Source organism: Squalius cephalus, assembly GCF_949319135.1.
Source record: "Squalius cephalus genome assembly, contig: scaffold_48, whole genome shotgun sequence".
Classification (NCBI taxonomy): domain Eukaryota; kingdom Metazoa; phylum Chordata; class Actinopteri; order Cypriniformes; family Leuciscidae; genus Squalius; species Squalius cephalus.
This window is the reverse complement of record NW_027645803.1, coordinates 182501-235000: the sequence shown is the minus strand read 5'-3', so window position 1 is coordinate 235000 and position 52500 is coordinate 182501. Positions and strand designations below refer to the sequence as shown.

Here is a 52500-nt window from a genome sequence, read left to right as displayed (position 1 = left end):
CCTGTTGCCAGCAGGTGGCGCTATGACTATAACTAAATATGAGCATGGACATGTGTTCAAGAGATAACTCTTATCAAACGTGTGACGTTTGGGGTAGATTGTACATTGCCTTCTTGAGTAACAACAAAGTCCTGTTTCATTGAATTAGCATGCTTTAGCACTTAGCTAAGTATTGCTAGCATGTTTTAATATGTTTCTAGCATGTTTAGAACTCAATGGCATTTTTAACATGTTGCTAGAACGGCATCAACGTGTTAAACATGTCACTTCCTGTTGCCAGTAGGTGGCGCTATTACTATAACTGAATTTGAGCATAGGCATGCGTTCAGGCCATGATTCTTATCAAACATGTGAAGTTTGGGGCAGATTGGACGTTCCATGCCTGAGTTACAGCAAATTCCTATTTAATTGCAGTAATAGCATGCTTTATCACTTAGCTAAGTGTTTGCTAGCATGTTTCTAGTATGTTGCTAACCTGTTTAGCACTTGCTGGCTCTTTTATATATGTTATTAGGAGACCACAACAGTGTTAAACATGTCACTTCCTGTTGACAGCAGGTGGCGCTATTACTATAACTGAATATTCTCATGTAGATGTGTTCAGGCCATGACTCTTATCAAACGTGTGAAGTTTGGGGCAGATTGGACATTCCATGCCTGTGTTACAGCAAATTCCTATTTAATTGCAGCAATAGCATGCTTTAGCACTTAGCTAAGTGTTTGCTAGCATGTTTTAGCATGTTTCTAGTATGTTGTTAGCATGTTTAGCACTTGCTGGCACTTTTTTTATATGTTTTTATATGTCCACAACAGTGTTTAACATGTCACTTCCTGTTGCCAGCAGGTGGCACTATGACTGTAACTGAATATGAGCATGGTCATGTGTTCAGGACAGAACGTTTATTAAAAGTGTGAAGTTTGGCGCATATTGGACATTGCCTTCTTGAGTAACAACAACATCCTGTTTCATTGAATTAGCATGCTTTACCACTTAGCTAAGTATTGCTAGCATGTTTTAACATTAGCTAGCATGTTTTAACATGTTTCTAGCATGTTTAGACCTCAATGGCATTTTTAACATGTTGCTAGAATGGCATCAACGTGTTAAACATGACACTTCCTGTTGCCAGTAGGTGGCGCTATTACTATAACTGAATATTCTCATGTAGATGTGTTCAGGACAGAACGCTTATCAAAAGTGTGAAGTTTGGGGCAGATTGGACATTCCATGCCTGAGTTACAGCAAATTCCTATTTAATTGCAATAATAGCATGCTTTAGCACTTAGCTAAGAGTTTGCTAGCATGTTTTAGCATGCTTCTAGTATGTTGTTAGCATGTTTAGCACTTGCTGGCACTTTTTTATATGTTATTAGGAGTCCATAACAGTGTTAAACATGTCACTTCCTGTTGCCAGCAGGTGGCGCTATGACTATAACTGAATATGAGCATGGCCATGTGTTCAGGACAGAACTCTTATCAAACGTGTGAAGTTTGGGGCAGATTGGACATTCCATGCCTGAGTTACAGCAACTTCCTGTTTCATGGCGAAACATCGAAATTTGTAAGGCCGCCGAGGACCCGCCCTTCGACGAAAACTCAAGATCTTCGCAATTTAACGTCGCAAAGGCCTTAAGATTACACTCACCAAATTTGAAGATGATCAGATTAAAACTGTAGGAGGAGTTCGTTAAAGTACGAGGCCTGAAAATGGCAAAAACTGCACAAAAATCTGAGAGGAAGTTCAAAATGGCTGACTTCCTGTTGTGTTTAGGGCTATGCTCCAAGAGACTTTTTTGTAGGTATTAGGTCATTACACGTATGTACCAAATTTCGTGCACGTACGTTGAACGTTGCGGGAGGCGCACTCCGTTGAACTTTTATAGGTGGCGCTATCGAGCCATTTTGCCCCGTCCAATTCTGAAACCTATATCAGATGTAAATTTTCGCCAGTTCTGACGCGTGTGCAAAGTTTCGTGAGTTTTCGCGCATGTTTAGGCCCTCAAAAATGCAATTCAATGCGGAGAATAATAATAATAATAATAATAATAATAATAATAATAATAATAATAATAATAATAAACAGAGCAATTCCAAGAGGGTCCTCACACCATCGGTGCTCGGGCCCTAATAATAATAATAATAATAATAATAAACAGAGCAATTCCAAGAGGGTCCTCACACCATCGGTGCTCGGGCCCTAATAATCCTACCGAAAACAATAGGGCCTTCGCCCTTTCAGGGCTTGGGCCCTAATAAATAATCCTACCGGAAACAATAGGGCCTTCGCCCTTTCAGGGCTTGGGCCCTAATAATAATAAATAATCCTACCGGAAACAATAGGGCCTTCGCCCTTTCAGGGCTTGGGCCCTAATAATAATAATAATTAAAGCTGCAAGCAGCGATGAAAAGGGCCCTCGCACCCCTGCCACCGCCACCCGGCACCTTTAGGAAAGGCCTTAAGATTACACTCACCAAATTTGAAGAGGATCAGATCAAAACTGTAGGAGGAGTTTGTTAAAGTACAACATCAGGAAATGGCAAAAACTGCCCAAAATCTGACAGGAAGTTCAAAATAACTGACTTCCTGTTGTGTTTAGGGCTATGCTCCAAGAGACTTTTTTGTAGGTATTGGGTCCTTACATGTGTGTACCAAATTTCATACCTGTACGTGAAACGTCGAGCCGGGGCAAAATGTAGGGGCAATAAGTAAGCCATTTTGCCCCACCCAATTTTTAAAACCACATCACACGTAAATTGTCACCACTTCTGAAGCGTGTGCACAGTTTCATGATTTTTCGAGCACGTTTTGTATTTACCACACTTCCTGCTACCAGCAGGTGGCGCTATTGCTATAATCATAATGAGCATTGGCATGTGTTCAGGACAGGACTCTTATCAAACATGTGAAGTTTGGGGCAGATTGAAAATTGTATGCCTGAGTTACTGCAGGCTGTCTGTGGTTGCCTAGCAACATCAGAACTGCAAGCAACATTAATATTGAACTTATCTGATCATGCATATATCACCAAAAGGCCGAAATTGGGTGAACTAGTGCAAAAAATGCCCGTGCAAAATCAGTTTTTGTGTGTGTTTTTAGTAATTGTTGGTTTGGTGTGTGCTCATTGTTACAATTACACAGCAAAAGTTCAGTGACATTTTTATTTGTGCATGGTAAAAAGCACACAGTGAACTCTGAGAAAACGCTATGCTTGAGCAAACAGTTTGTGAATAGGCAACTACAAATGATGCCCGTGAAAGAGACTGTGAACGCATTGAATAGGATATGTTTAGTTGGTGAATAGCATAGGCTACTATTACACAGTAGCGACAACGTTAAGCGCACCAGAATGAAATATAATATTCAGAAGTAAACACTAACAGCATAGCTGACTTACAGATTCAGTTTACATCCACAAATGAATAAGCACCTCGATTCAGGGAGCAGTGCAAAGTGCCCGTGCAAAATCAGTTTTTGTGAGCTGATCGCCGTCAAAAAAGTTCAGGAGATATTTCTTGCGATGGCAATATGATCAAAAATAACTTTATATTGATTCAATGGATTAATAGCATTTTGAAAAAAAAAAAGTCATGAATTTATTGCATTTTTGGGAAAAAATAATCCGTTTTTATAATAAATCTTAAAAAAATTCAAATCCAGATTTTGATTTTCAATGTTGTTATAACCTAAAGATGCTATGTGAAAGTTTGAAACAGAAAATAGTGGTTTTCACACATTTAGTGGTTATCTCACATTCGAGAGATATGCGAATAACACACAGACAGACAGACGGACGTTTCTGTAATTTATAGATAGATGGATTTATCACGTTCGGGAACCAAACTATAATATTCAGAAGTAAACAGTGTAGCTGACTGAGTGTTTATGTCAGAATGTTTATTTTTAAACCACAACCTTCTTGGGGCTTCTTTGACCGATACAACTCTCTAATGTCAGAATGTTTATTTTTAAACCACAACCTTCTAAAAATGATATATTTAACGATATCTTTTGCATTTCTCATCCAAACAATGTCAAACTTGGCACTGCACTTACTCGTGCCCGTGGCAAGACACCTGTCGAGTTTGAAATTAATCGGACTAACGGTTCGAGAGATATGCGAGGAACAGACACACACACACACAGACAGACAGACAGACAGACGTTCCTGTAATTTATAGATAGATGTTTGTCAGGCCGCCGAGGGCACACCCTTCGACGAAAACTCTAGATCTTCGCAATTTAACGTCACAAAGGCCTTAAGATTACACTCACCAAATTTGAAGAGGATCAGATCAAATCTGTAGGAGGAGTTCGTTAAAGTACAACATCAGGAAATTACGAAAAATGCCCAAAATCCAGGAGGAAGTTCAAAATAGCTCACTTCCTGTTGTGTTTAGGGCTATGCTCCAAGAGACTTTTCTGTAGGTATTGGGTCATTACATGTATGTACCAAATTTCATACCTGTACGTGAAACCAGGAGCCGGGGCAAAATGTGGGGGCAATAATTTACCGAATTTGCCCCCCCCAATTCTGAAAACCATATCACACGTAAATTTTCACCACTTCTGAAGCGTGTGCAAAGTTTCATGAGTTTTCGAGCGTGTTTAGGCCCTCTAAAAAGCGATTCACTTTGGAGAAGAAGAAGAAGAATAATTAAAGCTGCAAGCAGCGATGAAAAGGGCCCTCGCACCCCTGCCACCGCCACCCGGCACCTTTAGGAAAGGCCTTAAGATTACACTCACCAAATTTGAAGAGGATCAGATCAAAACTGTAGGAGGAGTTTGTTAAAGTACAACATCAGGAAATGGCAAAAACTGCCCAAAATCTGACAGGAAGTTCAAAATAACTGACTTCCTGTTGTGTTTAGGGCTATGCTCCAAGAGACTTTTTTGTAGGTATTGGGTCCTTACATGTGTGTACCAAATTTCATACCTGTACGTGAAACGTCGAGCCGGGGTAAAATGTAGGGGCAATAAGTAAGCCATTTTGCCCCATCCAATTTTTAAAACCACATCACACGTAAATTGTCACCACTTCTGAAGCGTGTGCAAAGTTTCATGATTTTTCGAGCACGTTTTGTATTTGCCACACTTCCTGCTACCAGCAGGTGGCGCTATTGCTATAATCATAATGAGCATTGGCATGTGTTCAGGACAGGACTCTTATCAAACATGTGAAGTTTGGGGCAGATTGAAAATTGTATGCCTGAGTTACTGCAGGCTGTCTGTGGTTGCCTAGCAACATCAGAACTGCAAGCAACATTAATATTGAACTTATCTGATCATGCATATATCACCAAAAGGCCGAAATTGGGTGAACTAGTGCAAAAAATGCCCGTGCAAAATCAGTTTTTGTGTGTGTTTTTAGTAATTGTTGGTTTGGTGTGTGCTCATTGTTACAATTACACAGCAAAAGTTCAGTGATATTTTTATTTGTGCATGGTAAAAAGCACACAGTGAACTCCGAGAAAACGCTATGCTTGAGCAAACAGTTTGTGAATAGGCAACTACAAATGATGCCCGTGAAAGAGACTGTGAACGCATTGAATAGGATATGTTTAGTTGGTGAATAGCATAGGCTACTATTACACAGTAGCGACAACGTTAAGCGCACCAGAATGAAATATAATATTCAGAAGTAAACACTAACAGCATAGCTGACTTACAGATTCAGTTTACATCCACAAATGAATAAGCACCTCGATTCAGGGAGCAGTGCAAAGTGCCCGTGCAAAATCAGTTTTTGTGAGCTGATCGCCGTCAAAAAAGTTCAGGAGATATTTCTTGCGATGGCAATATGATCAAAAATAACTTTATATTGATTCAATGGATTAATAGCATTTTGAAAAAAAAAAAGTCATGAATTTATTGCATTTTTGGGAAAAAATAATCCGTTTTTATAATAAATCTTAAAAAAATTCAAATCCAGATTTTGATTTTCAATGTTGTTATAACCTAAAGATGCTATGTGAAAGTTTGAAACAGAAAATAGTGGTTTTCACACATTTAGTGGTTATCTCACATTTGAGAGATATGCGAATAACACACAGACAGACAGACGGACGTTTCTGTAATTTATAGATAGATGGATTTATCACGTTCGGGAACCAAACTATAATATTCAGAAGTAAACAGTGTAGCTGACTGAGTGTTTATGTCAGAATGTTTATTTTTAAACCACAACCTTCTTGGGGCTTCTTTGACTGATACAACTCTCTAATGTCAGAATGTTTATTTTTAAACCACAACCTTCTAAAAATGATATATTTAACGATATCTTTTGCATTTCTCATCCAAACAATGTCAAACTTGGCACTGCACTTACTCGTGCCCGTGGCAAGACACCTGTCGAGTTTGAAATTAATCGGACTAACGGTTCGAGAGATATGCGAGGAACAGACACACACACACACAGACAGACAGACAGACAGACGTTCCTGTAATTTATAGATAGATGTTTGTCAGGCCGCCGAGGGCACACCCTTCGACGAAAACTCTAGATCTTCGCAATTTAACGTCACAAAGGCCTTAAGATTACACTCACCAAATTTGAAGAGGATCAGATCAAATCTGTAGGAGGAGTTCGTTAAAGTACAACATCAGGAAATTACGAAAAATGCCCAAAATCCAGGAGGAAGTTCAAAATAGCTCACTTCCTGTTGTGTTTAGGGCTATGCTCCAAGAGACTTTTCTGTAGGTATTGGGTCATTACATGTATGTACCAAATTTCATACCTGTACGTGAAACCAGGAGCCGGGGCAAAATGTGGGGGCAATAATTTACCGAATTTGCCCCCCCCAATTCTGAAAACCATATCACACGTAAATTTTCACCACTTCTGAAGCGTGTGCAAAGTTTCATGAGTTTTCGAGCATGTTTAGGCCCTCTAAAAAGCGATTCACTTTGGAGAAGAAGAATAATAATAAACGGAGCAAAAACAATAGGGTCCTCTCACCATCGGTGCTCGGGCCCTAATAATAAACGGAGCAAAAACAATAGGGTCCTCTCACCATCGGTGCTCGGGCCCTAATAATCCTTACGAAAACAATAGGGCTCTGCGCCCTTTCAGGGCTTGGGCCCTAATAAATAATCCTACCGGAAACAATAGGGCCTTCGCCCTTTCAGGGCTTGGGCCCTAATAAACAGAGCAATTCCAAGAGGGTCCTCACACCATCGGTGCTCGGGCCCTAATAATAATAAACAGAGCAATTCCAAGAGGGTCCTCACACCATCGGTGCTCGGGCCCTAATAATAAACAGAGCAATTCCAAGAGGGTCCTCACACCATCGGTGCTCGGGCCCTAATAATAATAAACAATAATCCTACCGAAAACAATAGGGCCTTCGCCCTTTCAGGGCTTGGGCCCTAAAAATAATCCTACCGAAAACAATAAGGCCTTCACCCTTTCAGGGCTTGGGCCCTAATAAATAATCCTACCGAAAACAATAGGGCCTTCGCCCTTTCAGGGCTTGGGCCCTAATTACAATTTCAACAATATTTCAAGTGTACTCTTTCTTTGTAAAAAAAAAAAGATTATAGGCCTACATTTGATCATATGTTTTGCTATTTTATTAAAAAGGTTACAATTACAACAATAATTACAATTTCAACAATATTTCAAGTGTACTCTTTCTTTGTAAAAAAAAAAAAATGTATTATAGGCCTACATTTTATCATATGTATTCATTAGTTTGAATATAGCCAACATTGGAACATCTAACATCTTAGTTGATGACTTTATTTTTGACAAAAATAGTATATATATATATATATATATATATATATATATATATATATATATATATTTGATGTGGCAGTATATTCTACAGTAAAAACTGTACCCAAATCTAGTCAACAAAATGTTGTCTTTCATATTTCGCCTGACTATAACGTTGTTTTTATGAAATATTAGGGCATATAAATGTTAATTTGCAGTTTAATATGTTGCTTATACAGACATTTTATTTCAACATATTTCAGTCGATTTTTACTCATCTCAGTATAGCCAAGCATTTTAGTTGATAAAAGCGGTTTATTCTTTCACACACAGACACGCGATTCATATTTAGGTCAAACAGGCAAACATTCTGTTTCAAACAGGCAAACATTCATTCGCGGTATTCAAACGCAAATTCTGAGAACCTTAAGGGTACATATCTTTACAAATATGTACCCTTCATTCATCTACAGAAACGCAATTCATCTTTTTGTGGTTAATATAGGCCTACACTAACGTTATTCCATAACGTTATTCCATAACGTTATTCCACATTAACACTTGAGAAAAGATAACTTAGCCTACCTCACTCCTCAGCGGGATCTATTGCTCCTCATATCAGCACTGTTCTGAGGAAACTTTTCTCCAGGATTATTAGGTAGGCTATATTATGCATCACTCGCGGCGCGCTGTGTTCACAGCTGATGGGCGTTTCACAGGACTGAAATGGTTCTCAGAATTTGCGTTTGAATAGCGCGCGCTCTCCGGGGTGTGGTCACATTACATTTGAATGAGCGCTAATGAGCTCTACTGTAATCGCTCTCTTTTAATACGCGTAATACACGGGCGCGTTTTTGGTCCCCAGAGGGTTAATGAGTAAAGCAAGAGTGACACCTTTAAGACCTATCACTATCCCTCGTCTGGAGCTCACAGCTGCCACACTTGCTGGTCACATGGATAAGTTGTGGAAGAGAGAGCTGAAGATGAAACTTCAGGATTCGGTATTTTTGGACCGACAGCACCTCTGTCCTCAAGTACATCCAAAATGAGACTTATAGATTCAAATGCTTTGTAGCCAACCAAGTTGCTAAAATTCTAAGTGTTTCTGAAATCAGACAATGGAGGTATGTGAATTCTTCCAACAATCCAGCTGACCTAGCATCCAGAGGTCTAAAGGTTGATTCATTCTTAAAGAACCAGATATGGATTTCTGGTCCTCTATTTCTTGGTCAACCACAAGAGTTGTGGCCCGTGGATCCTACTGATGTAGGTGTGATGTCTTCTTGTGACCCAGAAGTGAAAAGGAGTGTTCTGGTGAATACTGTGCAAGTTCATCAAGAGTATGATTTTATGCCATACTTTAATTACTACTCTTCATGGATGCGATTGAAAAAAGGCATAGCTTGGATCCTTCAATTCAGGAACATTCTAGTTGATCTCAGCAAGGAAAGGAAAAGGTTGATGACTGCTTACTCTGATATGGACAAGTTGCAACGAGAGACTGTTGTTAACAAAGAGATACAAAAATTTGTATGCCTGCAAAATTGTTGTCTTCAGATGAGTTGGAAAGAGCTGAATTGGAGATTATCCATATTTGCCAAAAGAAGAGATATTCTGAGGAACTGGCTAGTCTACGGAAAGATGAATTGGTAAAACGGAATAGTGAACTCTATAGACTTAATCCCGTGCTTCAATCAGATGTCATCAGAGTTGGTGGGAGACTGGACAAGGCTATGATGCCTGAAAAAGTTAAGCATCCAGTAATACTGGCCAAGGATCTACACATTTCAGATTTGATTCTGCGATAGATTCATCATGACATTGGACATTGTGGACGAAATTACATGCTGGCTAATTTGCTGCAGAGATATTGGATCCCTGGTGCTAGCACGGCTATAAGAAGAATTTTGTCCAAGTGTGTGGTCTGCAGACGTCTTCATGGAATCCCGGGTCATCAGCAGATGGCAGATTTGCCACAAGATAGAGTCACACCTGACAAACTGCCATTCACGCATGTTGGAGTGGACTGCTTTGGTCCCTTTGAAGTAAAAAGGGGAAGGAGCATTGTAAAACGTTATGGAGTGATATTCACATGTTTAACTATAAGAGCTGTTCACCTTGAAATAGCAAATTCACTTGATATGGACTCTTTCATCCATGTATTAAGACGATTTATTGCACGTAGAGGACAAGTTGTCGAGATCCGTTTAGACAACGGGACAAACTTTGTTGGTGCCCAACATGAACTGCAGGAGGCTATAAAAATCTGGAATCATAATCAGATCAATTCATTTCTGCTTCAAAAAGGAATTAAGTGGAACTTTAATCCCCAGGCTGGTTCGCACTTTGGAGGAATTTGGGAACGGCTTATAAGATCAGTAAGGAAGATTCTAAATTCTATCCTTAGAGGGCAAAGTTTAGACTAGGAAGGTTTTTACACACTTCTTTGTGAAATCGAATCAATCCTTAACAATCGTCCAATATCCAGAGCATCTCTGGATGTTAATGATTTGGAAGCCCTTACTCCTAACCATCTTCTCCTCTTGAAAACACAGCCATCTTTATCACGTGGACTATTTAACAAGGATGATCTGTATTCACGACGATGTTGGCGACAGATCTTCTTCTCGAAACTGAGGATTTTTAACTAGGCTATTCTATGACCGACTGACTAATTGACTGACTGACTTGTGAGAGCTCTCGAATGACTTACTGAAGACTTTGACTAAAGACCGTTTAATTGACATGTTTACTTCAGTTGATTACGGACACTGTTCACATTTGTAGCGACTGAGACAAATCAGACACAATTATTTGGCATATGCACGAACAAATCTTTAAAAAACTTCCATCTGAGAGCTGTGGTCCCAACCCCCCCCCCCCCCCCCCCCCCCCCCCAGGCGGGGCGAAAGGGACCTGGTTGCCGTGGCCGCGATCAGATAGGATGTTTTTTATGACTCTTAGGAATGCTAACAAGTAACTAACTCTGCCACAGATATCAGAACAAACTCTCCTGCGTTCATTTAATCGTAGACAAACGGATCTATAAATGAACATGCATCCCAGAAACTGTGTGAATGATTTACTGGCTTGTGTACCATTATGTATATACTTTGATATATATTTGATTATACAACCAAAACGGGACTCTCACTTAATTCTCGCTGAGAAGGAGAGATAAACCCTATTAATCATATGTATTCTATGCATAACCTCTTGAGAAATGTGTAGACATGTATCTAATCTCCTCCCCCCTCCCCCCCACTGGGCCCTGCAGGCCGAGTCAGACTGCCTTTCTTAAATCCAACCAAGAAGGAAACGGACAACTCTTGCCTTAAGGATGCCGTGTGTTCCAGCATGGCCTCAACAGGTCCAGGGCAGGAGGCTTCGAAGCATCCAGGACATGTGCTCACACTAGCATCAAGGACAACTTCAGGAGTTCAGTGACGTCATTCAACACGGATGAAGTCCCTCGCAACTCTCACCATGTGCTCTTTGTGTCCTGCCGGCCCAGAGCGTGTAGGCCATAATCTTCACTCCAGCCATGAGAACAGCGACAATACAAGTTCATCCTATCTTCATCCAACGGAGAAGAAACGATTGCAACTTGCACCATGACTTTTGACCTTCACGGACCCCCCAATGGACTCATTTTTCAACCACTTCAAGAATTGTCCAGGATTGCAACTGACCATGCAAGTAAATCAATTTAATGAGGTGCTCTGAAAATGATTAGCTGATGGTTCTTTTCATACTGAAATAGATCTTGCTCCATAGTTCTATTTCCTGTTTCCGGTTCCACATCACTCACCCCTTTACCTATGCATGTATGTATGTATGTATGAATGTATGTATGTTTGTTTAGTGTTAGTTATGTTTGTGATTTTAGTTAATAAAACTTGTGCACAATTATGAATTTGATTTCTGATCCTCTGTTTGCATACTAAGTCCCTTTTACAATCTTGATCTTGTTACAGTATGCTCTAATTGCTGTACATGCTAAGGAATAATTATTTTTCAGTGACCATGAAATATACCCTTTTCTTAGAATAAATGAATAATCAAAGCGTTCGTTGGAACTGATTAATTGATTGTAATATTAATTGGCTTACCTCAAAGTTAATCTAATTAACTGACCCAAATATTAATAATTAATCATAATTAGTAATTATGGATTATTATTAATATTTCCCCTTTGAGCTAATGTCTTTACACATTATTTATTTGTGAAATAATTTTTTGCGATTTCTATGTATGCAGGTACATATTGTCACATGCCTGTCCTGTCTTGTGCTGCACATGGGTGTTTTGTTATTTTGGGCCATGTGCTCATGTCATTGTCTGATCCCTCCCACTTGTTATCTGATTATTGTTTGAGTTCTTCCACCTGTTTCCTCTTGATTAGTTCCCTTTATAAGTCCCCTCTTGTTTGCAGTCTGTGTCGGTTCGTTGTCTAATGTTTCCTGTTCCCTGTCATTTCCCAGTAAGTTCATGTTCTGTTTTGGTTTTGTATTTACTAGTTGTTTTCCCCCCCGTGGGTTTTGTTTTGTATTTGTTTTTGTTTTATAATAAACTATATTTCTCCTGCACTTGAGTCCTCGCACCTTTTTGCATTTACCCCACCGTGACACATATTCAATGATGTATAACTTGCATGATTGTGTTGTATTATGATTATTACAGTTTTGGGGTGTAATAATCAGGGGCTGGAGTGTAGGTGCCAGGTTTGGGTTGATGTCTTTTATTGTTAAATTTTTACTTTCGGTTTGTTACGTCACTTGTTTTAGGTGCATATTACCTGTTAGTTTGCGTGTGGTTAGCATGGAGGAAGGGGGTGAGTAGCTGGGACGCTCACTTTCTGTTGACCGTTTTCATTTTATTTAGATTTATTTCATTTCATTTCTTTTTGTTTATTTTACTGTCATCATCATCATGTTGCTGTTCTTTTCAATGTTATAATAAATCACCTGGATCAACCGTGGAAACGGGTCAATCTTTAATCCCTCTACTCAGCCTCTTAGCGGTTACTGGCTGCCGCTATAATCTAAGCTCATTTATTTATATTTGTAAAACACAATACATATTTGTTACTGCACTGCATTTTCACTCAAATTTACCTTTGTACTTGCACATTGCTTTCTGTTTGTTTGCGAGTCGAGTTTTCCTTTGCAAAGCAGATCGAGTTAGTTTATGGCACACTATTATCTCCATAATAACGTACCTATGCCCGGTTGCATAAAGCACCTTAAGTGTAATTTTCCCTTAAGTTCGCCCTTATGTTTCCCTTAAACCTAAGGGTGTTGCAGAAAAAAACCCTTAAGTGTTACTTAAGGGTTTCTTTAAGTAAAACGTCAAAAACACTTAGAATTTCCCTTAAATGCTGTTTTTTCACTTAAATAATCCCTTAAAAAGCGTTAAGTGTTGCATAAAACCCCTTAACGGTCATTTCCCTAAGTATAACTTAAGGTTTGGAAATCGTAACCTTAAGAGTAACGCGGACAAAAATAAGACGACATGGCTGAATTTATGGAACCAGCTGAAAATCATTATGTGCCAAGAAGAATTTTTAGGGATAGGGAGAACCCTTTGGACCATTTTAGCGATGAAAAATTGTTGCAAGAATACTGATTTGATCGACACGCAATATTTGCGCAATACATCGCTAACAAACTAGCGACCTTGACCATGTCACACATCGCAACCACTCTTTACCTGCGGTGTTACAACTGCTTATAGCACTGCGTTTTTTTGCAACTGGGAGTTTTCAGTTGTGGGATATGTTTTACATGTGCATAAATCGGCTACCATTCAATAAATGTAGGCTACAATTAGTGTGTATCGGATTTTCAGGTGATATTCTCAATTCATTCAGTTAACCCTCTGAGGTCGACAAACGCGCCGGCGCGTTTTGCTGCATTTTCTCCACATTGTAGCACTATAAACTTAAATTTCTCCGTCATTTATGGTCATACAGAAAAAAGAAATATAAAAAAAGAATCTGTGGTATTTCTACTTTTGTATGTGTCCACTTCCAATCAAATCAAAACATTGTGCTTTTGTAAAATAAAGAAAATAAACAGTGTGTGCGTTCTGCCCCTCCGTCGCGGTGAACTTTTTTTTCTTGAGCACGTCTATAAACTGAAACAAAACTCAGCGAATACTTGTCACACATTTATGAGCCATACACCTTTATAAACATTTAAGTGTGTACTTTTAAATGATCGGATTCAAAACGAAAACAAATATTCTCTGTTTAAGTAATTTGTATAAAACCAACAAGATGTCCAGCTTCTCAAACGCTTCCTAATTATTTTTTAATTTACCACGCCCACTCGCGCAAAAGATATTCACATGCAAATCTCCACATGGAACGCGATCGCCCTCATTACCTCAACAACAAAACACGTCACTTCACTTTTCGTCGAGTTTGAAAGAGTGCCTGAGCTTACATTGGATTTACATCAGAAGAAGAAGAACGATATTTGAAGACAAGAAAGATAAGGTAAGAAATTCTTACATATTAGTTTGCTATTGTTGCATAAATTTCACATTGCAGTTGAACTGTTGCTATATATATGGTGAATATTATAATATTTAGACCCGTGTTTACTGTTAGCCTACTGTGTTTGTGGATATCTGCTCAAACGTAGATATGTATATGGTAGGCCTAACCATAATGTTTTATATTTGAGCGCGATCGCGTTTGAATGTATCATATTTTTGATCGCGATCGCGTTTGAATGTATCATATTTTTGATCGCGATCGCGTTTGAATGTATCATATTTTGGAAAAGCAAAACGCTCCAAACAGCTCCATGGTTTTACTATTATCTCATTTCATATCATCATAACGAATGGAAACATTTGAAGTAACATGATAATCAATATATTTTTCTCTAGCTTAGTTGTTACTTAAATCTTTTTGAAAATTTATATAGGCTGCTGTATTGTTATTATTTTATGCAGCACTGCGCATAGCCTATACCTACAAGGCACAACAAACCTGGTGTTCATTATATAATATATTGTTGGAAACATTTGTGTGAGTGTGTGTGTGTATTCTGTGAATTTTAAAAAGCAATTTTAACAAGAAAAATCTAAAATGTATTCCCAAAATCATGCAGGCCTTTCTCTTGATATCAGTATGTTCACTTTTTTTTTTTTTTTTTTTTCAGGGCCCAGATGCCACTGAGTCCTGCTGACTTCAACATTCACAGTACATGTCTCTGCACATGAACATGGTACTTTTTTGTTGTGTATCTTTGGATTATGTTGTGTTGTAAATAAATCCAAACAATTTTAAAAGCCATTCTTTTTTAAATCTCCTCATTCTTTGTGCAAGGGTGGTCAGAATGATGGGCCCTGATAAGCTCCTAATAGGGCCATTAGGGAGGTTCTTTGTCTTTCTCAGGTGTGGAAAGCTTTCATATTAATGAGATGATCCGCCCCTTCGCATATTGCTTTATCACACAAAACACGTCGTAAAATTTTTAAATCAATATATTGTCTTCTCTGAATGAGCAGTCAGGGTGATTCTCACATAGTTTTAGAGCAAATATTCTAGGCTACGTCATATAATTTTCAAAAGTCTTGTGAAGAAATAATCAGTATGGGTTTCATGACCTTATTTCAGTGAGAATTTATTTTTGTATTTTCACAAACCACGCATAAATGTCATTATCTCAAAACTACAAACTTTTACATACATGCTGCTGATATATTATTGTAGCACAGTTTGTGCTAAATACAGTGTAATTAGACTTTAGCCATGAAAATGTCACAAGTAACAGAAATAACCACAAATGTCAGAGCATGTCAGAACACCTCCAGGGCCCAGAAAACAGCTCAGACCCCAGAGGGTTAACGGACGCTCTGAGGTAATGTGTTCAGACTGCAGACTTATAGCAACGATTATATTTAATTGTACAGTACAGTCATAACATAACATAACGTACAGACATTATCTTAATTCCATAATGTCCTAAAACATAACAATATTGCTGGCCATAAACTGAGAAAGTGCGCGTCCTTTGTGTGATACAGTTGTCCTAGACGCGACGCGGCGTGTTAATGTTTTGCGTATCTATGGCAACAACAGACTTTTATAACGTGAATCCAGGATCGCTGTCGTGAAACACTTAAATGTTTCCCTTACCTAAGAGAACCGTTTAAGAGATTATATGCAACACCCTTAAGTTATTCTCTTAGGTAAGGGGAAATCGCCCCTTAAGTATCACACTTAAAGGGATACTTCAGGATTTAGCATTAAGCTTTGTATTAGTAGAAAACCTGTAGTATTTTCGAATTACCATGCTTTCCACCCTCATATCCCCCTGAGACAAGAGATTTATGTATTTTTTGTCTGGAAAAAATCCTCCGATGACGCAAAAATCGTCATTTTGCATCATCGGAGGATTTTCTGGCCAGAGGCTAAAGACTACAGCCAGTAGATGGCGTTGTTCCGCATGTTTTCAGCCCGCCCATAGAGGGTTGGATCTCACTCACAGAATGTACACAGTGTCAGCCGTCTTTCTTGGAAGCTAAGCTAGCAGGCTCTTGTTCTGTGGAGAAAGCTGAATAGTAGGAGAAAGCTGAGTAAGTAGGGGTTTCCATCCTCCTTTTCTCGGACTTGTCCCGCGGGCAAGATCGTTCAAAATGTACGGGATTCAGCTTTTGCGTTCTGCGGTCGCCATTCATTGTTTAAGTTACATGCACACCTTTTGTTTCAATCTAACTGAATTCATTCCGATTGGTGAATCTGAATGTAGTGTTTACATGAACGCTAAACAAGTGATCGGTTGATGTGCGTTTTACCATTGCTAAGAAAATTCCCGCTCCTCCGTGAGAGATGCGAGACCCGGCGCGTCTCAGTAATGACGCCACCGGTCTCGCGCCGTTCTCCCGCGGCCGTCAGCCTCGTCCTGCTCGCCACAGTAAACATGATGAAAGAATGGCGACTGTAGAATGCAAAAGCCGAATCCCGGACATTTTCGGCGATCTCTAAATCCCTGGCAAACTCATCACGTAGGCTAGCCTTGTTTGTTTCCAACTGCGCTCCCTTACCGGTAGGCGTGGCCTCCTAAGGCAGCGAAGCAAGTGCATTCTGGGAGTTGTTGTCTTTCATCCACATAAGCCAAAAATACATTTTCTGGCTTTTCCCAGTCTAGAAAGCTCCAAATTGAAAAATTTCTTCACATTTCTTCTACTTAAATGACCTATTTTAAATACACATTCATCTTCCCAGAGGTGAAGTATCCCTTTAAGGGAAAAACTTAAGGTGTTTTATGCAACCGGGCATCTTTTAGCGCTCGTTAAGTAAGTACTTGTTGAAATTAAGTACCCACTCAGTATGGCAAGCCGTTTTAACTTTTATTCATTTACAGGATATGAATTGTTGATATCAAGAATTACATTTTTGATATCAACAATTACATTTTTTGATATCAAAAATGTAATTGTTGATATCAACAATTTAATTTTTGATATCAACAATTGAATTCTTGATATCTGTAATTATATTTTCACTAGTGAAATGTCACCACAGGCTGCCATTCAAAATCAATTGTTGATATCAAGAATTGATTTCTTACTAGTAGAAATATAATTTTTGATATCAATAATTACATTGTTACTAGTAAAAATGGTAATTACTGATATCAATAATTCAATTGTCACTAGTTGAAATCTCTATTATTGATATCAACAATTGAATTGCTACTAGTAAAAAATTTCATTTTTGATATCTGAAAATGTATTTCTGATATCAATATTATTTCAGATATCTAAAATGGCTTTCTTACTAGTAACAATCACATTCTTGATATCAGAAATTAACATTGTCACTAGTGAAAATGGAATTATTGATATCAAAAATGAACACTGTTACTAGTAGCAATTCAGTTGTTGATATCAAGAATAGACATTTCAACTAGTGACAACTGAATTCTTGATATCAAAAATAAAGGTTTTTACTAGTAAGAATTGTATTTCTGATATGTGTATTCAGAATTTTAACCAGTAAGAAATCAATTTTTGATATCTGTAATAGTTTTGTCGCCCTTTTAACATTTAAAACACATGTAGGATATGAATTGTTGATATCAATAATTTAATTCTTGATATCAACAATTAAATTCTTGATATCAGAAACTCTGATTGTTGATATCAGGAATTCAATTGTTGATATCAAAAATGACGTCATCACTCGCAGAAATACATTTTTGATATCACAAATGAAATTACAACTAGTAAGAAACATACTTCTTGATATCTGTAATTTAATTGTTACATGTTAAAATTAAATTTTCACTAGTAAAGATTGTCATTGCAGATATCAAGAATTCGTTTTTGGATATGTGCATAGTAATGAATTCCTTTTTGGATATGTGCATAGTAATGACGACTGCTTATAAATATTCTAATAAGAGCGTGACGTTTTTGCGTGATATTTTACGTGCTCAAGAACTGCGATGAACTGTGAACAAACTGGCAATGGCAGAGGAGGTTTTGAGGCAAATTGGAAGGCAATGTTATGCCATTGAAAGGACGTACCACTATGGCATTTGTGGTCAACGACATCTACGTGCCATTGAGGCATGTCTCAGAAATGTATCAAGAGTTGCCGGTCTGTTAAGAACAGAGACAGCGGAGGAACTTAAAGACTCGCTCATCGACTTAAGAAGGATTTTGCTGGTGCAAAATGTAGAGCAAGACCGGTCCTACTCTGCCGGACGTGTACATTTAGGTGAGTAAAATTGTTGTTCTCTCCAAGTTATTAAAATGTTAGACCTGTTAATTGAGAACATTTAAATGATTAAAACTAGGCTATATTTGGGTCGCTACGACGTCTTTCTTGAACACGTGGCGACTCTCCGTCTCTGGTTCAGAATTAGCTATTTACTGCAAAAATACCCAGACTGGCCTCTTTGATGCAATTAAAACCAATTTAGACCCACCGGCAACAATCGCAAATGTTCAAATTAATTTTAACTACGTCATAACTTTGGGGGATTTCAATGGTTCGTCGGCTTGGGGCGATCTTTGTTAATTCATTAATGTGTTTTTCAGTATTATTTATTTCTTTCTTTTTTAACCTGACCTCAGAGCAATTTTACATAGTTAGACAGGTTTTTTTGTTTGTTTTTTAAGGGTTGCAAAGGGGTAGAACATTTCTAGAAACTTTTCATGGACTGGATGGTTTGGGAAATATTCCTTGTTAGAAACTAAATGGGAATTAATTGGAAATTTGGGGTAATTTATACAAATGGTATCATACACAAACATTTATATAAACATTTTGTTTGGTCATAAGCAGACATGCATGCAAAGTAACAGTTTACAATTATTGCAAAAAAAAGAAAGAAAAAAAAAAGACATTTTTCACTGATTTATTTGTGAGTAGAACTTTAATTGATTACTTCTTAGAACAACAGAAAAGCATGAATGTTGCTTAAAAAAGGCCCATGTAAAATGAAACAGAAAATATAGCTGCGAGCAGCGATTACGGGCCCAAGCCGGTGGCACCGCCACCCCGATGCCTTTAGTTACCTAAAGGCACCGGGGTGGCGGTGCCGCCGGCTTTGGCCCTTCATCGCTGCTCGCAGCTATATTTATATATATATATATATATATATATATATATATATATATATCTTTAATGTATTTTTATCATGTTGAAAAAGTTTGGTGTGAATAAAATAAACCACTTAGGAGGAGTAACTAAAAACTCAGAGTCTGACATATCCAAAAAATCCACATTCAAACCAAAATATCTGACTTCCTGTTGCTCGGAGCTAATGACTGTAAATTAGAAAGTTGTCCAGCTCGATGAGACCAATATGCGTACTGATTTTTGTAACTGTGGGTAAAAGTAACCCCCCCACTTTTGTCAAAAGCATTTTGAAAGTGACACACTTCCTGCTGCCAGTTGGTGGCGCTATAACTTTGACTCACAATAGTTACATCCATCTGACCGGCCTCTTACCATGAACACACTGCTGAAGTTTCATCAAGATCAGTTAATGTATGCAGAAGTTATAACACTTCGTGTGTCTCTTTTCTCGCCATAAATTCGTTTCCTCGCCACGGCCAAACCGTTCGAGATATCAAAAATCCGTCCGGAATTTATCATCCTCAATGTCTTGACTTCATGCTGACCGAGTTTGGAGGCGATTGGATGAATTCTCTAGGATTAAATTCCACAGCATGCGTTTTTCAAACAACCCATAATAGCCAACTTCCTGTTGGGCGGAGCTAATAACTTAGAGTGCGGAAGTTGTTCGGCCCGATGAGATCTATATGTGTACCGAGTTTCATATTAATTCATGCAAGCGTGTTTGATATATGGACCAAGTTTTCAGACCGTGTCCAAGGGGGCGCTGTTGAGCCCCCCTGCCACACCCGGGTACCAGCTTCAGCCCGGCTCTGATGACCGTGGGTTCTGACCTGTGTGGAAAGTTTCAAGAGTTTTTGAGCACGTTAAGGGCCCCAAAAGCCCCTGAAACCTTGAAAAACAAAGATTAAATGGAATAGACAAATCCCCCCCCCCCCCCCACACACAGACACACACACAGAGAGAGAGAGAAAATTCTCCAGAAAATCCACATTCAAACCAAAATATCTGACATCCTGTGGGTCTGAGGTTATGACTGTAAATTAGAAAGGTGTCCTGCTTGATGAGAACAATACACCTACCAAGTTTTGTGATTCTAGGAAAAACTAAGCCCCCATTTTTGACTAAAGGTGGCGCTACTGAGCCATTCCACCACGCCCATTTCTGAAACTTTGCACATGTCTACTGTATAATAAATGTGATGTGTCTGTCGAGTTTCATGCATTTTCAAGCATGTGAAGAGTCTCAAAAGCATCCGAAAAGAATATTAAAGTTTGATGCGTTGCCACGGCAACAGTATCTAAGCTATCAATAATCCTTTCACAGGTCTACATCTGCCGTGTGTCTACATTATACATAAAGTTTTAAGCAAATCGGGTAAAAATAAGAAAGTGATTTTAAAGCATTTTGAAAGTGACACACTTCCTGTTGCCAGTTGGTGGCGCTATAACTTTGACTCACAAAGGTCACATCCATGTGATCGGCCTCTTACAACGAATACACTGCTGAAGTTTCAGCAAGATCAGATAATGTATGCAGAAGTTATAACACACTTCCTGTGTCCCATTATTCGCCATAAATTTGTTTCCTCGCCACGGCCAAACCGTTCGAGATATCAAAAATCTGTTCGCAAGAATTCATCCTCAATGTCTTGACTTCATTCACACCGAGTTTGGCGGCGATCGGATGAATTCCCTAGGAGGAGTATTTCACATTCCATTGTATGCGTTTTCCAAACAACGTATAATAACCGACTTCCTGTTGGGCTTTTGTAAAACTTAGAGCACGAAAGTTGTTCGGCCCGATGAGATCTATATGTGTACTGAGTTTCATATTATTACATGCAAGCGTGTTTGATATATGGACCAAGATTTCGGACTCCATTCCAGGGGGCGCTGTCGAGCCCCCCTGCCACGCCCGGGTACCAGCTTCAGTCCGGCCCTGATGGCCGCGGGTTCTGACCTGTGTGCAAAGTTTCAAGAGTTTTTGAGCATGTTAAGGGCCCCAAAAGTGGCAAAAAGGCAAACAAAAAAATAATGAAAAAAAAAAAAAAATAAATCCTTACGAAAACAATAGGGCCTCCGCCCTTTCAGGGCTTGGGCCCTAATTATCTGCAGGATGCACAGTGCATGCAGGAGGTTTGGCCTCAATAGCCCTGAAGTGAGTGAGGAATGTGCAGGGTAGAATTTTTTGCTGAATTGACATTAATCTGGTTGTTTTAAACAAGATTATTTTCACCTGTAAGGATTACATGCAATTTTGTAAATTAATCTGCTAATTCCCATGTATTAACATTAATTCCCATTCCCAACTTATTATTACAGGAACACAGACACTTCATATTTAATTGTATTTAATTATTTAAATTGTGATTTTTACATTTAATAGATTAGACTTAGATAGACTACTTAATAGATTGAAAACGTACTAGATTAAGTAAAATACACACAGCCGCATGGGCATTCATAGCGGTGCGGAGCAGAGCGACCAGTGGAGACACACTGTTATGAATGCTCATGTGGCCTCAGCAGTGTCTGTTAATTGTTGTTCAATTGTTCTTTGTTTCTTTTTGTCATAGGTGTACGTGGAAGACCTTCCATTAATGTTTCAAAGCAGCAAATTGAGTTTCTAATGAAACAGGGACACACCATTAAGCAGATGGCCAATATTCTGGGCTGCTCATCTTCATTTCTTTATAGGAAAACTAAACAGCTCGGAATTCCTATACGAAAACTGCAAAGACAAGTGACTGAGGAAGAGCTCATTCAGCATGTCAGAAGACTTCACAGTCTCTATCCCAACACAGGAAGTGAGGTGTGTTAGGCAAAGGAAAGTCTAATTCAGTATTCTGCATCCATACTGTCCGTCAAATTAAATAAATTTGCTTTTATTATTACTTCTTAGATCATGAGGGGGCTGCTACGTGGAGAAGGGCTGTTTGTCCAGCGGTGCAGGGTCCGAGAAGCCCTTACCATAATCGATCCCACCGCGACTGCACGCAGGTGGAGTAATGCCATTGCCAGAAGAGTCTACCATGTTCCTCATCCAAACAGTTTATGGCACATAGATGGAAATATGCGGTTGATTAGGTAATACACTATTCATCCCTCCCCCCAATACAAAGACACAGGTTCGGTGGACTGGAAACACTAAATTGCCCATAGGAGTGAGTGCATGTGAGAGTGTCCTTGGCCCTGTTTACACCTGGTATTAAGATGTGTTTTCGTCGATCGGATCACAAGTGGACGATGCTAAATACAGGCTTAAACATGGTCTAAAACTTTGAGCTTTTGAACACTTCCAGAGGTAGTTGAAAAAGCATTTGACCGAATGCTTTCATAGTGTAAACGCAAAAAATATGGTAGAATGTGTTCGAACAACCACAAAACATTGTCTACTCTCCTCCTACTGACCTAATACGTAACATTATGGGAAGAGCTCTAACCAGATGGGATTTAAACGTTGTTGGCTGAAGACCCAAGTTTGGTTTTGAAGACGAAAAACGTACCAAACACAATGTTCTCTCAGGGCAATTCCGCGCAAAACTGTTACATCCATAACACCAACACAATGCAATGGTATTTAGTTGGCGTTATGGATGTGACATTTTTGCGTGGAATTGCCCCTCACCATTCCTGATTTCTAATACACACTCCCTGTGTTCGGCTGGTCTTGTGGCTGTCAGAGTAGAAACGAAAGCTGCTGTTCTGTGTTTTTCAATCTTCGCCTTCATTCCGTCATTATGTACACTGAAAAAAATTATTCGTTGAATTTATTAATTTTTATCGTAAGTGGTTGCACACAATTGATTTTAGCTACATTTAAACAAATGCATTAAGTTGAACTTAATATATTTTAGTTCAACTTAATGCATTTGTTTAAATGTAGCTAAAATCAATTGTGTGCAACTACTTACCATAAACAAATTTAGTAAATTCAACTATCATTTTTTTCAGTGTACCTTGCATGAGCTTATTTCGTCCATTAGACTGAAAGATCTTAAAAAGCCCATACATTTATCCGCCCATAGACCCTCCTCTGAAAGAAATCAGGACAGAAGTGGTCGAAAGTGGACAAAAGAGACGGATTTAAACACCAGGTGTAAACTGGAATTTGTCTCCCTAATCCACTTGTGATCCGATCGACCAAAACACATCCTAATACCAGGTGTAAACAGGGCCCTAGTTTAGTGCACTTCCAGTGTTGGGTTACATCAGGAAGGACTTCTGGGCATAAATCCTGTGTCGAAAAAGCCTTATTCAGACTGTCAGGCCAAACCCAATTTTTGTGCATATCTAATTGGAATCATATTTAGCAAGTGTGAACAGCAGGGGAAAAATTCACTTGTAATTATTATTTTTTTTTTTTACAAATCCATTTTGAGGAAAAAAACCTTGCATCACAATATTGTGGTTGTCAAAACAATTGGTAAATAAGCAGAACTTCATTATGTTTGGTGACAACATGTTATGTTTACATGACAGATAGACTGCTGTTATGTGCTTGACACAAATTTCATGATTTTCATGATAAACTTGTGATTTGATTCCGATCTTAAAGGGATACTTCACTTTAAAATGAAAATTCTGTCATTATACTCACCCTCAAGTTGTTTCAAACCTGTATGAATTTATTTCTTCTGCTGAACAGAAAGGAAGATATTTTGAAGAATGTCAGTAACAAACAGTCAACTGGTCCCATTGACTTCCATAGTAATAAAAAAAAAATACTATGGAAGTCAATGGGACCAGTTAACTGTCTGGTTACTGACATTCTTCAAAATATCTTCCTTTCTGTTCAGCAGAAGAAAGAAATTCATACAGGTTTGAAACAATTTGAGGGTGAGTATAATGACAGAATTTTCATTTTAAAGTGAAGTATCCCTTTAAGATTGGAATCAAATCGCAAGTTTATCATGAAAATCATGAAATTTTGTTCAATATCGATTAATTTAGATAAATATCAGGTACAGTAGCTACATGCTAATTTTTCTCAAGGAAAAATAAATCTCTTAACTAATGCTGTATCAGCTGGTATCATTACTAAAGGTTAAAATTAACAACACAAATTAATATAATGCAGTTTTTATAATAGTTATTTTTCATGATAAGAGTACAAATATACTACAAATATTGTGTTATTATCATTATTTACAAAATCCACAAAAATATCAAGAAATAATTTGTCAATATCGCACTCCGCTAATCTATAACACAAGCACTTAATCATCTATCACTACGATCCAGGATCGGATCTGCCCCATCTTATTTTATGGTTTGGAGCTCTACTAGTGACATTTAAGATACTATGAATTTTTTTGCTTAATTAACCTTGTGTTGTTTCTATGCCTTTTTTTTATACAAGGTGGGGTTTTGTTGTACATGGAGCCATTGATGGGAAATCTCGCCTTATAACCTACCTGAGCTGCAACACAAATAACCGTGCCTCCACTGTGCTGACCGAGTTTGTGAAGGCCACATGTCTTTATGGCCTTCCTTCGCGAGTGCGATCTGACCATGGAGGGGAAAATTCATGAATCTTGTTCAAGGGGTGGAACGGAGGAGTCACATAACAGGAGAATCTGTTCATAATCAACGCATAGAGCGACTTTGGAGAGATGTTTTCCTGCATGTGCTCCAGTACTTCTACAACTTGTTCTACACTCTTGAGGATTCTGAGATCCTTGATCCAGATGATGATGTCCAAAAGATGTCCCTGCAAATTGTCTTCCTGCCAGAGATACAAAAGAGACTGGGTCTATTTAGGGAAGGATGGAATCACCACAAAATCAGAACTGAGAACAATAAAACACCTGTCCAAATATGGACTGCAGGAATGCTTGCCAACATGGAGACAAACTGCAGAGCCATCAGCAATGTTTTTGGTGAAGATCCTTGCAGCACACAAACTCTACAAGAGCTTTTGGCGCAACATGGCGTAGAAAACTTCCCTGTGACTGATGATGGCGAAGATCATTTTCCTGCTGTAGTTGTGGAGCAACCCAGAATCAATCTGAGCCATCAGCAGCAGCAAAACATTATGCAGGCAATTGAGACCATCTCAGATACTACTGCTAAGTATCAGACATGCTGCAGAGAAATTGCAAACACATTACAAGATGGCTGAGATACAATTTATGATACTCTGTTTTTTCTTGAAACGCACCATCAGAATGATAATGTTTATGTATTCTGGATACTTGACGATCTCAAAGGGACCCCCCCCCCCCCCCCCCTCTAAAAAAAAAACTATTAAATGCCTTCAGGTAAATACCACACTGTCTGTTTCATGCTCTGACAAAATGTTTTTAGCAGGATTACTAGACTCCAATGTGAAAAAAGGATTCAGACAAATGCAATCAAAATTGATTGAGGTTTTATTGTTCCATTTATGCAGTGAAACATGAATTAGCACATTTTGCTTCATTTACTTGATTTATCATCATCAGTTTTAATTCCACTAAATTGAAAAAGTACATAACAGCAAGTTGTGCTAATATATATATCAAACATTAAAGGTAAGAACAGTACAACAATAACAGTAAATGCAAGAACAGTAAAATGCATGTTTGAGTGTTAAGATAATTATTTCAAGTATTTCTTTTATCACCCTTACATGAACAAGGTACTACATGGTGCCAAAGGTTGGCGACTGCAGAATACCTTCGGTCATGTAGGTTCTAAAAGATTCGTAGGTACTGTGAATTGGAAGTCTGAGAACAATAAGGCATGTGTTGGCCTCTGGAAATATTCTGGTGTCTTGACCAAATGTAAGTAAAAATTCAATTTTTGGCTGATGGGGGAATCCAAGAGGAGGCACAGATGAGGCTCCAGAAGCAAACTGCAGCACCATTTCCAGTGTCAACGGATTGCAGTCACCTTCTGTAACCACACAGATTCAGACAGACACACAAAGAAGCAGAATAAGGTTTAAATTGAATATCATATTCAGTATGTTGGCTTTCTCAAGCCAACTAATTTTTTTATTGGAAAGAAATTTAACTTCACAAAAATGTGTCACTCAAAATCACATTAAATGCAAATACATTTTTTACAACAAAGTGGTTGTAATGTTTAAATGATAAAGCACTAAAACCCCTACCTTCTACATCTATTAACCAGTCTCTCCAGAAACAGATCGTCTTATTTTCCAGTTGCCTTTTGTTGCTGCCAAGGGGTGAGAAGTCCACTTCGAAAAGAGTTGTCAGATCTTTTGCCTCCAGTGGTCTGATCGCATTGACAAACAGGTCCTCAAAGATTTCAGCATGATTTTTTAGCTCGTCCATCAGACCAAAAGTTTTGAAACCCTCTTCAAATCTGTCACAGGACATTTAGAGATTTTAATCAAGTCATAATGAGATTTTAGCCACAACCAAACTTTCCATTTACTACATTTTTCCTTTGTACAGCATTTATATGGTTCTCATGATGGATACTTACTGTCTGAGAGCCAAATTTATCCGCCCATTCACAAAGTATTCTGCTGCAGATTGGATCAGGGAATCCCTCTCTTCAAGTGATGAGATGTACCTAAGTGCCCCCATCATGTTCAGACTGTCCCCAGCATCTGATATAGCAGAATTTGCTTTTTGAACAGAGTCTGCTTCTTTAATCTGCAAGTAAACCATTAGAAAGTTATGCCATGAAATCACAAAGCATCCATTGCAAATGACAAAATAAAAAATCCCTGCATAGATGAGAGTGTTTAATGTACAAGTCTAAAGTTTATAATCACCTTTGAGAGTTTTTCTCTGAAGCAGCTGTCTGCTATTTCCTCAAGGGAGACCGGAAGTGTACATGTACCACAGAGTTGCATAAAGAGACGATCAGAAAAAAAACGAGGGCCAACTCCACCATGAACTATGCACACTGCAATCATTTTTGCAATGGTCATGTACAAGCCATTCTCAAGTGCTGAAAAACATATATATATACATATATTTAGTGATATATTTAGTATATACATATATTTCAATTTCATAAGAAAAAAAAGAAAAGCAAATTAGATAATCCTCACCATGAGTATCAAGAGCCAGTAGTCTGTTGTCTTCCGGCCCTTCAAATATTTTTGATATCTGGATTTCCCTCATCAACAAGCGTAGGTATTCCCTGGTTGGTCCACCATCATCTATAGCTCCTTCTCCAACCCCATCAGAGTCCACAAAAATCACATCCAGTCTTGCTTCTGGATTGAAGCGCCTTCGTTTGAAAGCGTGCAGGCTACCTTGTAATATGTTGTCTCGACTTACATTGATTTGATTGCTTGTGGGACAACATGAGAGATCAACTCTGCTATGAAGCTTCTTCAAAATCATCTGTAGATCAACTCTAAAACACAAAGGGGTAAAATAAGTTTGCTTTCATGTGTCTGAAAAAGTTTAGTTCTTTAAATTCCTTTAAAGTATAACATAACATACTGATCTGAAATAATTTCACAGTTGTCAGTTGTTACAGAGGATGGTTGAGTGGGAAGAGAGCGTTCAGGTGACCACTGATGATATGTGTGTGAAGGTGAAGGAGCAGGTGACCAGTGTGCAGGTGAAGGAGCAGGTGAAGGAGCAGGTGACCAGTGTGCAGGTGAAGGAGCAGGTGAAGGAGCAGGTGACCAGTTTGGGGGTGTTGGGGAATGACAATCATTCAGTGGCAAAGAAGTAATCGGTTCATGTGATGATGATGCAAGCGACTGGTTGGAAAAGGACGAGGTAAAATGAACTTCACCAGAATTCACTTGAACGCTTACTTCGTTCTGTTTATCTTGACTTTCCTGTACATACAGACCAATATTTTAAATAAAAAAATATATTTAAAAAAAAAGAAGAGAAAAAACTATATACACCTAAAATAGTTTTAGAGACTATAAATAGAAGGGTTACTCACGTGTGCATCCATTGGTGAACCCCAAACAACATAAAGAGTTGAATGACCCTGGATGTTGTAATCATTAAGTGTTCCTGAAAGGTTATTTTCAAGAGGTGTAGATGAGATCGCATCTTGAACATAGAACACTTCACTGGACAGGTCATCCTGACCAACAAAGTCAAATAAGATCTAAAAAGAAGTACATGAAACATAGGTAGATTACACTTAGTGACATTATTATACAATTATCCTTCTTCATCAAGGCTAATTACTATATTATTTCCCAAACACATTTTAAATCATGACTGTTTTCTATGCTTATTGTTTATCCTTTTATTAAAAATCAGCAGTCATTTACTTGAATTGTGTCTGACAAGATGAATTTTCGAATTTTTTCCACTCCATTAGGAAACTTGAATTTGATGGGCACAGCATCAATGGGTTCCTCGTAATTCGCAATCCTCTTCCGTCTGTCTTCAATTGCCTATTATGCAACCAAGGTTACATGAATGCAGTACTTTTTTTTTTACTTCAAACAAACAAATCATGAGTTATATTTTTTAAAATAACATTTACCTGTAGTCGACTCTTCTCCTGTGCCTCTAAACATTGGCGTCTCATTTCCTATTTATAATATAAAGAATTTGTGGATTCTATTTAAATAGAAATGTATATTACACCTATTCATATACCTTAGAACTAGTATGTTCATAGAAAAACATTACAGAGCAGTTTAATGTCCATACTCTCAAATAAATAGTTTCTTTTGTATTACAACCATCTTATACCATCCAGACCTTAATGTCAATTCAGAAAATGTACTAAAGGTTAAATGGGTTCATGTAACAATACATCAAAATTTCCTTAATAAAAATGTCTTTCACACCGGACTCAACTGGTCAAAAACACGATTTTCCCAAGATTAGTAAAGAGGACCTCAACATTCAAAAGTTTATATATATATATATATATATATATATATATATATATATATATATATATATATACATACAGGTAATGCAGTTTATATATAGCTTAATGTTCTTAATCAAAGACATTTACACATATTAGCTGAAGTATTACAAGACTAACAGTATGCTACTATCATGTTTTTTTGATGTAAACTTGCAAATTTAGAGAGTAAAATGTTAGGTGGTTGCTGGGTTGCAGTGAAAAAAATAATACAGTTACTTACTTTTTCTCTATCTGCCATTAAAGATTGTTCAAATTCTTTGTCTTGTTCTTGCCGCAAAGATCGCCACTGCTGCAAGACCTATAAACACATAAAAAAATATCTGATTTAAATATTATGAGAAACAAATGATCAACACAGACTCTGGTACATATTGGTTTAAAACGTTATAGGTCTATTCTTAGTTACCACTGTGCTGTCTGCAGTGCAAGGGCGTAGGTTTGGCCTCAGCTTTGGTGGGGACATCCCCCCTCCCCCTCCCCCTGGAATTATTTTGTTGTAAGATACCAGTGCTTTAATGGCGATTTCAGACTGTTGGCAATACAGAATATCACAATACAGAAGTGAATCTACTTCATCTCATTATATTGTATCCTGACCCCAATACACCATCCTGTATACTGTCCCTAAAGAGCTAGTATAACTGTATAATCTCAAAAATGCACTCTCAAAAAATAAAAATAAAAACCTGAGACTGTGTAATGCTGAACAACCAAATGTTTTATTAACATAAATTATTAAATAATGAACAAATGAATAAAATACACACGTATCATACACTCTAAAAAATGAAACATGGCTGTTGTTGAACCAAAGAAATGTAACTATGCTCAAATTAAATAATGTTCTTGTGTTTGTGCATTAAAACTAAAACAGTTGTGTTGACAGAATTAGAAAAAGTCATTTCTCAAATTTACACAACTCACTTAAGTTAAATTAACGAAATGCAGTTGTGTTACCGCTGCAGTACCGCACTTTGGTCAACAGGTGGAGCTATATTTGCGCATGCGCAAATATTTCAAAGAACGTTAATGCGTAGCTCATCTCTTAGCACTCGTTCTCCATTTTGTGGGAATCAAATCATGCTCAAACGGAGGCTGCAATCAACATTTTGTATTTATCTGGACCAAAAGGTGAGTTATTTTACTTCCTATCCTTTAATATTGAGGCTGTCAGTAAATTAGAATAGTCAATCGCTGTTTTTGTTGGTATTTATTGAAGTTGCTTTAGCACTTGTCCTCAAGTGGTGTTGTTAGCTGCTAGCGTTTTTTAGCTCTTATGTGATCTTTTAAACTTGCTGAACTTTGATAATATTTGAATTCACCCATACAAAAAATGGCAAATGACCTTATTTTTTTATAAAATTGCTAGTTAAGAAGAGTTTCTCCATGTTGTGCCCCAATACAGCAGTTGTATCTAGTTTTAGTATAAATTTTAATAACTTCCTTAATGTTGAGCATTTTTATTTAATGTCAAATAATAACTCTGAAACTTTTGAAACACAGAATGCATAGGCATATGGCAATAAACACGTTTGACACTGACTCGAGTAAGATGGCATCTACTGTAGCATCTGGTAAGCTTATTAGGTCATCCAAAATAATTTTACTACAGTTTTTTTTTTTTTTTTTTTTTGTATTATTATTATTATTTGACTCACATCTTCATTTTTGTTTCCTCAGAATTTTGGAGTCCTGCATGTGACGTGCATAGATTGTGGCTCTTTTCAAACATCCAGATCTAAGCTTTTAAAACACTTCAGGTTGGTACATGGACAAAGACAAAGTTTTAAAACATGGAATTCGCTGTGGTCCCACATATGCTCAATACTTATGCAGGTTATCAAGGTGCTGATGGACAGAACATTTACGCACAGGAGACATGAGATGATCGAAGATCTGCGTTTCGTCACTGAATTTAATAACAGATAGCCAGCACTCTTTAGAGGTAAGTCTTTATAATGTAATGTCATCTGTGATGAATTACTTGGATGGTTATTGTATGCAATTCCAAATTATAAATTGAAGTATTTTAGATGTAATTCAGATAAATGCTGTTAAAGAAATACTGTTAGTCTTGGTATATGATAATATTGTAAAGACTCAAATTTATCAGCAACCAACCTGATTTGTCCTTTTTGTTCATTTCTGAACCCAGCTCCTCAAAAATTTCAAAAAGACAGAAGGAACAGCGGTAAAGAAGATCATAAGCATCCTATCAGTTATGGATCTGGTATGTTCTGTTATATTCTTCATCATTTTTTATCTGACAATAATTCACTATAGATTAAAATAGTATACCCAAAGATGAACATCATTTACTCTGCTTCATGTCACCGAATCCCTTTTATTTTTCGCTTTTCTAACTAAAAAGGTAAATTATGTGGTTGTACTGCTCATTTCTGTCCATGCAATTAAAGTCAACGGTGAGTTCCTGTTCTGAAGCTTCTAAAGTCACATGCAATTGCTTGATGCTATTGAAGCTTCGTAAGAAGAATTCACCATTGACTGTCATTGTAATGACAGAAATAAACAGGAAAAAAGACTTTGGGAGTTTGAATGACATAAATGTCAGTAAAAAAAAAAAAATACAGAACTTTTGGGTATCCCTTGAATTTTTGTATATAAGCTCTGGAATGTTAATATGTACATGATTAATTCTGTTTTAATTTCAGAGCTTGTTCGTCTCTTTACCCTATTTCTCAGCAGCATCAGATTTGTGATTTATGCACCGACAATTGGAACAGCTCTGACATCCAAGATTATTTAATGGCTTTTCTGTAGCAAAGCTTTTGGTTTAGAACCACTTATTACTTTTATTGTACTGGTTCTCTGAATTTTGAGGCCCTCACAGATGCAGTTGCAGATAATATTTTTTTTTGGCTCTTGTAGAAATAACTTTGGCATAATTTGTGTTAATTCTTCTGAACACTGCTTATTTGTCTCATTGTTCAGAATGACACCACTGGGAAAAGGTGAATTCATCTTGAATGCACTTGCTGTTTACCTGGCCCTCTCAAACCTTGTGAAGGAGTGCATGGTAAATGATTTACATTTATAAAAAATATTGGATGTTTCTCTAAAATCAACTATCCCTTTCACCCCTGATCTGTTGTTAATTGTTACTTTATGTATTTTTTTAGGATGTTGAACATGAAGTCCTAACCTCAGTACGCAAGACCACCTTAGGAATCTATGTGGTCAAACATGAAGGAGCAGAGGCTACAGATCCTTACAAATATGTTGGCATCATGATTTAAGGCATCTAAATACATGACAACCTGAACAATGTGCAGAAGTGTGTTCTTCGATGCCAGGTCTTATTTACGCCTGAAAAATAAACTCTTGAAATCTGAGGTTAGGAACATTTCTGGTCTTTCTATAATGTTGCACTGTTGACTGTTACAGTACTTTTGTTTCAATATCAACCATGTTACATTCCTTTGCATAATAGTCTTGTTTTAAACAACTGATAAATTGTTTGCTGCTTTTTTTGCAGAACACCTTTATAAGTAATGATTGATAAATCCTTTCACCTAAAGGCAATATGCTTTTTTAAAATTATTTATTTAATTATTTTCTTGAAAAGTGAAGGCAGTCTTTACAGAGTAAATATTGTGTACATGTTCACGTTGGAAATGTTTGTAAAAATGTAAACAAAATTGTAAAAAAAGAAAAAGTGAATGTATTCATTGAATAAACTCATAATGAAACTGGATTATTTGTGTTGGTTGAATGTAAAAATATTAATTTTAGGATAATTGAACTTAATTAACTTAATTGTTTTGGACAAAATTAAGACTGTTAACCTTATTCAACTAAACGGCATTGGATTAACCTTATGTAATTAACTTTTAGTTTATTGAAATAAATAATGTTACATAAATCCAACATAACCCAGTTATGTGGGACCGGTTGACATAAAATAGTTAATTAAAGCCAACATATCATTTCTTAGAGTGTAGTATGCATTCAACACAACAAATCCATTATTATTATCTATTATTATTATTATTATTATTATCCATGATTACAGTATTCCATTAATACTAAAATTGTATTTACTATTCTATATCAAATTCTATTGATATATTCTATTCTTAAATATTAAATTCTTAGGCTACACTCACTCACAAATACATTACATACATTACATAAATAGAATGTAGAAACGAAAAATGTCTCAGATCCACTGTTTATGTTGACTGCAAGATTCTATGTTAAGGTCAGCTAATTAACATTCGGTGACTTGCTAATGTAGCATTCTATCATGATAGCGCGACTTCTATGAGTCTATCAGTGCTGTGCTGCACAGCCTGATCAATACTCTTAACCTTAGTTGAAAGATTGCTGCTGCTAGGTTTAACTGTAACAACATCCTGGGTAACACATACTATCACCAATACTATTTTCCACAGAAGAATCTGCATTTGAAAGCCTGGTCAGTCACTACTACTGGTAGTTTATTTGTGTGACTAGTTATTTTGCCTACTTACACTCTGCTTTATGAAAAAGCTTCGTATGTCCCCTTTTTTCTTCTTGGGTGGCATAGCTGATCTATCTACAAAGTACAAAAAGTGGCAAAAAACGGAATATTAAAATGTTTTACTCTGGCCTTTGTATGTGGCAGAGAGACAGCCCTGGTAACTTACCGTCGGCGTCGTTGACGCGCGCGCGCGCGCGCACACACACACACACACACACACACACACACACACACACACACACACCACCCTCTCGCTGCCAGTGCAAGCACAAAAGTAGTCCCGGCCCGCGCGTGTAGCCTGTCAGATACACCGCCGCCAATCAAATTACGGCGTTTCTTGTACTGTCGTTGTTTTGGCCGTTGGAATCGATCCAAATAGCAGCGCACAGATCCAAATAGCAGTTCAAAGGAGCTTGCTAAATATTGGTGGGGACAAATTTGTCATCTCAAAATATTGATTGGGACTAGTACCTAGCGTCCCCCCCTAAACCTACGCCCATGCTGCAGTGTCATCTGTGTTGCCACTAAAGTCAGTAAGGTCAATCACCACAGATGGAGTTGGCTCCTCAGAGTCAATCACCACACTTTCAGAGTTGGCTCCTGCTTCAGGTGCACTTTGTGACCGGCACAAAGGAGGTGGTGATTCCTGTGTGGGTAACTGTTGTCATTTACACCACAACACACTTTTACATAAAGCATTATCAAAGAAAATTATTACAAACCTGGTATAATTCTGCTAATGGCAGAATGTACAGCCTACTCCGGCCAAGAGCTTGCTTTAATTCTTTGACAGAAGTAACCAGAAGCTTCTGTAATTTTTTTCCTCTGTCAGCCTTGGCTAATTCATATCCAATCAAATTCAGGCTGACATCTGGGAAACTTTGACAGATACATTGTTTGAAATCTGCCAAACTCCAATTAATTTGGATTTGGGAGACTTTTTCTTTACCTGTGTCATCCACAGGGCTACCTAAAGATGTTTTGAATGAAAAAGATATAAAATTACTGAATTGTTATAAATAATAATAATAATTAAAAAAATCTCATAATTCACTGTGCCATTACCAAATCCAGTTTGTGTAATTTTTCTTCGTTCTGTCACTGTAGGTAGCTTTGTAAAGGTTGGGCCAGGAAGCAAAAACAGGCAAACATTCCAACAAAGGTTTTCTCGTCTTCCGGCTGTACCTTTAAAACAGAACATTAAAGACTGGATAAATTAAATAAGAGAACCCTCTGATCAATGTGTACATTTTACCAGTTTGATATCTTATTCGAAAAGGAATAACGAGAAATTGAAAGACAGTTCATTTTTTTAATTATTATTATTTCTTTAGTTTAACACTGGTCAATGAGATTTCGTCTTGACTTCGAATGTCTACACATTTATAATCTGAGATCAGGTATAAAAAAAAATCATATAAAATTGACACTGGCTCATGGTTTCAGAGATCGTTTATACTTAAAGGTGGTATCAGCGATTTCAGGCCCAAACATAAATGATCACATTCATCTAATCTTTCCTAACGATCCGCTAGCTGCCCGCCCCATAAGCAAGTCAAAAAAACGCGTCTCTGTAGGCAGCCTAGGCTCTGAGATCTGCACACAAAAACAATTGGTTTCACCAACCACTCAAAACCAAAACAAATAGTGTTCCAACCAATCACCGACAGGGGGAGGGTGTTCTGAGGTTTTCGCGTGCACGAGCACAAAACCTCACAACACCCACCCCCTGTCGGTGATTGGTCGGAACACTATTTATGTTTGGGCCTGAAATCACTGATACAACCTTTAAATCACGTGACTTTGGTAGTTTGATACAGGCTCTGAATCACTTGTTCGAAAAAAAATTTCATAAAGGTTTCGAAGCTTCACGAAGCATGTTCGAAGCTTCGAAAGCCCTAATCATCTCCAATGAAGACTCATCAGGGCACTTGTACTTTTACTGTAGCCTGCAGAGGCTGCGTCCTACGTAGCAACAGCTTTCGAAATGAGACGTGTTCCCGTACAACTTTGCAATGCTTTGGAAACGCACCCCTGGTCAAGCCTATCACTGGGAATTCACAACGTGCCGATTTTTTAAAATCATTTTCAAACAATTGTGGGACTATTTTTTATTTGCACATCAATTACCAAATTCTTGACATAATAGGCTATATTTAATATTATAGTATTTAGGTCTATTTCAAGTGTCTCCAGCAACAACAAAAAAACAACAACATCAAATTGTAATGAGATTGAAAGGAAAAAAACCCTAGGCTATGCATCAAAATGAGTATGAATGGTAAAGGGATGCAAACATGTATGGTCAAAAAAGAGAGGTTATCGAAGCCCTCGCCCCGCGGCAAATATCCAGATACTTACATAATTGTGATGAATTTAATCCTTTGTAAGTTATCATTTTGCAGTGTAAGATTACAGTTAACACCTTTAAATATTACATAATTGTATTATGCATTTTTATTAAACTTGTGCGTGTGAGTGAGTGTATGCAGCAGCAAAAAGTAATTATTGAAAAAATCTGCACAGTAATTTTATAAAATCTAAATAAATATGTTAATAAAAACAAATTACTATTAGTACTCTTATAAAATTCAATCAGGCAATCATACATTTCACAATTTTATATTTATATGTTAAGAATTCAGAAGTGTATATATTAATATAGCCTACACTACACTACACAGAAATAATATACAATTAAATTATGCTTATTTTAAACGTATTGTGCTGGCAAGGTATAAAAAAAATATAGGCTTTAAATAATCTTTCAGTGCGCAAAACAATGATATGAAACGCTTCAAAACAGAGCGCACGAAGCGCGTATGCACATCGCGGGTGCAGAATGATGTGCTCAAAGCAACATGGAGTCACGTGTGCAGCGCTGCGCTGCAGTGCGCATTTAAAAGTTCACGGCACAAAGCGAAGAAATGTCGAGCACACAAATCCCTATGACAAATCCTAGAGTATATCTGTCCAACAGTTTATTGATAATTTGTTTCTTCACAGTTTTAAATTCCAGTTATTGTGCGTTTGATGCCGATTCATAGCCCTTGTGATGTGTGTGATCTACGTTAACAGGCACACGGTAGCGAGTCGTTTAAAAACAGCAACAAACTACAACAAAATAGTCATTTTATGCAAATCCACAGTCTTTTATCTACAGATCAAGTATTATAATGTGAATATATCATATTGTAGAGAGTTTTACCGTGCATGTATGCTGCTGTAACCGGACGAGGCGCGTGCGCTGTCTGAATAACGTTACTGAATGGAGAATGATTGATAGACACAGAGGAGGGAAAACTAGTTTCCGTAAACTTAAATTTAATGATGTAAATAGACTTCTCTTCTGTCCCTCACTTGTGTTTGCATCCCTGATGGTAGTAACTGAAAAAAGAAAGCTTTTCGAAACTCAGAAACATGTTTCGCAAAAGATATAACGTAGGCCTAGACTTACCTGAATGTCGATTTCGAGACCGTCGAAAAAGCCTCCTTGTAGCAGCAAGCAAATTCTCGTTCGATGAACTCTGCATAAGTTCCATTCTTGCTCTATTTGCGACATTAAAAATTCTATCAAAGGCAGAAACTGCCGCATCTAGCGTTACCTGGTCTGATGAAGCAGCTTCTTCCTCCATCTTCCTCCAATGACTGCTTTGCAGGCGTGAAAAGTGAGAGCATGGGGAAACCACTGACGGTTATTGTTGATATCAAGAATTGAATTGTTGATATCAAGAATTACATTTTTGATATCAAGAATTGAATTGTTGATATCAAGAATTACATTGTTGATATCAAAAATTTAATTCTTGATATCAACAATGTAATTCTTGATATCAACAATTCAATTCTTGATATCAAAAATGTAATTCTTGATATCAACAATGTAATTCTTGATATCTGCAATTATATTTTCACTAGTGAAATGTCACCATAGGCTGCCATTCAAAATCAATTGTTGATATCAAGAATTGATTTCTTACTAGTAGAAATATAATTTTTGATATGAATAATTACATTGTTACTAGTAAAAATGCGAATTACTGATATCAATAATTCAATTGTCACTAGTGATATTATATTGATATCAGAAATACATTTTCAGATATCAAAAATGAATTTTTTTACTAGTAACAATGTAATTATTCATATCAAAAATTATATTTCTACTAGAAAGAAATGAATTCTTGATATCAACAACTGATTTTGAATGGCAGCCTATGGTGACATTTCACTAGTGAAAATACAATTACAGATATCAACTATTGAATTGTTGATTTCAAGAATTCATATCTGGAAATGAATAAAAGTTAAAACGGCTTGCCTTGTGGCATGACATCTCGTCACACCCCTACTCATTAATATTCATAATTTCATTACCATAGCTATTCTTACCCGTAAAAATGACATTTCTAGATATCTGTAATACTATTTTTACTAGTTAAAATAGTATTTAAGATATCTGTAATTCTATTTTTACTAGTTGCAAGGGCAATTTCAGATATCAACTTGCTTTGTTGATATCAATAATTACATTGTTACTAGTAAAAATGTGAATTACTGATATCAATAATTCAATTGTCACTAGTTGAAATATATATTCTTGATATCAACAATTGAATTGCTACTAATAAAAAATTTCATTTTTGATATCTGAAAATGTATTTCTGATATCAATATTATTTCAGATATCTAAAATGGCTTTCTTACTAGTAACAATCACATTCATGATATCAGAAATTAACATTGTCACTAGTGAAAATGGAATTATTGATATCAAAAATGAACATTGTTACTAGTAGCAATTCAATTATTGATATCAAGAATAGACATTTTAACTAATGGCAATTGAATTCTTGATATCAAAAATAAAGGTTTTTACTAGTGATAATTGTATTTCTGATATGTGAAACTGGAATTTTAACTAGTAAGAAATCAGTTCTTGATATCAACAATTGATTTTGAATGGCAGCCTATGGTGACATTTTACTAGTGAAAATACAATTACAGATATCAACAATTATAGTTTTTACTAGTAGAAATTCAATTGTTGATATCAAGAATTATTATTTTAACTAGTGAAAATGTAAATGCTGATATCAAGAATTAGCATTGTTACTAGAGGAAATGTAATTTCTGATATCAAAAATAGCCATTGTTACTAGTAGAAATCTAATTCCTGATATCAATAACTATCATTTTAACTAGTGAAAATTTAGTTTTTGATATCAAGGATTCATATCCTGCGAATGATTAAAAGTCAAAACGGCTTGCCTATTGCCATTCCCAGGATATAAATTGTTAATATCAAGAATTATAGTTTTTACTAGTTGAAATTCATTTGTTAATATCAAGAATTATAGTTTTTACTAGTTAAAATTAAATTTTTGATATCAAGAATGAACATTTTTACTAGTTGAAATGTAATTCCTGATATCAAAAATTGCCATTGTTACTAGTAGAAACATTATTCCTGATGTCAAGAATTATAATTTTAACTAGTGAAAATTGAATTGTTGATATCAAGGATTCATATCCTGGAAATGAATAAAAGTTAAAACGGCTTGCCATACACTCAGGGAGTATGCAGTTTCGAACGCAGCCAGAGAAAACACGAGAAGAGAAGCATGAGTTAGAAGTTGCGCAAAATCGATTTATTCGATTTTATTGGGAAATCTATTTGCGAGGAACAAACCATGTATGTTTTGTAGATATTTTGTTGAGAAACAAATTTGAGTAGTTTTCGGGAGGACTTACCTTTTATCCTGTTGATCCGTGTGACCGTCGTCGCGCTGAAATCCAATGGATTAGGCCATCGTTGCGTTATCCGGTGAAATATAATTTATACAAAAGGGAATCGGTGAGATAAAATGTCTATTTTAGTATAAATGTTGAATTTTGGTCATTCAATGGTATATTGATGTGTTTTAAAAGAAAAATAAATAAATTTTACATGGAGCAAATGTACTGCTATAAAAATATGTTAGTTAAGCAAAATGTATGTAAAGTGTGGATTGATTGAGAATATTGTTCTGTGTGTGTGCGCAGGTCAGTTTTGTTATCTCAAAATCTAGATTCTGGATCCATCTATTCATGGACTGCATTGATATGAACACTTCAAATGTACCGTTGAGGATGGCGAGCCAACCGTTAGACGACGAGAGACGCTTATTTGTTTGTCTTCATGGACATCTGCATTGCATCGCTCCCAACTAAATCTTTCATTTGGTTCTTGAAGGTTTTAAGTATTTACTATTTTTTGAGTGCAGAATGTTTCTTTATAAGGAACTGAGGAAATAAAAAATCAGTTGTTATTATTCGGACTGACATGAACTGAATTATACTTAACCTTGTATTGCATTCTAAGAGTTACTGATACTGAACTGATACACATTCATACGATTTTGTACATAATTATGGATACGGTTTAAATTTGTATATGTGATTCCACATAGATATTGATATTTGGGTTTATTGCTTTATAGTTGTTGACCTTGAGTATACATATTTGAGTTATAAGTTTGAACTCTAAAGTGCTAAAAATTTAAATAATATTGGCAAGTTCATCATATAGAAAAGAAAGGGGGAATCAAACCTAGAACTGAACATTTGAGTCATATACAAATTAATTCTTTTTTTTTTTTTTTTTTTTTTTTGGTTAATAGTCCAATTTAAAGTTGATTTTATACACTTAAGTTTACATTTCTTTGCTTTGTTTTTGGCTTCTACAGTGTCATTGATCCACTCAATTTGTGTATTCTGTTAAATCCCAACAAACTATTTCACCTTACATAAATAAGTGCATTTAATTCATATTGTACGTGTGTGTGTGTGTGTGTGTGTGTGCATGCGTGCGCTCTTGCCTCGTGTGCGCCCTTGCCTCGTGTGCGCCCTTACCTCTTACAGATTCTTATGTCTTCTGATGGTATTGATCTGGTCAACAGTGTTCCTACAAATAATCATCTAGTGAGCCATTTTCCCTTTTACTGTGATTTAACCCTTAAATCGCCTGACGGTGGTTACGAGTTACTGACTACATGTAATTTGGATTACATAATCAGATTCCAAAGATTAAGTACTTTGTTAGATTATATTATGTTTTTAAATACTCATAATCAGACTACAGTTACTTTTTTATTAATTACATGATTACATGTTATTCTCACAATGGCATTAACCCATTTAATCCCACCGGTCACAATAGTGACCGTAAAAAAATGTTTCATTTCTAAGGCTATAAAAATGTTACTGAATGATCTATCAATGCATTTCCAGCAGATATTGAAATAATAAAGGGTCTCAATGAAATATGTGCAGTGTCGCATGTTTACTGTAAATTGTCACATGACCAGAGCTGTTTACTTCCTGTTTGCGCCAAGAGAAGAGGATGGCAGCAAGAAAGCTCCCAAAGAAAAGGTTATTAAAGTATGTTAACATAAAGATAGGACATAGATTTTTGGTACACATCATGTTTAAGGTGTCTAGTATTGATATATGCATTTGCAATTACTCAACTTTGTTTAATGTGGTCATAGAACTCACAAACATGTCAACGGCAACAATAGTGACCGGTGGGATAACCCATTGTATCTACATGCTAATACACATAGGCTAACTGTTCTACCTTACTTTCTGCTGCTACCTAATTTTCTACCTAATTTTACACACAGACACTATCCCGTGGCCTCGAGACACTATCCCGTGGCCTCGAGACACTATACCGTGGCCTCGAGACACTATCCCGCTATCCCGTGGCCTCGAGACACTATCCCGTGGCCTCGAGACACTATCCCGTGGCCCGAGACACTATCCCGTGGCCTCGAGACACTATCCCGTGGCCTCGAGACACTATCCCGTGGCCTCGAGACACTATCCCGTGGCCTCCAGACACTGTCCCGTGGCCTCCAGACACTGTCCCGTGGCCTCCAGACACTGTCCCGTGGCCTCCAGACACTGTCCCGTGGCCTCCAGACACTATCCCGTGGCCTGCAAACACTATCCCGTGGCCTGCAGACACTATCCCGTGGCCTGCAGACACTATCCCGTGGCCTCCAGACACTATCCCGTGGTCTCCAGACACTATCCCGTGGCCTGCAGACGCCTGCAGACACTATCCCGTGGCCTCCAGACACTATCCCGTGGCCTCCAGACACTATCCCGAGGCCTCCAGACACTATCCCGTGGCCTGCAGACACTATCCCGTGGCCTGCAGACACTATCCCGTGGCCTGCAGACACTATCCCGTGGCCTCCAGACACTATCCCGTGGCCTCCAGACACTATCCCGTGGCCTCCAGACACTATCCCGTGGCCTGCAGACGCCTGCAGACACTATCCCGGGGCCTCCAGACACTATCCCGTGGCCTCCAGACACTATCCCGTGGCCTCCAGACACTATCCCGTGGCCTCCAGACACTATCCCGAGGCCTCCAGACACTATCCCGTGGCCTCCAGACACTATCCCGTGGCCTCCAGACAGTATCCCGTGGCCTCCAGACACTATCCCGTGGCCTCCAGACACTGTCCCGTGGCCTCCAGACACTATCCCGTGGCCTCCAGACACTATCCCGTGGCCTCCAGACACTATCCCATGGCCTCCAGACACTATCCCGAGGCCTCCAGACACTATCCCGAGGCCTCCAGACACTATCCCGTGGCCTCCAGACACTATCCCGTGGCCTCCAGACACTATCCCGTGGCCTCGATACACTATCCCGTGGCCTCGATACACTATCCCGTGGCTTCCAGACACTATCCCGTGGCCTCCAGACACTATCCCGTGGCCTCGAGACACTATCCCGTGGCCTCGAGACACATCCCGTGGCCTCCAGACACTATCCCGTGGCCTCGAGATACTATCCCGTGGCCTCGAGATACTATCCCGTGGCCTCAAGATAGTATCCCGTGGCCTCCAGACACTATCCCGTGGCCTCGATACACTATCCTGTGGCCTCGATACACTATCCCGTGGCCTCCAGATAGTATCCCGTGGCCTCCAGATAGTACCCGTGGCCTCAAGATACCATCTCGTGACCTCAAGATACAATCCCGTGGCCTCGAGATACTATCCCGTGGCCTCGAGATAGTATCCCGTGGCCTCCAGATAGTATCCCGTGGCCTCCAGATAGTATCCCGTGGCCTCAAGATACCATCTCGTGACCTCAAGATACTATCCTGTGGCCTCAAGATACTATCCCGTGGCCTCCAGATAGTATCCCGTGGCCTCCAGATAGTACCCGTGGCCTCAAGATACCATCTCGTGACCTCAAGATACAATCCCGTGGCCTCGAGATACTATCCCGTGGCCTCCAGATAGTATCCCGTGGCCTCCAGATAGTATCCCGTGGCCTCCAGATAGTATCCCGTGGCCTCAAGATACCATCTCGTGACCTCAAGATACTATCCTGTGGCCTCAAGATACTATCCCGTGGCCTCAAGGATTTTATAAGGATTTTATACACTCTTATGCACGCGCGCGCACACACAAACACACACACAAACAAACAAACAAACAAACACACACACACACACACACACACACACACACACACACACACAAACACACTGCACAGGTCAAATAGACCTATATTCACTCTGTCCAATGGTTGATACAACACAGTATCCCACCGGTCACAATTGTGACCGATCATAAAACACACTTTTTCACACACTTTTCCATGAAAATTTAAAAAAATTATGATTGATTGTTTCAAAGGGATACTAATGACACATGATTTGGATATTTTTGTGTCTGAGAAAAATTTGGGATTAAATGGGTTAAAGTATTCATGATTCAGTGATTCTCTACTACTTTTTTTTTAAATATTCCTTTCTAAAAAATTCCCTAAATAGAAAATGGTGTCATTGTTCAGCTGAAGTCAGTACAGTATTGATTCAGTTACATTGTAAAGATTATATATTATTAAATTAGATAAAGTCGGTTATAGCCTAGCAGAAAACAATGGCATCAGACTTTAGAGTGTACATCCATGCTACGGAAATTACTACAGTAATAGTAGACCATTTGGGGACTTTTGGCATACTCTTTTCAACACACCATGATTTGGGACACAATAATTGTAATTGCACATCTTGTTATATATCATGTCAGGTTGAACACTGATGACATCTTGAACTGACATTACGAAGAAACATGTTATATTTTTAAAACAATATATATATACTCATTTAAGTGTGGTAAATTTTTTTTTTTTTATTAACAGTTTTTGTGTGTAAATTAACCTGTAGGCCTATGCCAAAACTGATGTATATTTGTTTAGAATACATAATGTGTTTAACAAATGAGTAATGTATTAGGTAAAGCTTGGATATGTTCATAAAAGGTACAACCAATGCATCAAGCTGCATAAATCTACAAATTTGGTAAACAAGGTTTAGTCATTGTTATTAAGTTGGCTTGGAAAAGCCAACTTACTGATATTGTACTTAAACTTATTATTAAAGGGATACTCCACTTTTTTCGGAAATATGCTCATTTTACATCTCCCCCAGAGTTAAACAGTTGAGTTTTACCGTTTTAGAATCCATTCAGCCGAACTCCGGGTCTGACGGTACCACTTTTAGCATAGCTTAGCACAGATCATTGATTCTGATGAGTCCAGTAGCATTTCTTTCAAAATGACCAAAGAGTTTCAATATTTTTCCTATTTAAAACTTGACTCTTCTGTAGTTAAACCGTGTACTAAGATCGACGGAAAATGAAAAGTTGCGATTTTCTAAGCCTATATGACTAGGAACTACTCTCATTCCGGCGTAATAATCAAGGAACTGTGTGTCTGTACCATGAGTGCAGCAGGCGTAATGATATGACGCAGCGCCTGAAAATAGGTCTAATAGGTTAGACAAACTTAGTCCCGGTCACGTTGGAAGAAGTTACCGAGCTGGGGACTATTTTCAGGCGCTGCGTCATATCATTACGCCTGCTGCACCCATGGTACAGACACACAGTTCCTTGATTATTACGCTGGAATGAGAGTAGTTCCTAGCCATATAGGCTTAGAAAATCGCAACTTTTCATTTTCCGTCGATCTTAGTACACGGTTTAACTACAGAAGAGTCAAGTTTTAAATAGGAAAAATATTGAAACTCTTTGGTCATTTTGAAAGAAATGCTACTGGACTCATCAGAATCAATGATCTGTGCTAAGCTATGCTAAAAGTGGTACCGTCAGAACCGGAGTTCGGCTGAATGGATTCTAAAACGGTAAAACTCAACTGTTTAACTCTGGGGGAGATGTAAAATGAGCTTATTTCCGAAAAAAGTGGAGTATCCCTTTAAGTTGGCTTGGAAAAGCCAACTTACTGATATTGTACTTAAACTTATTATTATTAAGTTGGCTTGGAAAAGCCAACTTACTGATACTGTACTTAAACTTATTATTATTAAGTTGGCTTGAGAGAGCCAACTTACTGAAATCCTATTTAAACTTATTATTAAGTTGGCTTGAGAGAGCCAACTTACTGAAATCCTATTTAAACTTATTATTAAGTTGGCTTGAGAGAGCCAACTTACTGATATTGTACTTAAACTTATTATTATTATTATTCTTCTGTTAAAAACTGTTGACTCAAACTCGTCCTAGAGCTTTAACACTACATACTCCAAACTCGGCTCAGACACTCAAACTGATCTGAAGTTAGTTGCTATATCTTTTTAGACTGATCGGACTTACGGTTTTCCTAAAAATGCCGATCAAAACTCGGAAAAACTCCCATTGACTTACATTGGGGAGTTCTAAAAAATTCAAATTTACATTCAAACTCACCAACCGACGAAAATTCAAATCTAAACACCTTGAAGACTAAACCAAACTGCCGTTCTATATACTATATTAGCCAATGAGACTAATTTAAACTAATAAACTCTAAACTCAAACACTTATAAACTAATTAACTTATAAACTCATGAATTCATAGACTTATTAACTCTTTAACTCATAAATTAATAAACTCTGAACTCTTAAACTCTTAAACTCATTTAAACTTATAAACTCTAAACTCATTAAAACTTATAAACTCTAAACTCATTTAAAACTTATAAACTCTAAACTCAAAAACTCTAACACTTATAAACTCATCAATTTATACACTTATAAACTCTAAACTCATAAGCTCTGAGTGTGTGTGTGTGTGTGTGTGTGTGTGTGTGAACACACACACACACACACACACACACACTAAACTCATTTAAACTTAAACTCTAAACTCATTTAAACTTGTAAACTTGTAAACTCAAAACTCGTAAACTACTTTAAACTTCAAACCACTTTAAACTTCTTAAGTTTAAAGCTTCAAGCTCCCAAGCAACTCCATAGCAACCAAACTTGAGTACCCTAGCAACCGTTTTGCAAGACCTATATCTCAGTATCAGAACATCGTATAGAGATGAGGTTTGGCTCTTTTGACTCATGCTAGCAAACAGCACTTCCAACATGCTACACATGCTAGCAGTGAATAGCTACATGCTAATATCATTTAGTTAAGTGCTAAATCATACCAAGATCATGCTAAGGACTCTATAAAAACTCCATAGTAACCATCTGTGACAACTACCAACCACCTAGCAACACCATAGCAACCGCCCAGAACACCCTAGCAACTGCCTAGCAACCGCCCAGAATACCTTAGCAATCGCCTAGCAACATCATAGCAACCACCCAGAACACCCTAGCAACCGCCTAGCAACACCATAGCAACCACCCAGAACACCCTAGCAACCGCCTAGCAACCACCCAGAATACCCTAGCAACCGCCTAGAAACACCATAGCAACCCCCCAGAACAGCATAGCAACCACTCAGAACACCCTAGCAACTGCCTAGCAACCACCCAGAATACCTTAGCAACCGCCTAGCAACACCATAGCAACCACCCAGAACACCCTAGCAACCGCCTAGCAACCACCCAAAACACCCTAGCAACCACTTAGCAACCACCCAGAATACCCTAGCAACCGTCTAGCAACAGCATAGCAACCACCCAGAACACCCTAGCAACCGCCTAGCAACCACCCAGAATACCCTAGCAACCGCCTAGCAACACCCTAGCAACCACCCAGAACACCCTAGCAACCGCCTAGCAACACCATAGCAACCACTAAAACACCCTAGCAACCGCCTAGCAACTACCCAGAACACCCTAGCAACCACCCAGAACACCCTAGCAACCACCCAAAATACCATAGCAACCGCCTAGCAACCACCCAGAACACCCTAGCAACCGCCTAGCAACCGCCTAGCAACCACCCAGAATACCCTAGCAACCGCCTAGCAACACCATAGCAACCACCCAGAACACCCTAGCAACCGCCTAGCAACATCCTAGCAACCACCCAAAATACCTTAGCAACCGCCTATCAACACCATAGCAACCACCCAGAACACCCTAGCAACCACCTAGCAACCACCCAAAATACCTTAGCAACCACCCAGAACACCCTAGCAACCGCCTAGCAACCACCCAAAATACCCTAGCAACCGCTTAGCAACACCCTAGCAACCACCCAGAACACCCTAGCAACCGCCTAGCAACACCCTAGCAACCACCCAAAATACCCTAGCAACCGCTTAGCAACACCCTAGCAACCACCCAGAACACCCTAGAAACCGCCTAGCAACCACCCAAAATACCTTAGCATCTGCCTAGCAACACCATAGCAACCACCCAGAACACCCTAGCAACCACCTAGCAACCACCCAAAATACCTTAGCAACCATCTAGCAACACAATAGCAACCACCCAGAACACCCTAGCAACCGCCTAGCAACCACCGAGAACACCTTAGCAACCCACTAGAAAACCCCCAACAACTTTTTAACTTTAAACTACCTAATTTAAACTTTAAACTACTTTAAACTTCAAACTAATTTAAACTTTAAACTAATTTAAACTTCAAACTAATTTAAACTTTAAGCTAATTTAAACTTCAAACTAATTTAAACTTTAAACTACTTTAAACTTCAAACTAATTTAAACTTTAAACTACTTTAAACTTTAAACTAATTTAAACTTTAAACTACTTTAAACTTCAAACTAATTTAAACTTTAAACTACTTTAAACTTTAAACTAATTTAAACTCCAAACTATTTTAAACTTCTTTAAACTTTCTGGTCCGGCTTTCTCAAGCCAACTTAAAGTTTGTCTCGACGAACTTTTTAATCTAGTTAAGTTGGCTTGAGAGAGCCAACTTACTGAAATCCTATTTAAACTTATTATTATTATTATTATTCTTCTGTTAAAAACTGTTGACTCAAACTCGTCCTAGAGCTTTAACACTACATACTCCAAACTCGGCTCAGACACTCAAACTGATCTGAAGTTAGTTGCTATATCTTTTCAGACTGATCGGACTTACGGTTTTCCTGAAAATGCCGATCAAAACTCGGAAAAACTCCCATTGACTTACATTGGGGAGTTCTAAAAAATTCAAATTTACATTCAAACTCACCAACCGACGAAAATTCAAATCTAAACACCTTGAAGACTAAACCAAACTGCCGTTCTATATACTATATTAGCCAATGAGACTAATTTAAACTAATAAACTCTAAACTCATACACTTATAAACTAATTAACTTATAAACTCATGAATTCATAGACTTATTAACTCTTTAACTCATAAATTAATAAACTCTGAACTCTTAAACTCATTTAAACTTATAAACTCTAAACTCATTAAAACTTATAAACTCTAAACTCATTTAAAACTTATAAACTCTAAATTAAAAAACTCTAACACTTATAAACTCATCAATTTATACACTTATAAACTCTAAACTCATAAGCTCTAAGTGTGTGTGTGTGTGTGTGTGTGTGTGAACACACACACACACACACACACACACACACTAAACTCATTTAAACTTAAACTCTAAACTCATTTAAACTTGTAAACTCAAAACTCGTAAACTACTTTAAACTTCAAACCACTTTAAACTTCTTAAGTTTAAAGCTTCAAGCTCCCAAGCAACTCCATAGCAACCAAACTTGAGTACCCTAGCAACCGTTTTGCAAGACCTATATCTCAGTATCAGAACATCGTATAGAGATGAGGTTTGGCTCTTTTGACTCATGCTAGCAAACAGCACTTCCAACATGCTACACATGCTAGCAGTGAATAGCTACATGCTAATATCAATTAGTTAAGTGCTAAATCATACCAAGATCATGCTAAGGACTCTATAAAAACTCCATAGTAACCATCTGTGACAACTACCAACCACCTAGCAACACCATAGCAACCGCCCAGAACACCCTAGCAACTGCCTAGCAACCGCCCAGAATACCTTAGCAACCGCCTAGCAACATCATAGCAACCACCCAGAACACCCTAGCAACCGCCTAGCAACACCATAGCAACCACCCAGAACACCCTAGCAACCGCCTAGCAACCACCCAGAATACCCTAGCAACCGCCTAGAAACACCATAGCAACCACCCAGAACACCCTAGCAACCGCCTAGCAACCACCCAGAACACCTTAGCAACAGCATAGCAACCACTCAGAACACCCTAGCAACTGCCTAGCAACCACCCAGAATACCTTAGCAACCGCCTAGCAACACCATAGCAACCACCCAGAACACCCTAACAACCGCCTAGCAACCACCCAAAACACCCTAGCAACACCATAGCAACCACCCAGAATACCCTAGCAACCATCTAGCAACAGCATAGCAACCACCCAGAACACCCTAGCAACCGCCTAGCAACCACCCAGAATACCCTAGCAACCGCCTAGCAACACCCTAGCAACCACCCAGAACACCCTAGCAACCGCCTAGCAACACCATAGCAACCACTAAAACACCCTAGCAACCGCCTAGCAACCACCCAGAACACCCTAGCAACCATCCAGAACACCCTAGCAACCACCCAAAATACCATAGCAACCACCCAGAACACCCTAGCAACCGCCTAGCAACCGCCTAGCAACCACCCAGAATACCCTAGCAACACCATAGCAACCACCCAGAATACCCTAGCAACCGCCTAGCAACCACCCAGAATACCCTAGCAACCGCCTAGCAACACCATAGCAACCACCCAGAACACCCTAGCAACCGCCTAGCAACATCCTAGCAACCACCCAAAATACCTTAGCAACCGCCTATCAACACCATAGCAACCACCCAGAACACCCTAGCAACCGCCTAGCAACCACCCAGAACACCCTAGCAACCGCCTAGCAACACCATAGCAACCACCCAGAACACCCTAGCAACCGCCTAGCAACACCATAGCAACCACCCAGAACACCCTAGCAACCGCCTAGCAACCGCCCAAAACACCCTAGCAACCGCCTAGCAACACCATAGCAACCACCCAGAACACCCTAGCAACCGCCTAGCAACCACCCAAAACACCCTAGCAACCACCTAGCAACACCATAGCAACCACCCAGAACACCCTAGCAACCGCCTAGCAACCACCCAAAACACCCTAGCAACCGCCTAGCAACCACCCAGAATACCCTAGCAACCGCCTAGAAACAGCATAGCAACCACCCAAAAGACCCTAGCAACCGCCTAGCAAAAAGCGTTCTGGTCCAAACTTTCTCAAGCCAACTTAAAGTTTGTCTCGACGAACTTTTGCATCTAGTTATTATTATTAATCTTCTGTTAAAAACTGTTGACTCAAACTCGTCCTAGAGCTTTAACTCTACATACTCCAAACTCGGCTCAGACACTCAAACTGATCTGAAGTTAGTTGCTATATCTTTTCAGACTGATCGGACTTACGGTTTTCCTAAAAATGACGATCAAAACTCGGAAAAACTCCCATTGACTTACATTAGGGAGTTCTAAAAAATTCAAATTTAGATTCAAACTGACCAACCGACGAAAATTCAAATCAAAATACCTTGAAGACTAAACCAAACTGCCGTTCTATATACTATATGAGCCATTGAGACTAATTTAAACTAATGCACTCTAAACTCATACACTTATAAAGTAATTAACTCATGAATTCATAGACTTATGAACTCTAAAACTCATAAATTAATAAACTCTGAACTCTTAAACTCATTTAAATTTATACTCAAAACTCAAAAACTCGTAAACTACTTTAAACTTCAAACCACTTTAAACTTATTAAAGGAGAACTCCGGTCAATTTTAACATTGAGCTCATTTTTTTGTACATTTGGAGTGCTGTCAATACAGAGAACAACGACAAAAATCGGTGTTGCCTACACCGTGTTATCCTCTTTTTAAAATTTGCACCCTGTTGACTTTGCGCGTGATCATAGGTATTAAACCTATGCGTGTGAACTCTGCAATCGACTACTTTGGACTTCAACCGAAAAACAGGATGTAAACAAAGGTATTTGCGCTGGCTTAAATACCATCATTTTTATACATTTCTTTCACATCTACTGCAGTCAGACTCACTCGTGTTCACTCAGAAGGAATCACTCACATTTTCTGTGCACTTGTAATGACACATCAAGGATGTTAAGAGGCTAAAAGCAGGTTTAGTACTTGCCCCATTGAAGTCAACAGGGTGCAAATTTTAAAAATAGAATAACTCGGTGTAGGCAACACCGATTTTTGTCGTTGTTCTCTGTACTGACAGCACTCCAAATGTACAAAAAAATGACCTCAATGTTAAAATTGACCGGAGTTCTCCTTTAAGTTTAAAGCTTCCAGCTCCCAAGCAACTCCATAGCAACCAAACTTGAGAACCCTAGCAACCGTTTTGCAAGACCTATATCTCTGTATCAGAACATCGTATAGAGATGAGGTTTGGCTCTTTTGACTCATGCTAGCAAACAGCACTTCCAACATGCTACACATGCTAGCAGTGAATAGCTACATGCTAATAGCGATTAGTTAAGTGTTAAATCATTCTAAGAACTCTATAAAAACTCCAGAGTAACCATCTGTGACAACTACCAACCACCTAGTAACACCATATCAACCGCCCTGAATACCTTAGCAACCACCTAGCAACCACCCAGAATACCCTAGCAACCGCCTAGCAACACCATAGCAACCACCCAGAACACCCTAGCAACCGCCTAGCAACCACCCAGAACACCCTAGCAACCGCCTAGTAACACCATAGCAACCACCCAGAACACCCTAGCAACCACCCAAAACACCCTAGCAACCTACCAGAATACCCTAGCAACCGCCTAGCAACCACCCAAAACACCCTAGCAACCACCTAGCAACCACCCAGAACACCCTTGCAACCGCCTAGCAACACCCTAGCAACCACCCAGAACACCCTAGCAACCGCCTAGCAACCACCCAAAATACCTTAGCAACCGCCTAGCAACCACCCAGAATACCCTAGCAACCGCCTAGCAACACCATAGCAACCACCCAAAACACCCTAGCAACCGCCTAGCAACCACCCAGAACACCCTAGCAACCGCCTAGCAACACCATAGCAACCACCCAGAACACCCTAGCAACCGCCTAGCAACCACCCAGAACACCTTAGCAACCACCCAAAACACCCTAGCAACCAACCAGAATACACTAGCAACCGCCTAGCAACCACTCAAAACACCCTAGCAACCACCTAGCAACCACCCAGAACACCCTAGCAACCGCCTAGCAACACCATAGCAACCACCCAGAACACCCTAGCAACCGCCTAGCAACCACCCAGAACACCCTAGCAACCGCCTAGCAACACCATAGCAACCACCCAGAACACCCTAGCAACCGCCTAGCAACCACCCAGAACACCCTAGCAACCAACCAGAATACCCTAGCAACCACCTAGTAACACCATAGCAACCACCCAGAACACCCTAGCAACCACCCAAAACACCCTAGCAACCAACCAGAATACCCTAGCAACCGCCTAGCAACCACCCAAA

At 38.4% G+C, this 52500-nt stretch overlaps 2 protein-coding genes and 1 long non-coding RNA gene across 3 annotated transcripts; 2 read left to right on the top strand and 1 right to left on the bottom strand.

The window, feature by feature from the left end:
• The first annotated feature begins 18068 nt into the window (after positions 1–18068).
• On the top strand, positions 18069–25549 carry LOC307154230 (uncharacterized protein). Its single transcript, XM_079898993.1, has 4 exons — positions 18069–18463; positions 21909–22144; positions 22235–22419; positions 24695–25549. The coding sequence occupies exons 1-4, from the start codon at positions 18211–18213 to the stop codon at positions 24864–24866; spliced, it is 846 nt and encodes a 281-aa protein (XP_079755119.1). The 5' UTR covers positions 18069–18210; the 3' UTR covers positions 24867–25549.
• Positions 25550–25907: 358 nt separating this feature from the next.
• LOC307154225 (G2/M phase-specific E3 ubiquitin-protein ligase-like) lies at positions 25908–29626 on the bottom strand (the record flags this gene model as incomplete). The annotated part of the gene is made up of 11 exons (XM_079898989.1): positions 25908–26211; positions 26432–26646; positions 26770–26942; positions 27065–27243; positions 27347–27657; positions 27747–28012; positions 28207–28377; positions 28547–28672; positions 28765–28812; positions 29384–29461; positions 29570–29626. 11 exons carry the CDS (start codon positions 29624–29626, stop codon positions 25958–25960), a joined length of 1878 nt encoding a protein of 625 aa, XP_079755115.1. The 3' UTR covers positions 25908–25957.
• A 560-nt stretch (positions 29627–30186) lies between these two features.
• LOC307154226 lies at positions 30187–32877 on the top strand. Its single transcript, XR_013820308.1, has 6 exons — positions 30187–30294; positions 30844–30923; positions 31000–31108; positions 31319–31393; positions 32116–32200; positions 32304–32877. It is a non-coding gene; the product is annotated as an uncharacterized lncRNA (long non-coding RNA).
• The last annotated feature ends 19623 nt before the right edge of the window (positions 32878–52500 follow it).

Excerpts from the sequence above, each read along its gene's own strand:
- LOC307154230 (XM_079898993.1), top strand. The coding sequence starts at position 18,211 with ATGGCAGAGGAGGTTTTGAGGCAAATTGGAAGGCAATGTTATGCCATT. Across the intron at positions 18,464-21,908 it reads TGCCGGACGTGTACATTTAG|GTGTACGTGGAAGACCTTCC; the intron begins GTGAGTAAAATT and ends TTTTTGTCATAG. Across the intron at positions 22,145-22,234 it reads ATCCCAACACAGGAAGTGAG|ATCATGAGGGGGCTGCTACG; the intron begins GTGTGTTAGGCA and ends ATTACTTCTTAG.